Raw genomic sequence first — 68,950 nt, forward strand, 5'->3', positions numbered from 1 at the left:
CCTCTCTCTTGCTCCGTCTCTGGCCTTCTCTCATCCTCTCTCTCACCTCCCTGGGTCAGGAGAGGTGACGTGTAGCCAGTGAAGGGACCGGAGATCGGGCGGGACGCTGGTCGCTGAGGAGGGGCGAGGGCCCGGACGGAAGGCTGTGTGACGAAGGGTGACGGCAGACTGGAGCCGCTGCACCCTGGTGGCACGGGTGGCTCCCCGTGGCTTTGGGCCAGTCGGTGGGGCCGGCCAGTGCCAGGGCCAGGGCCGCGCGTGCCTAGGGCCGGAGGGGCCTGAGAGGACCCTGCGACCCCCTCGCTTGCCACGAGCGGGGGACCGCAGAGCAGCCAGGCGGGTCTGGGGTGGTGGGGCTGGGGGTGGGGGTGAGCGGGGTTGGGGGGGGCGGGGTGTAAGCCGTACGGGGCCCGGGGAGTCCCAGGATGCCAGGGCGCCGAGACTTCTGTCACCGTCAGGGAAGTGACAGAGGCCCGTGGAGCCACGGGTGGCGCGGAGGGGCCTCGCTGCGGGCCAAGAGTAGCCCGCCGCCCACGCCGGCGGCGTCCGGGGGAGGCGGGGAGCAGGCGGGAGGCGCGGCGCCGGCGGAGCCGGCCCGCGAGGAGATGCTCGCCACCCGAGCGGCCCAGCAGCACGGCGCACGCTCACGAGGCAGGCCGGGAGCAGGCTCTTGGGGCGCCGGCAGCCGGGTCCCAGCGTCTACGGCCATACCACCCTGAACGCGCCCGATCTCGTCTGATCTCGGAAGCTAAGCAGGGTCGGGCCTGGTTAGTACTTGGATGGGAGACCGCCTGGGAATACCGGGTGCTGTAGGCTTTTGCTCGCCTCTCCTTTTGCGCCGCCGCCCCGGCGTGGCTCCCTCCGAACCCCTGGCGCCCCTTGCCCCTCTTCTGCCGCCCAGCCAGCCGAAGGTACCCCTGGCCAGCGGCGGGTCAGCCGCCCGGCACTACAAGCTCGCAGCCCGGGCCGCACGCCAGGCCCGTCGGCCCCGGCTCCCCCCCACACCCTCTTCTCAGTCCTCTTCGCTCCCGCAGGCCGACAGCCCGCAGCCCTTCGCCGAGCCGCGGTCGCCGCCGTCGCCGCCGCTGCCATCGCCGCGCTCCCTCCCGCTCCCCGCCCCCGCCGCCCCCAAAGCCCAAGCCCAGGGCTGCCTGCCGGCGCAGGCCTCCACCAGGCTTTCTCCATCCCAGGACGTGCCGGTCCTTTGCACCTCGGCCCGAGCCCAGGGGACGACCATCCCTGTGCCTGCACCTGGGCCCCGAGACACAGGATAGGCGTGTCCTCCGGCAAACGGGATGCCCACCCGCCCCGCCCCACCGGGGGCCTCTGTCTCTGCTGGCAGGCACCTCGCCCCACACCCCCGCGCGCGCGCGCGCGCGCGCGCGCCCCCTCCCGTCTCCCACAAGAGCCAGGAGCCCTCGGTTCCCGCCGGCCGCAGTGGCCCCGACACACAGGGGAAAAAGAGCCGGGACAAACCAGGGGACGGAGAGAGCAGCACCCCAACACCCCGCACGCCCTCGGGCTCCAGGAGAGACCACCATGTCGGAGCCTGCCGACGAGACGAACGGTTCCTGAAGTGGGGAGTGAGGATTGAGAAGAAAATAGACAAGAGACAAAGATGGGATCGGGAGGGCGAGCAGTTCTGACTAGACTGCTGCGCCTGCTTGATTTTTCAGCATTCTTTTATACAGACAGAAACAGGAAGGTTACATAAAGCGGCTGAGGCAGCAAGTACAGATTAGTTATGTTTTTCCAAAGTTTGGCCCTGACTGTCTTTAGACCTTTTGAGATTGTCCCATTCCCAGAACAGCAGGTGTCTGTTTCTGTTTGTTCTTTATGCTTATCGGAGTTCCCCTCAGCCATCCTCCCAACCTCTGCTTGTAGTTACATTTTCTTAACGCTTGATGCTCCAGCTCCCCGCAATTCCCCCTTTTTTATTTTTTGAGATCGTGCCTGGCTTAGGTGGTCAGTACAGACATTCTCACTTACCCGTCATTGGATATCCTTCATCAAAGCGATCGACTCCTGTCTTAGGTTGTAAGACATCCACTGATCATTACCCGTCATTGGCTACCGATCTCCTTCGGGGTTAGACAGGGGCAGTGGCTTTTGGTTTATTAGCCATGTGGAGCCTTATTTTGTGAATTTCTCCATAAATATCTGTGACTATCCCCATCACAGCTTCTGTGATGCAGGGGAGGAAACATAGTATCAGGAGGATCACAACAGGCGGAATTACAAGGGGAGGGGGGCATAATTTGAAGCATTGAAGAGTATGATGGCAATACATTGTGAAAACTAGAGACAAGTTTGTTGAGAGTATCAGCTATATCGGTGTTTAAAGGAGAGGTCTCTTGCAGTGTCAAGACCTCTTTATGAAACTGGATAAGATCAAGAGTAACATTTTTTTCTTACACGGTCTGTGAGACTCGTACCTCATAGCAGAAAAATGTTTATTCCAATCACCCTTTGTCTGTTAACAGCCGAAGCATAAAGTCCCATGATGTCTTACCTTCTCAGGGTCAAGTCACCCATATTGTAACACTTCTGTTGAGATAAGTGGAGAGAACTGATCTTCATTGCCCTCATGACTTCTCTCACAATCAGGTGAGAGAGGAAAGCCAGAGACAGCAATGGCTTTTGCCAGGCAGGGGGAAGGGGAGGAAAGGCTCCTTTTTGGATCTTCTAAGGCAGCTCATTGGGGGTCCCCACTCGGTTCCGCCCGGCTTAGGTTGTATCTCCCGTGAGATATCTTACCCGTCTTTGGCTGCAAACCATCTTTGGGGGACCAGACAGAGAGACATAAGGTGTAAACACAAGAATGGAACAGTAGGGGGCGTGGATGGGTATCTACAGATGTCTTCTCTTCTGTGGGCTGTCGCTCATGGTATGGTTTAACACCGACCAGGAATTCACAAAGGTTTTTCTTCCGGACCTGGAGAAATACAAGCAAAGCCTCTTCCCCGTGTTATCTCGCGGGGAGAAGTAGGATCAGCTTCCCCACGTAATATTTTAAACAAAGGTTGTAATTCACCGGTTGTCAACCGCAACTGAGGTCTAATCCAGTTAATGCCTCCCAGTAGCTTTTGGAAATCATTTAACGTTTTTAAACAATCTCGCCGGATTTGTATTTTTTTGAGGCACAATGGCCTGAGGCATTAAACAATATCCCAGATAAGAGTAAGGAGGCACTTGCTGAATTTTTTCTGGGGCTATAACTAGCCCATAATTGTGGAGCTTTTCTTGTAAATGAGCAAAAGCAGCAAGCAACTTTGGTTCACAAGAGTGGGCAAGAAGTATGTCATCCGTGTAGTGGATGATGTAAATATCTGGAAATGTCCTTCGGGTAGGTTTTATTGCAGCTGATACAAGTTTTTGACATAATGTAGGGCTACTAGCCATTCCCTGAGGTAGCACTAGCCAATGATAGCTCTTAAAAGGTTCTTGTAAATTAACGGAAGGAACACTGAAAGCAAATCCAGGGCAGTCATCAGGATTTAAAGGTATAGTATAAAAACAATCTTTGAAGTCCAAAACAATTTTACATGTGTGTTTTGGTGTGGCTGCAGGACAGGGCAAGCCTGTCTGTAAGGCTCCCCTTCATTTCATGGTTTTATTAACTTTTTCTAAATCTTGTCATAATCTCTATCTACCAGATTTTTTTTTTTTTTTTTTTTTTTTTTTTTTTTTTTAATAACAAAAATGGGAGAATTCCCGGGAGAATTGGAGGGGGCAATGTGTCCCTTTTTAAGTTGCCCCTGTACTAGCAGCTTGGCGGCTTGAATCTTTTTCGGTTGATAGGGGCCTCGGGCAGTGGATCTAGCCCTGCAACTACACTTGGAGGAGAGCTTCATTGTAACCCAGGCTTCTATTCTGATTGAGATTCTAATAAAGGCCCAGTCTGTTGAGCCTGGACTAATTGCATTTGAACAGAGAGGGAAGTGAGTGCAGCTTGTAATCTTTGCACCTCTGCTTCCCAGGGGGATCCAGTTTGGGTTGATCATTCTCAGAGTATCTGATTCCCTCGTGTCTAGGATCGATCACATCCCTAACCAAATTCCATAAGGAAAAAGTATCTACTGGTACTTCAGAGGGTCCACGAGCATCATAATATCCCTGTAAACGCTCTCTCACCTTTTCCCAAGTTTCTAAGTTTAAAGTCCCTTCTTCGGGGAACCAGGGACATATTTGTACTACAAATTCTAAAAATCGAAGCAACTGTGCTTCACTGGTTTTAACTCCTCTAGCTTTTAGCATGCTCCTTAACATGTGAGTAAACAGCCTTTTACTGTTACCCTGTCCCATTTTATTTTACTCCCGACTATGGTATCTCACCGCTTTCACTAACCTTATTCGACGCGTCTCGTTTGCAAGCGGAGTCCTTCACTGATTCCCCAGTAGTCAGGTCCCTGTTCGGGCGCCACTTGTCGGAGCCTGCCGACGAGACGAACGGTTCCTGAAGTGGGGAGTGAGGATTGAGAGAAAAAATTGGACAAGAGACAAAGATGGGATCGGGAGGGCGAGCAGTTCTGACTGGACTGCTGCGCCTGCTTGATTTTTCAGCATTCTTTTATACAGACAGAAACAAGAAGGTTACATAAAGCGGCTGAGGCAGCAAGTACAGATTAGTTATGTTTCTCCAAAGTTTGGCCCTGACTGTCTTTAGACCTTTTGAGATTGTCCCATTCCCAGAACAGCAGGTGTCTGTTTCTGTTTGTTCTTTATGCTTATCGGAGTTCCCCTCAGCCATCCTCCCAACCTCTGCTTGTAGTTACATTTTCTTAACCCTTGATGCTCCAGCTCCCCACACCACCACAAGGGGAAGAGCAGGCACGCAGGCACACAACCCTCACAACGAGGGTGCCTGGGGCTGCCACTCTCCGCCCGCGGGCGGGACCCTGGGCGGGGCTCGGAGCCCACCGGCACTCCGGAGACCCTGGCGGCCCGCCCCGGGGGCTTTGAGGGTGACTGCCAAAGCCCGGGCACTGCCTCCTTAGCGGAGCCCAGCCCCGGGCTCCACCACACACCGGTGGAGAAGCTGCCACCGCAACACAGCCTCAGTGCGTCCGTCCCAGTCCGTGTCCCAGCCTGTGCGTCCCCCCCACCCTCAACCTCCACCCCCTGTCCGTCTGGCTCTGCGACATGCCTGTTGGGCTGTGGCTCTCGCTCAGGAGCTCTCTCCCCGCGTGCCAGCCCCCTCTTTCTCTGTCTCTGTCCATGTCTCTCTGTACGTCTAGATACATACATGCACATATACGTGTATATTTCCATCTCGCTCCCTCCTCCTCCTCCTCCTCCTCCCCCCCCCCCCGTTCTGTCTGTCGGTCCCTGTCCTGCGGGGACTCTAGTCCCTCTGCCCGCACAAGAACGCAGGATATGGCGAGGCCAAGAAGGAACACCAACGGAGCCATGGATAGGGGTCTCATAGCACCATTTCTCACGGGCGGCTGGCTCGGAGACACAGCAAGCCGGAGCCGCACGATCCCCAACCTGCCGGCCGCTTCTCTGCCAACCAACCGACCCACCAACCGACCGACACGCCAAGCCGGCCAACTGCAATCCGCGCCCCTCTGCAATTTGCAGTCCACCATCCGCGCTTCCTAGCTTGGCCACCGCAGCTGTACCGGTGGCCTATGGCCAACTGGCAACAGCTGACGGCCAAGCGGTCACAGCTGATGACCGTGCACCACCCGAGGCAGCACCCCTCCACGCGAGGCCCAGAGCCTGGAAACGGCTCTCTGGGACTCTGTCGCCACAGTCCCCACCTGTCTCTCTCCGCCTCTCTCTTGCTCCGTCTCTGGCCTTCTCTCATCCTCTCTCTCACCTCCCTGGGTCAGGAGAGGTGACGTGTAGCCAGTGAAGGGACCGGAGATCGGGCGGGACGCTGGTCGCTGAGGAGGGGCGAGGGCCCGGACGGAAGGCTGTGTGACGAAGGGTGACGGCAGACTGGAGCCGCTGCACCCTGGTGGCACGGGTGGCTCCCCGTGGCTTTGGGCCAGTCGGTGGGGCCGGCCAGTGCCAGGGCCAGGGCCGCGCGTGCCTAGGGCCGGAGGGGCCTGAGAGGACCCTGCGACCCCCTCGCTTGCCACGAGCGGGGGACCGCAGAGCAGCCAGGCGGGTCTGGGGTGGTGGGGCTGGGGGTGGGGGTGAGCGGGGTTGGGGGGGGCGGGGTGTAAGCCGTACGGGGCCCGGGGAGTCCCAGGATGCCAGGGCGCCGAGACTTCTGTCACCGTCAGGGAAGTGACAGAGGCCCGTGGAGCCACGGGTGGCGCGGAGGGGCCTCGCTGCGGGCCAAGAGTAGCCCGCCGCCCACGCCGGCGGCGTCCGGGGGAGGCGGGGAGCAGGCGGGAGGCGCGGCGCCGGCGGAGCCGGCCCGCGAGGAGATGCTCGCCACCCGAGCGGCCCAGCAGCACGGCGCACGCTCACGAGGCAGGCCGGGAGCAGGCTCTTGGGGCGCCGGCAGCCGGGTCCCAGCGTCTACGGCCATACCACCCTGAACGCGCCCGATCTCGTCTGATCTCGGAAGCTAAGCAGGGTCGGGCCTGGTTAGTACTTGGATGGGAGACCGCCTGGGAATACCGGGTGCTGTAGGCTTTTGCTCGCCTCTCCTTTTGCGCCGCCGCCCCGGCGTGGCTCCCTCCGAACCCCTGGCGCCCCTTGCCCCTCTTCTGCCGCCCAGCCAGCCGAAGGTACCCCTGGCCAGCGGCGGGTCAGCCGCCCGGCACTACAAGCTCGCAGCCCGGGCCGCACGCCAGGCCCGTCGGCCCCGGCTCCCCCCCACACCCTCTTCTCAGTCCTCTTCGCTCCCGCAGGCCGACAGCCCGCAGCCCTTCGCCGAGCCGCGGTCGCCGCCGTCGCCGCCGCTGCCATCGCCGCGCTCCCTCCCGCTCCCCGCCCCCGCCGCCCCCAAAGCCCAAGCCCAGGGCTGCCTGCCGGCGCAGGCCTCCACCAGGCTTTCTCCATCCCAGGACGTGCCGGTCCTTTGCACCTCGGCCCGAGCCCAGGGGACGACCATCCCTGTGCCTGCACCTGGGCCCCGAGACACAGGATAGGCGTGTCCTCCGGCAAACGGGATGCCCACCCGCCCCGCCCCACCGGGGGCCTCTGTCTCTGCTGGCAGGCACCTCGCCCCACACCCCCGCGCGCGCGCGCGCGCGCGCGCGCCCCCTCCCGTCTCCCACAAGAGCCAGGAGCCCTCGGTTCCCGCCGGCCGCAGTGGCCCCGACACACAGGGGAAAAAGAGCCGGGACAAACCAGGGGACGGAGAGAGCAGCACCCCAACACCCCGCACGCCCTCGGGCTCCAGGAGAGACCACCATGTCGGAGCCTGCCGACGAGACGAACGGTTCCTGAAGTGGGGAGTGAGGATTGAGAAGAAAATAGACAAGAGACAAAGATGGGATCGGGAGGGCGAGCAGTTCTGACTAGACTGCTGCGCCTGCTTGATTTTTCAGCATTCTTTTATACAGACAGAAACAGGAAGGTTACATAAAGCGGCTGAGGCAGCAAGTACAGATTAGTTATGTTTTTCCAAAGTTTGGCCCTGACTGTCTTTAGACCTTTTGAGATTGTCCCATTCCCAGAACAGCAGGTGTCTGTTTCTGTTTGTTCTTTATGCTTATCGGAGTTCCCCTCAGCCATCCTCCCAACCTCTGCTTGTAGTTACATTTTCTTAACGCTTGATGCTCCAGCTCCCCGCAATTCCCCCTTTTTTATTTTTTGAGATCGTGCCTGGCTTAGGTGGTCAGTACAGACATTCTCACTTACCCGTCATTGGATATCCTTCATCAAAGCGATCGACTCCTGTCTTAGGTTGTAAGACATCCACTGATCATTACCCGTCATTGGCTACCGATCTCCTTCGGGGTTAGACAGGGGCAGTGGCTTTTGGTTTATTAGCCATGTGGAGCCTTATTTTGTGAATTTCTCCATAAATATCTGTGACTATCCCCATCACAGCTTCTGTGATGCAGGGGAGGAAACATAGTATCAGGAGGATCACAACAGGCGGAATTACAAGGGGAGGGGGGCATAATTTGAAGCATTGAAGAGTATGATGGCAATACATTGTGAAAACTAGAGACAAGTTTGTTGAGAGTATCAGCTATATCGGTGTTTAAAGGAGAGGTCTCTTGCAGTGTCAAGACCTCTTTATGAAACTGGATAAGATCAAGAGTAACATTTTTTTCTTACACGGTCTGTGAGACTCGTACCTCATAGCAGAAAAATGTTTATTCCAATCACCCTTTGTCTGTTAACAGCCGAAGCATAAAGTCCCATGATGTCTTACCTTCTCAGGGTCAAGTCACCCATATTGTAACACTTCTGTTGAGATAAGTGGAGAGAACTGATCTTCATTGCCCTCATGACTTCTCTCACAATCAGGTGAGAGAGGAAAGCCAGAGACAGCAATGGCTTTTGCCAGGCAGGGGGAAGGGGAGGAAAGGCTCCTTTTTGGATCTTCTAAGGCAGCTCATTGGGGGTCCCCACTCGGTTCCGCCCGGCTTAGGTTGTATCTCCCGTGAGATATCTTACCCGTCTTTGGCTGCAAACCATCTTTGGGGGACCAGACAGAGAGACATAAGGTGTAAACACAAGAATGGAACAGTAGGGGGCGTGGATGGGTATCTACAGATGTCTTCTCTTCTGTGGGCTGTCGCTCATGGTATGGTTTAACACCGACCAGGAATTCACAAAGGTTTTTCTTCCGGACCTGGAGAAATACAAGCAAAGCCTCTTCCCCGTGTTATCTCGCGGGGAGAAGTAGGATCAGCTTCCCCACGTAATATTTTAAACAAAGGTTGTAATTCACCGGTTGTCAACCGCAACTGAGGTCTAATCCAGTTAATGCCTCCCAGTAGCTTTTGGAAATCATTTAACGTTTTTAAACAATCTCGCCGGATTTGTATTTTTTTGAGGCACAATGGCCTGAGGCATTAAACAATATCCCAGATAAGAGTAAGGAGGCACTTGCTGAATTTTTTCTGGGGCTATAACTAGCCCATAATTGTGGAGCTTTTCTTGTAAATGAGCAAAAGCAGCAAGCAACTTTGGTTCACAAGAGTGGGCAAGAAGTATGTCATCCGTGTAGTGGATGATGTAAATATCTGGAAATGTCCTTCGGGTAGGTTTTATTGCAGCTGATACAAGTTTTTGACATAATGTAGGGCTACTAGCCCTTCCCTGAGGTAGCACTAGCCAATGATAGCTCTTAAAAGGTTCTTGTAAATTAACGGAAGGAACACTGAAAGCAAATCCAGGGCAGTCATCAGGATTTAAAGGTATAGTATAAAAACAATCTTTGAAGTCCAAAACAATTTTACATGTGTGTTTTGGTGTGGCTGCAGGACAGGGCAAGCCTGTCTGTAAGGCTCCCCTTCATTTCATGGTTTTATTAACTTTTTCTAAATCTTGTCATAATCTCTATCTACCAGATTTTTTTTTTTTTTTTTTTTTTTTTAATAACAAAAATGGGAGAATTCCCGGGAGAATTGGAGGGGGCAATGTGTCCCTTTTTAAGTTGCCCCTGTACTAGCAGCTTGGCGGCTTGAATCTTTTTCGGTTGATAGGGGCCTCGGGCAGTGGATCTAGCCCTGCAACTACACTTGGAGGAGAGCTTCATTGTAACCCAGGCTTCTATTCTGATTGAGATTCTAATAAAGGCCCAGTCTGTTGAGCCTGGACTAATTGCATTTGAACAGAGAGGGAAGTGAGTGCAGCTTGTAATCTTTGCACCTCTGCTTCCCAGGGGGATCCAGTTTGGGTTGATCATTCTCAGAGTATCTGATTCCCTCGTGTCTAGGATCGATCACATCCCTAACCAAATTCCATAAGGAAAAAGTATCTACTGGTACTTCAGAGGGTCCACGAGCATCATAATATCCCTGTAAACGCTCTCTCACCTTTTCCCAAGTTTCTAAGTTTAAAGTCCCTTCTTCGGGGAACCAGGGACATATTTGTACTACAAATTCTAAAAATCGAAGCAACTGTGCTTCACTGGTTTTAACTCCTCTAGCTTTTAGCATGCTCCTTAACATGTGAGTAAACAGCCTTTTACTGTTACCCTGTCCCATTTTATTTTACTCCCGACTATGGTATCTCACCGCTTTCACTAACCTTATTCGACGCGTCTCGTTTGCAAGCGGAGTCCTTCACTGATTCCCCAGTAGTCAGGTCCCTGTTCGGGCGCCACTTGTCGGAGCCTGCCGACGAGACGAACGGTTCCTGAAGTGGGGAGTGAGGATTGAGAGAAAAAATTGGACAAGAGACAAAGATGGGATCGGGAGGGCGAGCAGTTCTGACTGGACTGCTGCGCCTGCTTGATTTTTCAGCATTCTTTTATACAGACAGAAACAAGAAGGTTACATAAAGCGGCTGAGGCAGCAAGTACAGATTAGTTATGTTTCTCCAAAGTTTGGCCCTGACTGTCTTTAGACCTTTTGAGATTGTCCCATTCCCAGAACAGCAGGTGTCTGTTTCTGTTTGTTCTTTATGCTTATCGGAGTTCCCCTCAGCCATCCTCCCAACCTCTGCTTGTAGTTACATTTTCTTAACCCTTGATGCTCCAGCTCCCCACACCACCACAAGGGGAAGAGCAGGCACGCAGGCACACAACCCTCACAACGAGGGTGCCTGGGGCTGCCACTCTCCGCCCGCGGGCGGGACCCTGGGCGGGGCTCGGAGCCCACCGGCACTCCGGAGACCCTGGCGGCCCGCCCCGGGGGCTTTGAGGGTGACTGCCAAAGCCCGGGCACTGCCTCCTTAGCGGAGCCCAGCCCCGGGCTCGACCACACACCGGTGGAGAAGCTGCCACCGCAACACAGCCTCAGTGCGTCCGTCCCAGTCCGTGTCCCAGCCTGTGCGTCCCCCCCACCCTCAACCTCCACCCCCTGTCCGTCTGGCTCTGCGACATGCCTGTTGGGCTGTGGCTCTCGCTCAGGAGCTCTCTCCCCGCGTGCCAGCCCCCTCTTTCTCTGTCTCTGTCCATGTCTCTCTGTACGTCTAGATACATACATGCACATATACGTGTATATTTCCATCTCGCTCCCTCCTCCTCCTCCTCCTCCTCCCCCCCCCCCCCCGTTCTGTCTGTCGGTCCCTGTCCTGCGGGGACTCTAGTCCCTCTGCCCGCACAAGAACGCAGGATATGGCGAGGCCAAGAAGGAACACCAACGGAGCCATGGATAGGGGTCTCATAGCACCATTTCTCACGGGCGGCTGGCTCGGAGACACAGCAAGCCGGAGCCGCACGATCCCCAACCTGCCGGCCGCTTCTCTGCCAACCAACCGACCCACCAACCGACCGACACGCCAAGCCGGCCAACTGCAATCCGCGCCCCTCTGCAATTTGCAGTCCACCATCCGCGCTTCCTAGCTTGGCCACCGCAGCTGTACCGGTGGCCTATGGCCAACTGGCAACAGCTGACGGCCAAGCGGTCACAGCTGATGACCGTGCACCACCCGAGGCAGCACCCCTCCACGCGAGGCCCAGAGCCTGGAAACGGCTCTCTGGGACTCTGTCGCCACAGTCCCCGCCTGTCTCTCTCCGCCTCTCTCTTGCTCCGTCTCTGGCCTTCTCTCATCCTCTCTCTCACCTCCCTGGGTCAGGAGAGGTGACGTGTAGCCAGTGAAGGGACCGGAGATCGGGCGGGACGCTGGTCGCTGAGGAGGGGCGAGGGCCCGGACGGAAGGCTGTGTGACGAAGGGTGACGGCAGACTGGAGCCGCTGCACCCTGGTGGCACGGGTGGCTCCCCGTGGCTTTGGGCCAGTCGGTGGGGCCGGCCAGTGCCAGGGCCAGGGCCGCGCGTGCCTAGGGCCGGAGGGGCCTGAGAGGACCCTGCGACCCCCTCGCTTGCCACGAGCGGGGGACCGCAGAGCAGCCAGGCGGGTCTGGGGTGGTGGGGCTGGGGGTGGGGGTGAGCGGGGTTGGGGGGGGCGGGGTGTAAGCCGTACGGGGCCCGGGGAGTCCCAGGATGCCAGGGCGCCGAGACTTCTGTCACCGTCAGGGAAGTGACAGAGGCCCGTGGAGCCACGGGTGGCGCGGAGGGGCCTCGCTGCGGGCCAAGAGTAGCCCGCCGCCCACGCCGGCGGCGTCCGGGGGAGGCGGGGAGCAGGCGGGAGGCGCGGCGCCGGCGGAGCCGGCCCGCGAGGAGATGCTCGCCACCCGAGCGGCCCAGCAGCACGGCGCACGCTCACGAGGCAGGCCGGGAGCAGGCTCTTGGGGCGCCGGCAGCCGGGTCCCAGCGTCTACGGCCATACCACCCTGAACGCGCCCGATCTCGTCTGATCTCGGAAGCTAAGCAGGGTCGGGCCTGGTTAGTACTTGGATGGGAGACCGCCTGGGAATACCGGGTGCTGTAGGCTTTTGCTCGCCTCTCCTTTTGCGCCGCCGCCCCGGCGTGGCTCCCTCCGAACCCCTGGCGCCCCTTGCCCCTCTTCTGCCGCCCAGCCAGCCGAAGGTACCCCTGGCCAGCGGCGGGTCAGCCGCCCGGCACTACAAGCTCGCAGCCCGGGCCGCACGCCAGGCCCGTCGGCCCCGGCTCCCCCCCACACCCTCTTCTCAGTCCTCTTCGCTCCCGCAGGCCGACAGCCCGCAGCCCTTCGCCGAGCCGCGGTCGCCGCCGTCGCCGCCGCTGCCATCGCCGCGCTCCCTCCCGCTCCCCGCCCCCGCCGCCCCCAAAGCCCAAGCCCAGGGCTGCCTGCCGGCGCAGGCCTCCACCAGGCTTTCTCCATCCCAGGACGTGCCGGTCCTTTGCACCTCGGCCCGAGCCCAGGGGACGACCATCCCTGTGCCTGCACCTGGGCCCCGAGACACAGGATAGGCGTGTCCTCCGGCAAACGGGATGCCCACCCGCCCCGCCCCACCGGGGGCCTCTGTCTCTGCTGGCAGGCACCTCGCCCCACACCCCCGCGCGCGCGCGCGCGCGCGCGCGCCCCCTCCCGTCTCCCACAAGAGCCAGGAGCCCTCGGTTCCCGCCGGCCGCAGTGGCCCCGACACACAGGGGAAAAAGAGCCGGGACAAACCAGGGGACGGAGAGAGCAGCACCCCAACACCCCGCACGCCCTCGGGCTCCAGGAGAGACCACCATGTCGGAGCCTGCCGACGAGACGAACGGTTCCTGAAGTGGGGAGTGAGGATTGAGAAGAAAATAGACAAGAGACAAAGATGGGATCGGGAGGGCGAGCAGTTCTGACTAGACTGCTGCGCCTGCTTGATTTTTCAGCATTCTTTTATACAGACAGAAACAGGAAGGTTACATAAAGCGGCTGAGGCAGCAAGTACAGATTAGTTATGTTTTTCCAAAGTTTGGCCCTGACTGTCTTTAGACCTTTTGAGATTGTCCCATTCCCAGAACAGCAGGTGTCTGTTTCTGTTTGTTCTTTATGCTTATCGGAGTTCCCCTCAGCCATCCTCCCAACCTCTGCTTGTAGTTACATTTTCTTAACGCTTGATGCTCCAGCTCCCCGCAATTCCCCCTTTTTTATTTTTTGAGATCGTGCCTGGCTTAGGTGGTCAGTACAGACATTCTCACTTACCCGTCATTGGATATCCTTCATCAAAGCGATCGACTCCTGTCTTAGGTTGTAAGACATCCACTGATCATTACCCGTCATTGGCTACCGATCTCCTTCGGGGTTAGACAGGGGCAGTGGCTTTTGGTTTATTAGCCATGTGGAGCCTTATTTTGTGAATTTCTCCATAAATATCTGTGACTATCCCCATCACAGCTTCTGTGATGCAGGGGAGGAAACATAGTATCAGGAGGATCACAACAGGCGGAATTACAAGGGGAGGGGGGCATAATTTGAAGCATTGAAGAGTATGATGGCAATACATTGTGAAAACTAGAGACAAGTTTGTTGAGAGTATCAGCTATATCGGTGTTTAAAGGAGAGGTCTCTTGCAGTGTCAAGACCTCTTTATGAAACTGGATAAGATCAAGAGTAACATTTTTTTCTTACACGGTCTGTGAGACTCGTACCTCATAGCAGAAAAATGTTTATTCCAATCACCCTTTGTCTGTTAACAGCCGAAGCATAAAGTCCCATGATGTCTTACCTTCTCAGGGTCAAGTCACCCATATTGTAACACTTCTGTTGAGATAAGTGGAGAGAACTGATCTTCATTGCCCTCATGACTTCTCTCACAATCAGGTGAGAGAGGAAAGCCAGAGACAGCAATGGCTTTTGCCAGGCAGGGGGAAGGGGAGGAAAGGCTCCTTTTTGGATCTTCTAAGGCAGCTCATTGGGGGTCCCCACTCGGTTCCGCCCGGCTTAGGTTGTATCTCCCGTGAGATATCTTACCCGTCTTTGGCTGCAAACCATCTTTGGGGGACCAGACAGAGAGACATAAGGTGTAAACACAAGAATGGAACAGTAGGGGGCGTGGATGGGTATCTACAGATGTCTTCTCTTCTGTGGGCTGTCGCTCATGGTATGGTTTAACACCGACCAGGAATTCACAAAGGTTTTTCTTCCGGACCTGGAGAAATACAAGCAAAGCCTCTTCCCCGTGTTATCTCGCGGGGAGAAGTAGGATCAGCTTCCCCACGTAATATTTTAAACAAAGGTTGTAATTCACCGGTTGTCAACCGCAACTGAGGTCTAATCCAGTTAATGCCTCCCAGTAGCTTTTGGAAATCATTTAACGTTTTTAAACAATCTCGCCGGATTTGTATTTTTTTGAGGCACAATGGCCTGAGGCATTAAACAATATCCCAGATAAGAGTAAGGAGGCACTTGCTGAATTTTTTCTGGGGCTATAACTAGCCCATAATTGTGGAGCTTTTCTTGTAAATGAGCAAAAGCAGCAAGCAACTTTGGTTCACAAGAGTGGGCAAGAAGTATGTCATCCGTGTAGTGGATGATGTAAATATCTGGAAATGTCCTTCGGGTAGGTTTTATTGCAGCTGATACAAGTTTTTGACATAATGTAGGGCTACTAGCCATTCCCTGAGGTAGCACTAGCCAATGATAGCTCTTAAAAGGTTCTTGTAAATTAACGGAAGGAACACTGAAAGCAAATCCAGGGCAGTCATCAGGATTTAAAGGTATAGTATAAAAACAATCTTTGAAGTCCAAAACAATTTTACATGTGTGTTTTGGTGTGGCTGCAGGACAGGGCAAGCCTGTCTGTAAGGCTCCCCTTCATTTCATGGTTTTATTAACTTTTTCTAAATCTTGTCATAATCTCTATCTACCAGATTTTTTTTTTTTTTTTTTTTTTTTTTTTTTTTTTTTAATAACAAAAATGGGAGAATTCCCGGGAGAATTGGAGGGGGCAATGTGTCCCTTTTTAAGTTGCCCCTGTACTAGCAGCTTGGCGGCTTGAATCTTTTTCGGTTGATAGGGGCCTCGGGCAGTGGATCTAGCCCTGCAACTACACTTGGAGGAGAGCTTCATTGTAACCCAGGCTTCTATTCTGATTGAGATTCTAATAAAGGCCCAGTCTGTTGAGCCTGGACTAATTGCATTTGAACAGAGAGGGAAGTGAGTGCAGCTTGTAATCTTTGCACCTCTGCTTCCCAGGGGGATCCAGTTTGGGTTGATCATTCTCAGAGTATCTGATTCCCTCGTGTCTAGGATCGATCACATCCCTAACCAAATTCCATAAGGAAAAAGTATCTACTGGTACTTCAGAGGGTCCACGAGCATCATAATATCCCTGTAAACGCTCTCTCACCTTTTCCCAAGTTTCTAAGTTTAAAGTCCCTTCTTCGGGGAACCAGGGACATATTTGTACTACAAATTCTAAAAATCGAAGCAACTGTGCTTCACTGGTTTTAACTCCTCTAGCTTTTAGCATGCTCCTTAACATGTGAGTAAACAGCCTTTTACTGTTACCCTGTCCCATTTTATTTTACTCCCGACTATGGTATCTCACCGCTTTCACTAACCTTATTCGACGCGTCTCGTTTGCAAGCGGAGTCCTTCACTGATTCCCCAGTAGTCAGGTCCCTGTTCGGGCGCCACTTGTCGGAGCCTGCCGACGAGACGAACGGTTCCTGAAGTGGGGAGTGAGGATTGAGAGAAAAAATTGGACAAGAGACAAAGATGGGATCGGGAGGGCGAGCAGTTCTGACTGGACTGCTGCGCCTGCTTGATTTTTCAGCATTCTTTTATACAGACAGAAACAAGAAGGTTACATAAAGCGGCTGAGGCAGCAAGTACAGATTAGTTATGTTTCTCCAAAGTTTGGCCCTGACTGTCTTTAGACCTTTTGAGATTGTCCCATTCCCAGAACAGCAGGTGTCTGTTTCTGTTTGTTCTTTATGCTTATCGGAGTTCCCCTCAGCCATCCTCCCAACCTCTGCTTGTAGTTACATTTTCTTAACCCTTGATGCTCCAGCTCCCCACACCACCACAAGGGGAAGAGCAGGCACGCAGGCACACAACCCTCACAACGAGGGTGCCTGGGGCTGCCACTCTCCGCCCGCGGGCGGGACCCTGGGCGGGGCTCGGAGCCCACCGGCACTCCGGAGACCCTGGCGGCCCGCCCCGGGGGCTTTGAGGGTGACTGCCAAAGCCCGGGCACTGCCTCCTTAGCGGAGCCCAGCCCCGGGCTCCACCACACACCGGTGGAGAAGCTGCCACCGCAACACAGCCTCAGTGCGTCCGTCCCAGTCCGTGTCCCAGCCTGTGCGTCCCCCCCACCCTCAACCTCCACCCCCTGTCCGTCTGGCTCTGCGACATGCCTGTTGGGCTGTGGCTCTCGCTCAGGAGCTCTCTCCCCGCGTGCCAGCCCCCTCTTTCTCTGTCTCTGTCCATGTCTCTCTGTACGTCTAGATACATACATGCACATATACGTGTATATTTCCATCTCGCTCCCTCCTCCTCCTCCTCCTCCTCCCCCCCCCCCCGTTCTGTCTGTCGGTCCCTGTCCTGCGGGGACTCTAGTCCCTCTGCCCGCACAAGAACGCAGGATATGGCGAGGCCAAGAAGGAACACCAACGGAGCCATGGATAGGGGTCTCATAGCACCATTTCTCACGGGCGGCTGGCTCGGAGACACAGCAAGCCGGAGCCGCACGATCCCCAACCTGCCGGCCGCTTCTCTGCCAACCAACCGACCCACCAACCGACCGACACGCCAAGCCGGCCAACTGCAATCCGCGCCCCTCTGCAATTTGCAGTCCACCATCCGCGCTTCCTAGCTTGGCCACCGCAGCTGTACCGGTGGCCTATGGCCAACTGGCAACAGCTGACGGCCAAGCGGTCACAGCTGATGACCGTGCACCACCCGAGGCAGCACCCCTCCACGCGAGGCCCAGAGCCTGGAAACGGCTCTCTGGGACTCTGTCGCCACAGTCCCCACCTGTCTCTCTCCGCCTCTCTCTTGCTCCGTCTCTGGCCTTCTCTCATCCTCTCTCTCACCTCCCTGGGTCAGGAGAGGTGACGTGTAGCCAGTGAAGGGACCGGAGATCGGGCGGGACGCTGGTCGCTGAGGAGGGGCGAGGGCCCGGACGGAAGGCTGTGTGACGAAGGGTGACGGCAGACTGGAGCCGCTGCACCCTGGTGGCACGGGTGGCTCCCCGTGGCTTTGGGCCAGTCGGTGGGGCCGGCCAGTGCCAGGGCCAGGGCCGCGCGTGCCTAGGGCCGGAGGGGCCTGAGAGGACCCTGCGACCCCCTCGCTTGCCACGAGCGGGGGACCGCAGAGCAGCCAGGCGGGTCTGGGGTGGTGGGGCTGGGGGTGGGGGTGAGCGGGGTTGGGGGGGGCGGGGTGTAAGCCGTACGGGGCCCGGGGAGTCCCAGGATGCCAGGGCGCCGAGACTTCTGTCACCGTCAGGGAAGTGACAGAGGCCCGTGGAGCCACGGGTGGCGCGGAGGGGCCTCGCTGCGGGCCAAGAGTAGCCCGCCGCCCACGCCGGCGGCGTCCGGGGGAGGCGGGGAGCAGGCGGGAGGCGCGGCGCCGGCGGAGCCGGCCCGCGAGGAGATGCTCGCCACCCGAGCGGCCCAGCAGCACGGCGCACGCTCACGAGGCAGGCCGGGAGCAGGCTCTTGGGGCGCCGGCAGCCGGGTCCCAGCGTCTACGGCCATACCACCCTGAACGCGCCCGATCTCGTCTGATCTCGGAAGCTAAGCAGGGTCGGGCCTGGTTAGTACTTGGATGGGAGACCGCCTGGGAATACCGGGTGCTGTAGGCTTTTGCTCGCCTCTCCTTTTGCGCCGCCGCCCCGGCGTGGCTCCCTCCGAACCCCTGGCGCCCCTTGCCCCTCTTCTGCCGCCCAGCCAGCCGAAGGTACCCCTGGCCAGCGGCGGGTCAGCCGCCCGGCACTACAAGCTCGCAGCCCGGGCCGCACGCCAGGCCCGTCGGCCCCGGCTCCCCCCCACACCCTCTTCTCAGTCCTCTTCGCTCCCGCAGGCCGACAGCCCGCAGCCCTTCGCCGAGCCGCGGTCGCCGCCGTCGCCGCCGCTGCCATCGCCGCGCTCCCTCCCGCTCCCCGCCCCCGCCGCCCCCAAAGCCCAAGCCCAGGGCTGCCTGCCGGCGCAGGCCTCCACCAGGCTTTCTCCATCCCAGGACGTGCCGGTCCTTTGCACCTCGGCCCGAGCCCAGGGGACGACCATCCCTGTGCCTGCACCTGGGCCCCGAGACACAGGATAGGCGTGTCCTCCGGCAAACGGGATGCCCACCCGCCCCGCCCCACCGGGGGCCTCTGTCTCTGCTGGCAGGCACCTCGCCCCACACCCCCGCGCGCGCGCGCGCGCGCGCGCGCCCCCTCCCGTCTCCCACAAGAGCCAGGAGCCCTCGGTTCCCGCCGGCCGCAGTGGCCCCGACACACAGGGGAAAAAGAGCCGGGACAAACCAGGGGACGGAGAGAGCAGCACCCCAACACCCCGCACGCCCTCGGGCTCCAGGAGAGACCACCATGTCGGAGCCTGCCGACGAGACGAACGGTTCCTGAAGTGGGGAGTGAGGATTGAGAAGAAAATAGACAAGAGACAAAGATGGGATCGGGAGGGCGAGCAGTTCTGACTAGACTGCTGCGCCTGCTTGATTTTTCAGCATTCTTTTATACAGACAGAAACAGGAAGGTTACATAAAGCGGCTGAGGCAGCAAGTACAGATTAGTTATGTTTTTCCAAAGTTTGGCCCTGACTGTCTTTAGACCTTTTGAGATTGTCCCATTCCCAGAACAGCAGGTGTCTGTTTCTGTTTGTTCTTTATGCTTATCGGAGTTCCCCTCAGCCATCCTCCCAACCTCTGCTTGTAGTTACATTTTCTTAACGCTTGATGCTCCAGCTCCCCGCAATTCCCCCTTTTTTATTTTTTGAGATCGTGCCTGGCTTAGGTGGTCAGTACAGACATTCTCACTTACCCGTCATTGGATATCCTTCATCAAAGCGATCGACTCCTGTCTTAGGTTGTAAGACATCCACTGATCATTACCCGTCATTGGCTACCGATCTCCTTCGGGGTTAGACAGGGGCAGTGGCTTTTGGTTTATTAGCCATGTGGAGCCTTATTTTGTGAATTTCTCCATAAATATCTGTGACTATCCCCATCACAGCTTCTGTGATGCAGGGGAGGAAACATAGTATCAGGAGGATCACAACAGGCGGAATTACAAGGGGAGGGGGGCATAATTTGAAGCATTGAAGAGTATGATGGCAATACATTGTGAAAACTAGAGACAAGTTTGTTGAGAGTATCAGCTATATCGGTGTTTAAAGGAGAGGTCTCTTGCAGTGTCAAGACCTCTTTATGAAACTGGATAAGATCAAGAGTAACATTTTTTTCTTACACGGTCTGTGAGACTCGTACCTCATAGCAGAAAAATGTTTATTCCAATCACCCTTTGTCTGTTAACAGCCGAAGCATAAAGTCCCATGATGTCTTACCTTCTCAGGGTCAAGTCACCCATATTGTAACACTTCTGTTGAGATAAGTGGAGAGAACTGATCTTCATTGCCCTCATGACTTCTCTCACAATCAGGTGAGAGAGGAAAGCCAGAGACAGCAATGGCTTTTGCCAGGCAGGGGGAAGGGGAGGAAAGGCTCCTTTTTGGATCTTCTAAGGCAGCTCATTGGGGGTCCCCACTCGGTTCCGCCCGGCTTAGGTTGTATCTCCCGTGAGATATCTTACCCGTCTTTGGCTGCAAACCATCTTTGGGGGACCAGACAGAGAGACATAAGGTGTAAACACAAGAATGGAACAGTAGGGGGCGTGGATGGGTATCTACAGATGTCTTCTCTTCTGTGGGCTGTCGCTCATGGTATGGTTTAACACCGACCAGGAATTCACAAAGGTTTTTCTTCCGGACCTGGAGAAATACAAGCAAAGCCTCTTCCCCGTGTTATCTCGCGGGGAGAAGTAGGATCAGCTTCCCCACGTAATATTTTAAACAAAGGTTGTAATTCACCGGTTGTCAACCGCAACTGAGGTCTAATCCAGTTAATGCCTCCCAGTAGCTTTTGGAAATCATTTAACGTTTTTAAACAATCTCGCCGGATTTGTATTTTTTTGAGGCACAATGGCCTGAGGCATTAAACAATATCCCAGATAAGAGTAAGGAGGCACTTGCTGAATTTTTTCTGGGGCTATAACTAGCCCATAATTGTGGAGCTTTTCTTGTAAATGAGCAAAAGCAGCAAGCAACTTTGGTTCACAAGAGTGGGCAAGAAGTATGTCATCCGTGTAGTGGATGATGTAAATATCTGGAAATGTCCTTCGGGTAGGTTTTATTGCAGCTGATACAAGTTTTTGACATAATGTAGGGCTACTAGCCATTCCCTGAGGTAGCACTAGCCAATGATAGCTCTTAAAAGGTTCTTGTAAATTAACGGAAGGAACACTGAAAGCAAATCCAGGGCAGTCATCAGGATTTAAAGGTATAGTATAAAAACAATCTTTGAAGTCCAAAACAATTTTACATGTGTGTTTTGGTGTGGCTGCAGGACAGGGCAAGCCTGTCTGTAAGGCTCCCCTTCATTTCATGGTTTTATTAACTTTTTCTAAATCTTGTCATAATCTCTATCTACCAGATTTTTTTTTTTTTTTTTTTTTTTTTTTTTTTTTTTAATAACAAAAATGGGAGAATTCCCGGGAGAATTGGAGGGGGCAATGTGTCCCTTTTTAAGTTGCCCCTGTACTAGCAGCTTGGCGGCTTGAATCTTTTTCGGTTGATAGGGGCCTCGGGCAGTGGATCTAGCCCTGCAACTACACTTGGAGGAGAGCTTCATTGTAACCCAGGCTTCTATTCTGATTGAGATTCTAATAAAGGCCCAGTCTGTTGAGCCTGGACTAATTGCATTTGAACAGAGAGGGAAGTGAGTGCAGCTTGTAATCTTTGCACCTCTGCTTCCCAGGGGGATCCAGTTTGGGTTGATCATTCTCAGAGTATCTGATTCCCTCGTGTCTAGGATCGATCACATCCCTAACCAAATTCCATAAGGAAAAAGTATCTACTGGTACTTCAGAGGGTCCACGAGCATCATAATATCCCTGTAAACGCTCTCTCACCTTTTCCCAAGTTTCTAAGTTTAAAGTCCCTTCTTCGGGGAACCAGGGACATATTTGTACTACAAATTCTAAAAATCGAAGCAACTGTGCTTCACTGGTTTTAACTCCTCTAGCTTTTAGCATGCTCCTTAACATGTGAGTAAACAGCCTTTTACTGTTACCCTGTCCCATTTTATTTTACTCCCGACTATGGTATCTCACCGCTTTCACTAACCTTATTCGACGCGTCTCGTTTGCAAGCGGAGTCCTTCACTGATTCCCCAGTAGTCAGGTCCCTGTTCGGGCGCCACTTGTCGGAGCCTGCCGACGAGACGAACGGTTCCTGAAGTGGGGAGTGAGGATTGAGAGAAAAAATTGGACAAGAGACAAAGATGGGATCGGGAGGGCGAGCAGTTCTGACTGGACTGCTGCGCCTGCTTGATTTTTCAGCATTCTTTTATACAGACAGAAACAAGAAGGTTACATAAAGCGGCTGAGGCAGCAAGTACAGATTAGTTATGTTTCTCCAAAGTTTGGCCCTGACTGTCTTTAGACCTTTTGAGATTGTCCCATTCCCAGAACAGCAGGTGTCTGTTTCTGTTTGTTCTTTATGCTTATCGGAGTTCCCCTCAGCCATCCTCCCAACCTCTGCTTGTAGTTACATTTTCTTAACCCTTGATGCTCCAGCTCCCCACACCACCACAAGGGGAAGAGCAGGCACGCAGGCACACAACCCTCACAACGAGGGTGCCTGGGGCTGCCACTCTCCGCCCGCGGGCGGGACCCTGGGCGGGGCTCGGAGCCCACCGGCACTCCGGAGACCCTGGCGGCCCGCCCCGGGGGCTTTGAGGGTGACTGCCAAAGCCCGGGCACTGCCTCCTTAGCGGAGCCCAGCCCCGGGCTCCACCACACACCGGTGGAGAAGCTGCCACCGCAACACAGCCTCAGTGCGTCCGTCCCAGTCCGTGTCCCAGCCTGTGCGTCCCCCCCACCCTCAACCTCCACCCCCTGTCCGTCTGGCTCTGCGACATGCCTGTTGGGCTGTGGCTCTCGCTCAGGAGCTCTCTCCCCGCGTGCCAGCCCCCTCTTTCTCTGTCTCTGTCCATGTCTCTCTGTACGTCTAGATACATACATGCACATATACGTGTATATTTCCATCTCGCTCCCTCCTCCTCCTCCTCCTCCTCCCCCCCCCCCCGTTCTGTCTGTCGGTCCCTGTCCTGCGGGGACTCTAGTCCCTCTGCCCGCACAAGAACGCAGGATATGGCGAGGCCAAGAAGGAACACCAACGGAGCCATGGATAGGGGTCTCATAGCACCATTTCTCACGGGCGGCTGGCTCGGAGACACAGCAAGCCGGAGCCGCACGATCCCCAACCTGCCGGCCGCTTCTCTGCCAACCAACCGACCCACCAACCGACCGACACGCCAAGCCGGCCAACTGCAATCCGCGCCCCTCTGCAATTTGCAGTCCACCATCCGCGCTTCCTAGCTTGGCCACCGCAGCTGTACCGGTGGCCTATGGCCAACTGGCAACAGCTGACGGCCAAGCGGTCACAGCTGATGACCGTGCACCACCCGAGGCAGCACCCCTCCACGCGAGGCCCAGAGCCTGGAAACGGCTCTCTGGGACTCTGTCGCCACAGTCCCCACCTGTCTCTCTCCGCCTCTCTCTTGCTCCGTCTCTGGCCTTCTCTCATCCTCTCTCTCACCTCCCTGGGTCAGGAGAGGTGACGTGTAGCCAGTGAAGGGACCGGAGATCGGGCGGGACGCTGGTCGCTGAGGAGGGGCGAGGGCCCGGACGGAAGGCTGTGTGACGAAGGGTGACGGCAGACTGGAGCCGCTGCACCCTGGTGGCACGGGTGGCTCCCCGTGGCTTTGGGCCAGTCGGTGGGGCCGGCCAGTGCCAGGGCCAGGGCCGCGCGTGCCTAGGGCCGGAGGGGCCTGAGAGGACCCTGCGACCCCCTCGCTTGCCACGAGCGGGGGACCGCAGAGCAGCCAGGCGGGTCTGGGGTGGTGGGGCTGGGGGTGGGGGTGAGCGGGGTTGGGGGGGGCGGGGTGTAAGCCGTACGGGGCCCGGGGAGTCCCAGGATGCCAGGGCGCCGAGACTTCTGTCACCGTCAGGGAAGTGACAGAGGCCCGTGGAGCCACGGGTGGCGCGGAGGGGCCTCGCTGCGGGCCAAGAGTAGCCCGCCGCCCACGCCGGCGGCGTCCGGGGGAGGCGGGGAGCAGGCGGGAGGCGCGGCGCCGGCGGAGCCGGCCCGCGAGGAGATGCTCGCCACCCGAGCGGCCCAGCAGCACGGCGCACGCTCACGAGGCAGGCCGGGAGCAGGCTCTTGGGGCGCCGGCAGCCGGGTCCCAGCGTCTACGGCCATACCACCCTGAACGCGCCCGATCTCGTCTGATCTCGGAAGCTAAGCAGGGTCGGGCCTGGTTAGTACTTGGATGGGAGACCGCCTGGGAATACCGGGTGCTGTAGGCTTTTGCTCGCCTCTCCTTTTGCGCCGCCGCCCCGGCGTGGCTCCCTCCGAACCCCTGGCGCCCCTTGCCCCTCTTCTGCCGCCCAGCCAGCCGAAGGTACCCCTGGCCAGCGGCGGGTCAGCCGCCCGGCACTACAAGCTCGCAGCCCGGGCCGCACGCCAGGCCCGTCGGCCCCGGCTCCCCCCCACACCCTCTTCTCAGTCCTCTTCGCTCCCGCAGGCCGACAGCCCGCAGCCCTTCGCCGAGCCGCGGTCGCCGCCGTCGCCGCCGCTGCCATCGCCGCGCTCCCTCCCGCTCCCCGCCCCCGCCGCCCCCAAAGCCCAAGCCCAGGGCTGCCTGCCGGCGCAGGCCTCCACCAGGCTTTCTCCATCCCAGGACGTGCCGGTCCTTTGCACCTCGGCCCGAGCCCAGGGGACGACCATCCCTGTGCCTGCACCTGGGCCCCGAGACACAGGATAGGCGTGTCCTCCGGCAAACGGGATGCCCACCCGCCCCGCCCCACCGGGGGCCTCTGTCTCTGCTGGCAGGCACCTCGCCCCACACCCCCGCGCGCGCGCGCGCGCGCGCGCGCCCCCTCCCGTCTCCCACAAGAGCCAGGAGCCCTCGGTTCCCGCCGGCCGCAGTGGCCCCGACACACAGGGGAAAAAGAGCCGGGACAAACCAGGGGACGGAGAGAGCAGCACCCCAACACCCCGCACGCCCTCGGGCTCCAGGAGAGACCACCATGTCGGAGCCTGCCGACGAGACGAACGGTTCCTGAAGTGGGGAGTGAGGATTGAGAAGAAAATAGACAAGAGACAAAGATGGGATCGGGAGGGCGAGCAGTTCTGACTAGACTGCTGCGCCTGCTTGATTTTTCAGCATTCTTTTATACAGACAGAAACAGGAAGGTTACATAAAGCGGCTGAGGCAGCAAGTACAGATTAGTTATGTTTTTCCAAAGTTTGGCCCTGACTGTCTTTAGACCTTTTGAGATTGTCCCATTCCCAGAACAGCAGGTGTCTGTTTCTGTTTGTTCTTTATGCTTATCGGAGTTCCCCTCAGCCATCCTCCCAACCTCTGCTTGTAGTTACATTTTCTTAACGCTTGATGCTCCAGCTCCCCGCAATTCCCCCTTTTTTATTTTTTGAGATCGTGCCTGGCTTAGGTGGTCAGTACAGACATTCTCACTTACCCGTCATTGGATATCCTTCATCAAAGCGATCGACTCCTGTCTTAGGTTGTAAGACATCCACTGATCATTACCCGTCATTGGCTACCGATCTCCTTCGGGGTTAGACAGGGGCAGTGGCTTTTGGTTTATTAGCCATGTGGAGCCTTATTTTGTGAATTTCTCCATAAATATCTGTGACTATCCCCATCACAGCTTCTGTGATGCAGGGGAGGAAACATAGTATCAGGAGGATCACAACAGGCGGAATTACAAGGGGAGGGGGGCATAATTTGAAGCATTGAAGAGTATGATGGCAATACATTGTGAAAACTAGAGACAAGTTTGTTGAGAGTATCAGCTATATCGGTGTTTAAAGGAGAGGTCTCTTGCAGTGTCAAGACCTCTTTATGAAACTGGATAAGATCAAGAGTAACATTTTTTTCTTACACGGTCTGTGAGACTCGTACCTCATAGCAGAAAAATGTTTATTCCAATCACCCTTTGTCTGTTAACAGCCGAAGCATAAAGTCCCATGATGTCTTACCTTCTCAGGGTCAAGTCACCCATATTGTAACAGTTCTGTTGAGATAAGTGGAGAGAACTGATCTTCATTGCCCTCATGACTTCTCTCACAATCAGGTGAGAGAGGAAAGCCAGAGACAGCAATGGCTTTTGCCAGGCAGGGGGAAGGGGAGGAAAGGCTCCTTTTTGGATCTTCTAAGGCAGCTCATTGGGGGTCCCCACTCGGTTCCGCCCGGCTTAGGTTGTATCTCCCGTGAGATATCTTACCCGTCTTTGGCTGCAAACCATCTTTGGGGGACCAGACAGAGAGACATAAGGTGTAAACACAAGAATGGAACAGTAGGGGGCGTGGATGGGTATCTACAGATGTCTTCTCTTCTGTGGGCTGTCGCTCATGGTATGGTTTAACACCGACCAGGAATTCACAAAGGTTTTTCTTCCGGACCTGGAGAAATACAAGCAAAGCCTCTTCCCCGTGTTATCTCGCGGGGAGAAGTAGGATCAGCTTCCCCACGTAATATTTTAAACAAAGGTTGTAATTCACCGGTTGTCAACCGCAACTGAGGTCTAATCCAGTTAATGCCTCCCAGTAGCTTTTGGAAATCATTTAACGTTTTTAAACAATCTCGCCGGATTTGTATTTTTTTGAGGCACAATGGCCTGAGGCATTAAACAATATCCCAGATAAGAGTAAGGAGGCACTTGCTGAATTTTTTTCTGGGGCTATAACTAGCCCATAATTGTGGAGCTTTTCTTGTAAATGAGCAAAAGCAGCAAGCAACTTTGGTTCACAAGAGTGGGCAAGAAGTATGTCATCCGTGTAGTGGATGATGTAAATATCTGGAAATGTCCTTCGGGTAGGTTTTATTGCAGCTGATACAAGTTTTTGACATAATGTAGGGCTACTAGCCCTTCCCTGAGGTAGCACTAGCCAATGATAGCTCTTAAAAGGTTCTTGTAAATTAACGGAAGGAACACTGAAAGCAAATCCAGGGCAGTCATCAGGATTTAAAGGTATAGTATAAAAACAATCTTTGAAGTCCAAAACAATTTTACATGTGTGTTTTGGTGTGGCTGCAGGACAGGGCAAGCCTGTCTGTAAGGCTCCCCTTCATTTCATGGTTTTATTAACTTTTTCTAAATCTTGTCATAATCTCTATCTACCAGATTTTTTTTTTTTTTTTTTTTTTTAATAACAAAAATGGGAGAATTCCCGGGAGAATTGGAGGGGGCAATGTGTCCCTTTTTAAGTTGCCCCTGTACTAGCAGCTTGGCGGCTTGAATCTTTTTCGGTTGATAGGGGCCTCGGGCAGTGGATCTAGCCCTGCAACTACACTTGGAGGAGAGCTTCATTGTAACCCAGGCTTCTATTCTGATTGAGATTCTAATAAAGGCCCAGTCTGTTGAGCCTGGACTAATTGCATTTGAACAGAGAGGGAAGTGAGTGCAGCTTGTAATCTTTGCACCTCTGCTTCCCAGGGGGATCCAGTTTGGGTTGATCATTCTCAGAGTATCTGATTCCCTCGTGTCTAGGATCGATCACATCCCTAACCAAATTCCATAAGGAAAAAGTATCTACTGGTACTTCAGAGGGTCCACGAGCATCATAATATCCCTGTAAACGCTCTCTCACCTTTTCCCAAGTTTCTAAGTTTAAAGTCCCTTCTTCGGGGAACCAGGGACATATTTGTACTACAAATTCTAAAAATCGAAGCAACTGTGCTTCACTGGTTTTAACTCCTCTAGCTTTTAGCATGCTCCTTAACATGTGAGTAAACAGCCTTTTACTGTTACCCTGTCCCATTTTATTTTACTCCCGACTATGGTATCTCACCGCTTTCACTAACCTTATTCGACGCGTCTCGTTTGCAAGCGGAGTCCTTCACTGATTCCCCAGTAGTCAGGTCCCTGTTCGGGCGCCACTTGTCGGAGCCTGCCGACGAGACGAACGGTTCCTGAAGTGGGGAGTGAGGATTGAGAGAAAAAATTGGACAAGAGACAAAGATGGGATCGGGAGGGCGAGCAGTTCTGACTGGACTGCTGCGCCTGCTTGATTTTTCAGCATTCTTTTATACAGACAGAAACAAGAAGGTTACATAAAGCGGCTGAGGCAGCAAGTACAGATTAGTTATGTTTCTCCAAAGTTTGGCCCTGACTGTCTTTAGACCTTTTGAGATTGTCCCATTCCCAGAACAGCAGGTGTCTGTTTCTGTTTGTTCTTTATGCTTATCGGAGTTCCCCTCAGCCATCCTCCCAACCTCTGCTTGTAGTTACATTTTCTTAACCCTTGATGCTCCAGCTCCCCACACCACCACAAGGGGAAGAGCAGGCACGCAGGCACACAACCCTCACAACGAGGGTGCCTGGGGCTGCCACTCTCCGCCCGCGGGCGGGACCCTGGGCGGGGCTCGGAGCCCACCGGCACTCCGGAGACCCTGGCGGCCCGCCCCGGGGGCTTTGAGGGTGACTGCCAAAGCCCGGGCACTGCCTCCTTAGCGGAGCCCAGCCCCGGGCTCGACCACACACCGGTGGAGAAGCTGCCACCGCAACACAGCCTCAGTGCGTCCGTCCCAGTCCGTGTCCCAGCCTGTGCGTCCCCCCCACCCTCAACCTCCACCCCCTGTCCGTCTGGCTCTGCGACATGCCTGTTGGGCTGTGGCTCTCGCTCAGGAGCTCTCTCCCCGCGTGCCAGCCCCCTCTTTCTCTGTCTCTGTCCATGTCTCTCTGTACGTCTAGATACATACATGCACATATACGTGTATATTTCCATCTCGCTCCCTCCTCCTCCTCCTCCTCCTCCCCCCCCCCCCCCGTTCTGTCTGTCGGTCCCTGTCCTGCGGGGACTCTAGTCCCTCTGCCCGCACAAGAACGCAGGATATGGCGAGGCCAAGAAGGAACACCAACGGAGCCATGGATAGGGGTCTCATAGCACCATTTCTCACGGGCGGCTGGCTCGGAGACACAGCAAGCCGGAGCCGCACGATCCCCAACCTGCCGGCCGCTTCTCTGCCAACCAACCGACCCACCAACCGACCGACACGCCAAGCCGGCCAACTGCAATCCGCGCCCCTCTGCAATTTGCAGTCCACCATCCGCGCTTCCTAGCTTGGCCACCGCAGCTGTACCGGTGGCCTATGGCCAACTGGCAACAGCTGACGGCCAAGCGGTCACAGCTGATGACCGTGCACCACCCGAGGCAGCACCCCTCCACGCGAGGCCCAGAGCCTGGAAACGGCTCTCTGGGACTCTGTCGCCACAGTCCCCGCCTGTCTCTCTCCGCCTCTCTCTTGCTCCGTCTCTGGCCTTCTCTCATCCTCTCTCTCACCTCCCTGGGTCAGGAGAGGTGACGTGTAGCCAGTGAAGGGACCGGAGATCGGGCGGGACGCTGGTCGCTGAGGAGGGGCGAGGGCCCGGACGGAAGGCTGTGTGACGAAGGGTGACGGCAGACTGGAGCCGCTGCACCCTGGTGGCACGGGTGGCTCCCCGTGGCTTTGGGCCAGTCGGTGGGGCCGGCCAGTGCCAGGGCCAGGGCCGCGCGTGCCTAGGGCCGGAGGGGCCTGAGAGGACCCTGCGACCCCCTCGCTTGCCACGAGCGGGGGACCGCAGAGCAGCCAGGCGGGTCTGGGGTGGTGGGGCTGGGGGTGGGGGTGAGCGGGGTTGGGGGGGGCGGGGTGTAAGCCGTACGGGGCCCGGGGAGTCCCAGGATGCCAGGGCGCCGAGACTTCTGTCACCGTCAGGGAAGTGACAGAGGCCCGTGGAGCCACGGGTGGCGCGGAGGGGCCTCGCTGCGGGCCAAGAGTAGCCCGCCGCCCACGCCGGCGGCGTCCGGGGGAGGCGGGGAGCAGGCGGGAGGCGCGGCGCCGGCGGAGCCGGCCCGCGAGGAGATGCTCGCCACCCGAGCGGCCCAGCAGCACGGCGCACGCTCACGAGGCAGGCCGGGAGCAGGCTCTTGGGGCGCCGGCAGCCGGGTCCCAGCGTCTACGGCCATACCACCCTGAACGCGCCCGATCTCGTCTGATCTCGGAAGCTAAGCAGGGTCGGGCCTGGTTAGTACTTGGATGGGAGACCGCCTGGGAATACCGGGTGCTGTAGGCTTTTGCTCGCCTCTCCTTTTGCGCCGCCGCCCCGGCGTGGCTCCCTCCGAACCCCTGGCGCCCCTTGCCCCTCTTCTGCCGCCCAGCCAGCCGAAGGTACCCCTGGCCAGCGGCGGGTCAGCCGCCCGGCACTACAAGCTCGCAGCCCGGGCCGCACGCCAGGCCCGTCGGCCCCGGCTCCCCCCCACACCCTCTTCTCAGTCCTCTTCGCTCCCGCAGGCCGACAGCCCGCAGCCCTTCGCCGAGCCGCGGTCGCCGCCGTCGCCGCCGCTGCCATCGCCGCGCTCCCTCCCGCTCCCCGCCCCCGCCGCCCCCAAAGCCCAAGCCCAGGGCTGCCTGCCGGCGCAGGCCTCCACCAGGCTTTCTCCATCCCAGGACGTGCCGGTCCTTTGCACCTCGGCCCGAGCCCAGGGGACGACCATCCCTGTGCCTGCACCTGGGCCCCGAGACACAGGATAGGCGTGTCCTCCGGCAAACGGGATGCCCACCCGCCCCGCCCCACCGGGGGCCTCTGTCTCTGCTGGCAGGCACCTCGCCCCACACCCCCGCGCGCGCGCGCGCGCGCGCGCGCCCCCTCCCGTCTCCCACAAGAGCCAGGAGCCCTCGGTTCCCGCCGGCCGCAGTGGCCCCGACACACAGGGGAAAAAGAGCCGGGACAAACCAGGGGACGGAGAGAGCAGCACCCCAACACCCCGCACGCCCTCGGGCTCCAGGAGAGACCACCATGTCGGAGCCTGCCGACGAGACGAACGGTTCCTGAAGTGGGGAGTGAGGATTGAGAAGAAAATAGACAAGAGACAAAGATGGGATCGGGAGGGCGAGCAGTTCTGACTAGACTGCTGCGCCTGCTTGATTTTTCAGCATTCTTTTATACAGACAGAAACAGGAAGGTTACATAAAGCGGCTGAGGCAGCAAGTACAGATTAGTTATGTTTTTCCAAAGTTTGGCCCTGACTGTCTTTAGACCTTTTGAGATTGTCCCATTCCCAGAACAGCAGGTGTCTGTTTCTGTTTGTTCTTTATGCTTATCGGAGTTCCCCTCAGCCATCCTCCCAACCTCTGCTTGTAGTTACATTTTCTTAACGCTTGATGCTCCAGCTCCCCGCAATTCCCCCTTTTTTATTTTTTGAGATCGTGCCTGGCTTAGGTGGTCAGTACAGACATTCTCACTTACCCGTCATTGGATATCCTTCATCAAAGCGATCGACTCCTGTCTTAGGTTGTAAGACATCCACTGATCATTACCCGTCATTGGCTACCGATCTCCTTCGGGGTTAGACAGGGGCAGTGGCTTTTGGTTTATTAGCCATGTGGAGCCTTATTTTGTGAATTTCTCCATAAATATCTGTGACTATCCCCATCACAGCTTCTGTGATGCAGGGGAGGAAACATAGTATCAGGAGGATCACAACAGGCGGAATTACAAGGGGAGGGGGGCATAATTTGAAGCATTGAAGAGTATGATGGCAATACATTGTGAAAACTAGAGACAAGTTTGTTGAGAGTATCAGCTATATCGGTGTTTAAAGGAGAGGTCTCTTGCAGTGTCAAGACCTCTTTATGAAACTGGATAAGATCAAGAGTAACATTTTTTTCTTACACGGTCTGTGAGACTCGTACCTCATAGCAGAAAAATGTTTATTCCAATCACCCTTTGTCTGTTAACAGCCGAAGCATAAAGTCCCATGATGTCTTACCTTCTCAGGGTCAAGTCACCCATATTGTAACAGTTCTGTTGAGATAAGTGGAGAGAACTGATCTTCATTGCCCTCATGACTTCTCTCACAATCAGGTGAGAGAGGAAAGCCAGAGACAGCAATGGCTTTTGCCAGGCAGGGGGAAGGGGAGGAAAGGCTCCTTTTTGGATCTTCTAAGGCAGCTCATTGGGGGTCCCCACTCGGTTCCGCCCGGCTTAGGTTGTATCTCCCGTGAGATATCTTACCCGTCTTTGGCTGCAAACCATCTTTGGGGGACCAGACAGAGAGACATAAGGTGTAAACACAAGAATGGAACAGTAGGGGGCGTGGATGGGTATCTACAGATGTCTTCTCTTCTGTGGGCTGTCGCTCATGGTATGGTTTAACACCGACCAGGAATTCACAAAGGTTTTTCTTCCGGACCTGGAGAAATACAAGCAAAGCCTCTTCCCCGTGTTATCTCGCGGGGAGAAGTAGGATCAGCTTCCCCACGTAATATTTTAAACAAAGGTTGTAATTCACCGGTTGTCAACCGCAACTGAGGTCTAATCCAGTTAATGCCTCCCAGTAGCTTTTGGAAATCATTTAACGTTTTTAAACAATCTCGCCGGATTTGTATTTTTTTGAGGCACAATGGCCTGAGGCATTAAACAATATCCCAGATAAGAGTAAGGAGGCACTTGCTGAATTTTTTTCTGGGGCTATAACTAGCCCATAATTGTGGAGCTTTTCTTGTAAATGAGCAAAAGCAGCAAGCAACTTTGGTTCACAAGAGTGGGCAAGAAGTATGTCATCCGTGTAGTGGATGATGTAAATATCTGGAAATGTCCTTCGGGTAGGTTTTATTGCAGCTGATACAAGTTTTTGACATAATGTAGGGCTACTAGCCCTTCCCTGAGGTAGCACTAGCCAATGATAGCTCTTAAAAGGTTCTTGTAAATTAACGGAAGGAACACTGAAAGCAAATCCAGGGCAGTCATCAGGATTTAAAGGTATAGTATAAAAACAATCTTTGAAGTCCAAAACAATTTTACATGTGTGTTTTGGTGTGGCTGCAGGACAGGGCAAGCCTGTCTGTAAGGCTCCCCTTCATTTCATGGTTTTATTAACTTTTTCTAAATCTTGTCATAATCTCTATCTACCAGATTTTTTTTTTTTTTTTTTTTTTTAATAACAAAAATGGGAGAATTCCCGGGAGAATTGGAGGGGGCAATGTGTCCCTTTTTAAGTTGCCCCTGTACTAGCAGCTTGGCGGCTTGAATCTTTTTCGGTTGATAGGGGCCTCGGGCAGTGGATCTAGCCCTGCAACTACACTTGGAGGAGAGCTTCATTGTAACCCAGGCTTCTATTCTGATTGAGATTCTAATAAAGGCCCAGTCTGTTGAGCCTGGACTAATTGCATTTGAACAGAGAGGGAAGTGAGTGCAGCTTGTAATCTTTGCACCTCTGCTTCCCAGGGGGATCCAGTTTGGGTTGATCATTCTCAGAGTATCTGATTCCCTCGTGTCTAGGATCGATCACATCCCTAACCAAATTCCATAAGGAAAAAGTATCTACTGGTACTTCAGAGGGTCCACGAGCATCATAATATCCCTGTAAACGCTCTCTCACCTTTTCCCAAGTTTCTAAGTTTAAAGTCCCTTCTTCGGGGAACCAGGGACATATTTGTACTACAAATTCTAAAAATCGAAGCAACTGTGCTTCACTGGTTTTAACTCCTCTAGCTTTTAGCATGCTCCTTAACATGTGAGTAAACAGCCTTTTACTGTTACCCTGTCCCATTTTATTTTACTCCCGACTATGGTATCTCACCGCTTTCACTAACCTTATTCGACGCGTCTCGTTTGCAAGCGGAGTCCTTCACTGATTCCCCAGTAGTCAGGTCCCTGTTCGGGCGCCACTTGTCGGAGCCTGCCGACGAGACGAACGGTTCCTGAAGTGGGGAGTGAGGATTGAGAGAAAAAATTGGACAAGAGACAAAGATGGGATCGGGAGGGCGAGCAGTTCTGACTGGACTGCTGCGCCTGCTTGATTTTTCAGCATTCTTTTATACAGACAGAAACAAGAAGGTTACATAAAGCGGCTGAGGCAGCAAGTACAGATTAGTTATGTTTCTCCAAAGTTTGGCCCTGACTGTCTTTAGACCTTTTGAGATTGTCCCATTCCCAGAACAGCAGGTGTCTGTTTCTGTTTGTTCTTTATGCTTATCGGAGTTCCCCTCAGCCATCCTCCCAACCTCTGCTTGTAGTTACATTTTCTTAACCCTTGATGCTCCAGCTCCCCACACCACCACAAGGGGAAGAGCAGGCACGCAGGCACACAACCCTCACAACGAGGGTGCCTGGGGCTGCCACTCTCCGCCCGCGGGCGGGACCCTGGGCGGGGCTCGGAGCCCACCGGCACTCCGGAGACCCTGGCGGCCCGCCCCGGGGGCTTTGAGGGTGACTGCCAAAGCCCGGGCACTGCCTCCTTAGCGGAGCCCAGCCCCGGGCTCCACCACACACCGGTGGAGAAGCTGCCACCGCAACACAGCCTCAGTGCGTCCGTCCCAGTCCGTGTCCCAGCCTGTGCGTCCCCCCCACCCTCAACCTCCACCCCCTGTCCGTCTGGCTCTGCGACATGCCTGTTGGGCTGTGGCTCTCGCTCAGGAGCTCTCTCCCCGCGTGCCAGCCCCCTCTTTCTCTGTCTCTGTCCATGTCTCTCTGTACGTCTAGATACATACATGCACATATACGTGTATATTTCCATCTCGCTCCCTCCTCCTCCTCCTCCTCCCCCCCCCCCGTTCTGTCTGTCGGTCCCTGTCCTGCGGGGACTCTAGTCCCTCTGCCCGCACAAGAACGCAGGATATGGCGAGGCCAAGAAGGAACACCAACGGAGCCATGGATAGGGGTCTCATAGCACCATTTCTCACGGGCGGCTGGCTCGGAGACACAGCAAGCCGGAGCCGCACGATCCCCAACCTGCCGGCCGCTTCTCTGCCAACCAACCGACCCACCAACCGACCGACACGCCAAGCCGGCCAACTGCAATCCGCGCCCCTCTGCAATTTGCAGTCCACCATCCGCGCTTCCTAGCTTGGCCACCGCAGCTGTACCGGTGGCCTATGGCCAACTGGCAACAGCTGACGGCCAAGCGGTCACAGCTGATGACCGTGCACCACCCGAGGCAGCACCCCTCCACGCGAGGCCCAGAGCCTGGAAACGGCTCTCTGGGACTCTGTCGCCACAGTCCCCGCCTGTCTCTCTCCGCCTCTCTCTTGCTCCGTCTCTGGCCTTCTCTCATCCTCTCTCTCACCTCCCTGGGTCAGGAGAGGTGACGTGTAGCCAGTGAAGGGACCGGAGATCGGGCGGGACGCTGGTCGCTGAGGAGGGGCGAGGGCCCGGACGGAAGGCTGTGTGACGAAGGGTGACGGCAGACTGGAGCCGCTGCACCCTGGTGGCACGGGTGGCTCCCCGTGGCTTTGGGCCAGTCGGTGGGGCCGGCCAGTGCCAGGGCCAGGGCCGCGCGTGCCTAGGGCCGGAGGGGCCTGAGAGGACCCTGCGACCCCCTCGCTTGCCACGAGCGGGGGACCGCAGAGCAGCCAGGCGGGTCTGGGGTGGTGGGGCTGGGGGTGGGGGTGAGCGGGGTTGGGGGGGGCGGGGTGTAAGCCATACGGGGCCCGGGGAGTCCCAGGATGCCAGGGCGCCGAGACTTCTGTCACCGTCAGGGAAGTGACAGAGGCCCGTGGAGCCACGGGTGGCGCGGAGGGGCCTCGCTGCGGGCCAAGAGTAGCCCGCCGCCCACGCCGGCGGCGTCCGGGGGAGGCGGGGAGCAGGCGGGAGGCGCGGCGCCGGCGGAGCCGGCCGGCGAGGAGATGCTCGCCACCCGAGCGGCCCAGCAGCACGGCGCACGCTCACGAGGCAGGCCGGGAGCAGGCTCTTGGGGCGCCGGCAGCCGGGTCCCAGCGTCTACGGCCATACCACCCTGAACGCGCCTGATCTCGTCTGATCTCGGAAGCTAAGCAGGGTCGGGCCTGGTTAGTACTTGGATGGGAGACCGCCTGGGAATACCGGGTGCTGTAGGCTTTTGCTCGCCTCTCCTTTTGCGCCGCCGCCCCGGCGTGGCTCCCTCCGAACCCCTGGCGCCCCTTGCCCCTCTTCTGCCGCCCAGCCAGCCGAAGGTACCCCTGGCCAGCGGCGGGTCAGCCGCCCGGCACTACAAGCTCGCAGCCCGGGCCGCACGCCAGGCCCGTCGGCCCCGGCTCCCCCCCACACCCTCTTCTCAGTCCTCTTCGCTCCCGCAGGCCGACAGCCCGCAGCCCTTCGCCGAGCCGCGGTCGCCGCCGTCGCCGCCGCTGCCATCGCCGCGCTCCCTCCCGCTCCCCGCCCCCGCCGCCCCCAAAGCCCAAGCCCAGGGCTGCCTGCCGGCGCAGGCCTCCACCAGGCTTTCTCCATCCCAGGACGTGCCGGTCCTTTGCACCTCGGCCCGAGCCCAGGGGACGACCATCCCTGTGCCTGCACCTGGGCCCCGAGACACAGGATAGGCGTGTCCTCCGGCAAACGGGATGCCCACCCGCCCCGCCCCACCGGGGGCCTCTGTCTCTGCTGGCAGGCACCTCGCCCCACACCCCCGCGCGCGCGCGCGCGCCCCCTCCCGTCTCCCACAAGAGCCAGGAGCCCTCGGTTCCCGCCGGCCGCAGTGGCCCCGACACACAGGGGAAAAAGAGCCGGGACAAACCAGGGGACGGAGAGAGCAGCACCCCAACACCCCGCACGCCCTCGGGCTCCAGGAGAGACCACCATGTCGGAGCCTGCCGACGAGACGAACGGTTCCTGAAGTGGGGAGTGAGGATTGAGAAGAAAATAGACAAGAGACAAAGATGGGATCGGGAGGGCGAGCAGTTCTGACTAGACTGCTGCGCCTGCTTGATTTTTCAGCATTCTTTTATACAGACAGAAACAGGAAGGTTACATAAAGCGGCTGAGGCAGCAAGTACAGATTAGTTATGTTTTTCCAAAGTTTGGCCCTGACTGTCTTTAGACCTTTTGAGATTGTCCCATTCCCAGAACAGCAGGTGTCTGTTTCTGTTTGTTCTTTATGCTTATCGGAGTTCCCCTCAGCCATCCTCCCAACCTCTGCTTGTAGTTACATTTTCTTAACGCTTGATGCTCCAGCTCCCCGCAATTCCCCCTTTTTTATTTTTTGAGATCGTGCCTGGCTTAGGTGGTCAGTACAGACATTCTCACTTACCCGTCATTGGATATCCTTCATCAAAGCGATCGACTCCTGTCTTAGGTTGTAAGACATCCACTGATCATTACCCGTCATTGGCTACCGATCTCCTTCGGGGTTAGACAGGGGCAGTGGCTTTTGGTTTATTAGCCATGTGGAGCCTTATTTTGTGAATTTCTCCATAAATATCTGTGACTATCCCCATCACAGCTTCTGTGATGCAGGGGAGGAAACATAGTATCAGGAGGATCACAACAGGCGGAATTACAAGGGGAGGGGGGCATAATTTGAAGCATTGAAGAGTATGATGGCAATACATTGTGAAAACTAGAGACAAGTTTGTTGAGAGTATCAGCTATATCGGTGTTTAAAGGAGAGGTCTCTTGCAGTGTCAAGACCTCTTTATGAAACTGGATAAGATCAAGAGTAACATTTTTTTCTTACACGGTCTGTGAGACTCGTACCTCATAGCAGAAAAATGTTTATTCCAATCACCCTTTGTCTGTTAACAGCCGAAGCATAAAGTCCCATGATGTCTTACCTTCTCAGGGTCAAGTCACCCATATTGTAACAGTTCTGTTGAGATAAGTGGAGAGAACTGATCTTCATTGCCCTCATGACTTCTCTCACAATCAGGTGAGAGAGGAAAGCCAGAGACAGCAATGGCTTTTGCCAGGCAGGGGGAAGGGGAGGAAAGGCTCCTTTTTGGATCTTCTAAGGCAGCTCATTGGGGGTCCCCACTCGGTTCCGCCCGGCTTAGGTTGTATCTCCCGTGAGATATCTTACCCGTCTTTGGCTGCAAACCATCTTTGGGGGACCAGACAGAGAGACATAAGGTGTAAACACAAGAATGGAACAGTAGGGGGCGTGGATGGGTATCTACAGATGTCTTCTCTTCTGTGGGCTGTCGCTCATGGTATGGTTTAACACCGACCAGGAATTCACAAAGGTTTTTCTTCCGGACCTGGAGAAATACAAGCAAAGCCTCTTCCCCGTGTTATCTCGCGGGGAGAAGTAGGATCAGCTTCCCCACGTAATATTTTAAACAAAGGTTGTAATTCACCGGTTGTCAACCGCAACTGAGGTCTAATCCAGTTAATGCCTCCCAGTAGCTTTTGGAAATCATTTAACGTTTTTAAACAATCTCGCCGGATTTGTATTTTTTTGAGGCACAATGGCCTGAGGCATTAAACAATATCCCAGATAAGAGTAAGGAGGCACTTGCTGAATTTTTTCTGGGGCTATAACTAGCCCATAATTGTGGAGCTTTTCTTGTAAATGAGCAAAAGCAGCAAGCAACTTTGGTTCACAAGAGTGGGCAAGAAGTATGTCATCCGTGTAGTGGATGATGTAAATATCTGGAAATGTCCTTCGGGTAGGTTTTATTGCAGCTGATACAAGTTTTTGACATAATGTAGGGCTACTAGCCATTCCCTGAGGTAGCACTAGCCAATGATAGCTCTTAAAAGGTTCTTGTAAATTAACGGAAGGAACACTGAAAGCAAATCCAGGGCAGTCATCGGGATTTAAAGGTATAGTATAAAAACAATCTTTTAAGTCCAAAACAATTTTACATGTGTGTTTTGGTGTGGCTGCAGGACAGGGCAAGCCTGTCTGTAAGGCTCCCCTTCATTTCATGGTTTTATTAACTTTTTCTAAATCTTGTCATAATCTCTATCTACCAGATTTTTTTTTTTTTTTTTTTTTTTTTAATAACAAAAATGGGAGAATTCCCGGGAGAATTGGAGGGGGCAATGTGTCCCTTTTTAAGTTGCTCCTGTACTAGCAGCTTGGCGGCTTGAATCTTTTTCGGTTGATAGGGGCCTCGGGCAGTGGATCTAGCCCTGCAACTACACTTGGAGGAGAGCTTCATTGTAACCCAGGCTTCTATTCTGATTGAGATTCTAATAAAGGCCCAGTCTGTTGAGCCTGGACTAATTGCATTTGAACAGAGAGGGAAGTGAGTGCAGCTTGTAATCTTTGCACCTCTGCTTCCCAGGGGGATCCAGTTTGGGTTGATCATTCTCAGAGTATCTGATTCCCTCGTGTCTAGGATCGATCACATCCCTAACCAAATTCCATAAGGAAAAAGTATCTACTGGTACTTCAGAGGGTCCACGAGCATCATAATATCCCTGTAAACGCTCTCTCACCTTTTCCCAAGTTTCTAAGTTTAAAGTCCCTTCTTCGGGGAACCAGGGACATATTTGTACTACAAATTCTAAAAATCGAAGCAACTGTGCTTCACTGGTTTTAACTCCTCTAGCTTTTAGCATGCTCCTTAACATGTGAGTAAACAGCCTTTTACTGTTACCCTGTCCCATTTTATTTTACTCCCGACTATGGTATCTCACCGCTTTCACTAACCTTATTCGACGCGTCTCGTTTGCAAGCGGAGTCCTTCACTGATTCCCCAGTAGTCAGGTCCCTGTTCGGGCGCCACTTGTCGGAGCCTGCCGACGAGACGAACGGTTCCTGAAGTGGGGAGTGAGGATTGAGAGAAAAAATTGGACAAGAGACAAAGATGGGATCGGGAGGGCGAGCAGTTCTGACTGGACTGCTGCGCCTGCTTGATTTTTCAGCATTCTTTTATACAGACAGAAACAAGAAGGTTACATAAAGCGGCTGAGGCAGCAAGTACAGATTAGTTATGTTTCTCCAAAGTTTGGCCCTGACTGTCTTTAGACCTTTTGAGATTGTCCCATTCCCAGAACAGCAGGTGTCTGTTTCTGTTTGTTCTTTATGCTTATCGGAGTTCCCCTCAGCCATCCTCCCAACCTCTGCTTGTAGTTACATTTTCTTAACCCTTGATGCTCCAGCTCCCCACACCACCACAAGGGGAAGAGCAGGCACGCAGGCACACAACCCTCACAACGAGGGTGCCTGGGGCTGCCACTCTCCGCCCGCGGGCGGGACCCTGGGCGGGGCTCGGAGCCCACCGGCACTCCGGAGACCCTGGCGGCCCGCCCCGGGGGCTTTGAGGGTGACTGCCAAAGCCCGGGCACTGCCTCCTTAGCGGAGCCCAGCCCCGGGCTCCACCACACACCGGTGGAGAAGCTGCCACCGCAACACAGCCTCAGTGCGTCCGTCCCAGTCCGTGTCCCAGCCTGTGCGTCCCCCCCACCCTCAACCTCCACCCCCTGTCCGTCTGGCTCTGCGACATGCCTGTTGGGCTGTGGCTCTCGCTCAGGAGCTCTCTCCCCGCGTGCCAGCCCCCTCTTTCTCTGTCTCTGTCCATGTCTCTCTGTACGTCTAGATACATACATGCACATATACGTGTATATTTCCATCTCGCTCCCTCCTCCTCCTCCTCCTCCTCCCCCCCCCCCCCCGTTCTGTCTGTCGGTCCCTGTCCTGCGGGGACTCTAGTCCCTCTGCCCGCACAAGAACGCAGGATATGGCGAGGCCAAGAAGGAACACCAACGGAGCCATGGATAGGGGTCTCATAGCACCATTTCTCACGGGCGGCTGGCTCGGAGACACAGCAAGCCGGAGCCGCACGATCCCCAACCTGCCGGCCGCTTCTCTGCCAACCAACCGACCCACCAACCGACCGACACGCCAAGCCGGCCAACTGCAATCCGCGCCCCTCTGCAATTTGCAGTCCACCATCCGCGCTTCCTAGCTTGGCCACCGCAGCTGTACCGGTGGCCTATGGCCAACTGGCAACAGCTGACGGCCAAGCGGTCACAGCTGATGACCGTGCACCACCCGAGGCAGCACCCCTCCACGCGAGGCCCAGAGCCTGGAAACGGCTCTCTGGGACTCTGTCGCCACAGTCCCCGCCTGTCTCTCTCCGCCTCTCTCTTGCTCCGTCTCTGGCCTTCTCTCATCCTCTCTCTCACCTCCCTGGGTCAGGAGAGGTGACGTGTAGCCAGTGAAGGGACCGGAGATCGGGCGGGACGCTGGTCGCTGAGGAGGGGCGAGGGCCCGGACGGAAGGCTGTGTGACGAAGGGTGACGGCAGACTGGAGCCGCTGCACCCTGGTGGCACGGGTGGCTCCCCGTGGCTTTGGGCCAGTCGGTGGGGCCGGCCAGTGCCAGGGCCAGGGCCGCGCGTGCCTAGGGCCGGAGGGGCCTGAGAGGACCCTGCGACCCCCTCGCTTGCCACGAGCGGGGGACCGCAGAGCAGCCAGGCGGGTCTGGGGTGGTGGGGCTGGGGGTGGGGGTGAGCGGGGTTGGGGGGGGCGGGGTGTAAGCCGTACGGGGCCCGGGGAGTCCCAGGATGCCAGGGCGCCGAGACTTCTGTCACCGTCAGGGAAGTGACAGAGGCCCGTGGAGCCACGGGTGGCGCGGAGGGGCCTCGCTGCGGGCCAAGAGTAGCCCGCCGCCCACGCCGGCGGCGTCCGGGGGAGGCGGGGAGCAGGCGGGAGGCGCGGCGCCGGCGGAGCCGGCCCGCGAGGAGATGCTCGCCACCCGAGCGGCCCAGCAGCACGGCGCACGCTCACGAGGCAGGCCGGGAGCAGGCTCTTGGGGCGCCGGCAGCCGGGTCCCAGCGTCTACGGCCATACCACCCTGAACGCGCCCGATCTCGTCTGATCTCGGAAGCTAAGCAGGGTCGGGCCTGGTTAGTACTTGGATGGGAGACCGCCTGGGAATACCGGGTGCTGTAGGCTTTTGCTCGCCTCTCCTTTTGCGCCGCCGCCCCGGCGTGGCTCCCTCCGAACCCCTGGCGCCCCTTGCCCCTCTTCTGCCGCCCAGCCAGCCGAAGGTACCCCTGGCCAGCGGCGGGTCAGCCGCCCGGCACTACAAGCTCGCAGCCCGGGCCGCACGCCAGGCCCGTCGGCCCCGGCTCCCCCCCACACCCTCTTCTCAGTCCTCTTCGCTCCCGCAGGCCGACAGCCCGCAGCCCTTCGCCGAGCCGCGGTCGCCGCCGTCGCCGCCGCTGCCATCGCCGCGCTCCCTCCCGCTCCCCGCCCCCGCCGCCCCCAAAGCCCAAGCCCAGGGCTGCCTGCCGGCGCAGGCCTCCACCAGGCTTTCTCCATCCCAGGACGTGCCGGTCCTTTGCACCTCGGCCCGAGCCCAGGGGACGACCATCCCTGTGCCTGCACCTGGGCCCCGAGACACAGGATAGGCGTGTCCTCCGGCAAACGGGATGCCCACCCGCCCCGCCCCACCGGGGGCCTCTGTCTCTGCTGGCAGGCACCTCGCCCCACACCCCCGCGCGCGCGCGCGCGCGCGCGCGCCCCCTCCCGTCTCCCACAAGAGCCAGGAGCCCTCGGTTCCCGCCGGCCGCAGTGGCCCCGACACACAGGGGAAAAAGAGCCGGGACAAACCAGGGGACGGAGAGAGCAGCACCCCAACACCCCGCACGCCCTCGGGCTCCAGGAGAGACCACCATGTCGGAGCCTGCCGACGAGACGAACGGTTCCTGAAGTGGGGAGTGAGGATTGAGAAGAAAATAGACAAGAGACAAAGATGGGATCGGGAGGGCGAGCAGTTCTGACTAGACTGCTGCGCCTGCTTGATTTTTCAGCATTCTTTTATACAGACAGAAACAGGAAGGTTACATAAAGCGGCTGAGGCAGCAAGTACAGATTAGTTATGTTTTTCCAAAGTTTGGCCCTGACTGTCTTTAGACCTTTTGAGATTGTCCCATTCCCAGAACAGCAGGTGTCTGTTTCTGTTTGTTCTTTATGCTTATCGGAGTTCCCCTCAGCCATCCTCCCAACCTCTGCTTGTAGTTACATTTTCTTAACGCTTGATGCTCCAGCTCCCCGCAATTCCCCCTTTTTTATTTTTTGAGATCGTGCCTGGCTTAGGTGGTCAGTACAGACATTCTCACTTACCCGTCATTGGATATCCTTCATCAAAGCGATCGACTCCTGTCTTAGGTTGTAAGACATCCACTGATCATTACCCGTCATTGGCTACCGATCTCCTTCGGGGTTAGACAGGGGCAGTGGCTTTTGGTTTATTAGCCATGTGGAGCCTTATTTTGTGAATTTCTCCATAAATATCTGTGACTATCCCCATCACAGCTTCTGTGATGCAGGGGAGGAAACATAGTATCAGGAGGATCACAACAGGCGGAATTACAAGGGGAGGGGGGCATAATTTGAAGCATTGAAGAGTATGATGGCAATACATTGTGAAAACTAGAGACAAGTTTGTTGAGAGTATCAGCTATATCGGTGTTTAAAGGAGAGGTCTCTTGCAGTGTCAAGACCTCTTTATGAAACTGGATAAGATCAAGAGTAACATTTTTTTCTTACACGGTCTGTGAGACTCGTACCTCATAGCAGAAAAATGTTTATTCCAATCACCCTTTGTCTGTTAACAGCCGAAGCATAAAGTCCCATGATGTCTTACCTTCTCAGGGTCAAGTCACCCATATTGTAACAGTTCTGTTGAGATAAGTGGAGAGAACTGATCTTCATTGCCCTCATGACTTCTCTCACAATCAGGTGAGAGAGGAAAGCCAGAGACAGCAATGGCTTTTGCCAGGCAGGGGGAAGGGGAGGAAAGGCTCCTTTTTGGATCTTCTAAGGCAGCTCATTGGGGGTCCCCACTCGGTTCCGCCCGGCTTAGGTTGTATCTCCCGTGAGATATCTTACCCGTCTTTGGCTGCAAACCATCTTTGGGGGACCAGACAGAGAGACATAAGGTGTAAACACAAGAATGGAACAGTAGGGGGCGTGGATGGGTATCTACAGATGTCTTCTCTTCTGTGGGCTGTCGCTCATGGTATGGTTTAACACCGACCAGGAATTCACAAAGGTTTTTCTTCCGGACCTGGAGAAATACAAGCAAAGCCTCTTCCCCGTGTTATCTCGCGGGGAGAAGTAGGATCAGCTTCCCCACGTAATATTTTAAACAAAGGTTGTAATTCACCGGTTGTCAACCGCAACTGAGGTCTAATCCAGTTAATGCCTCCCAGTAGCTTTTGGAAATCATTTAACGTTTTTAAACAATCTCGCCGGATTTGTATTTTTTTGAGGCACAATGGCCTGAGGCATTAAACAATATCCCAGATAAGAGTAAGGAGGCACTTGCTGAATTTTTTCTGGGGCTATAACTAGCCCATAATTGTGGAGCTTTTCTTGTAAATGAGCAAAAGCAGCAAGCAACTTTGGTTCACAAGAGTGGGCAAGAAGTATGTCATCCGTGTAGTGGATGATGTAAATATCTGGAAATGTCCTTCGGGTAGGTTTTATTGCAGCTGATACAAGTTTTTGACATAATGTAGGGCTACTAGCCATTCCCTGAGGTAGCACTAGCCAATGATAGCTCTTAAAAGGTTCTTGTAAATTAACGGAAGGAACACTGAAAGCAAATCCAGGGCAGTCATCGGGATTTAAAGGTATAGTATAAAAACAATCTTTTAAGTCCAAAACAATTTTACATGTGTGTTTTGGTGTGGCTGCAGGACAGGGCAAGCCTGTCTGTAAGGCTCCCCTTCATTTCATGGTTTTATTAACTTTTTCTAAATCTTGTCATAATCTCTATCTACCAGATTTTTTTTTTTTTTTTTTTTTTTTTAATAACAAAAATGGGAGAATTCCCGGGAGAATTGGAGGGGGCAATGTGTCCCTTTTTAAGTTGCTCCTGTACTAGCAGCTTGGCGGCTTGAATCTTTTTCGGTTGATAGGGGCCTCGGGCAGTGGATCTAGCCCTGCAACTACACTTGGAGGAGAGCTTCATTGTAACCCAGGCTTCTATTCTGATTGAGATTCTAATAAAGGCCCAGTCTGTTGAGCCTGGACTAATTGCATTTGAACAGAGAGGGAAGTGAGTGCAGCTTGTAATCTTTGCACCTCTGCTTCCCAGGGGGATCCAGTTTGGGTTGATCATTCTCAGAGTATCTGATTCCCTCGTGTCTAGGATCGATCACATCCCTAACCAAATTCCATAAGGAAAAAGTATCTACTGGTACTTCAGAGGGTCCACGAGCATCATAATATCCCTGTAAACGCTCTCTCACCTTTTCCCAAGTTTCTAAGTTTAAAGTCCCTTCTTCGGGGAACCAGGGACATATTTGTACTACAAATTCTAAAAATCGAAGCAACTGTGCTTCACTGGTTTTAACTCCTCTAGCTTTTAGCATGCTCCTTAACATGTGAGTAAACAGCCTTTTACTGTTACCCTGTCCCATTTTATTTTACTCCCGACTATGGTATCTCACCGCTTTCACTAACCTTATTCGACGCGTCTCGTTTGCAAGCGGAGTCCTTCACTGATTCCCCAGTAGTCAGGTCCCTGTTCGGGCGCCACTTGTCGGAGCCTGCCGACGAGACGAACGGTTCCTGAAGTGGGGAGTGAGGATTGAGAGAAAAAATTGGACAAGAGACAAAGATGGGATCGGGAGGGCGAGCAGTTCTGACTGGACTGCTGCGCCTGCTTGATTTTTCAGCATTCTTTTATACAGACAGAAACAAGAAGGTTACATAAAGCGGCTGAGGCAGCAAGTACAGATTAGTTATGTTTCTCCAAAGTTTGGCCCTGACTGTCTTTAGACCTTTTGAGATTGTCCCATTCCCAGAACAGCAGGTGTCTGTTTCTGTTTGTTCTTTATGCTTATCGGAGTTCCCCTCAGCCATCCTCCCAACCTCTGCTTGTAGTTACATTTTCTTAACCCTTGATGCTCCAGCTCCCCACACCACCACAAGGGGAAGAGCAGGCACGCAGGCACACAACCCTCACAACGAGGGTGCCTGGGGCTGCCACTCTCCGCCCGCGGGCGGGACCCTGGGCGGGGCTCGGAGCCCACCGGCACTCCGGAGACCCTGGCGGCCCGCCCCGGGGGCTTTGAGGGTGACTGCCAAAGCCCGGGCACTGCCTCCTTAGCGGAGCCCAGCCCCGGGCTCCACCACACACCGGTGGAGAAGCTGCCACCGCAACACAGCCTCAGTGCGTCCGTCCCAGTCCGTGTCCCAGCCTGTGCGTCCCCCCCACCCTCAACCTCCACCCCCTGTCCGTCTGGCTCTGCGACATGCCTGTTGGGCTGTGGCTCTCGCTCAGGAGCTCTCTCCCCGCGTGCCAGCCCCCTCTTTCTCTGTCTCTGTCCATGTCTCTCTGTACGTCTAGATACATACATGCACATATACGTGTATATTTCCATCTCGCTCCCTCCTCCTCCTCCTCCTCCCCCCCCCCCCCGTTCTGTCTGTCGGTCCCTGTCCTGCGGGGACTCTAGTCCCTCTGCCCGCACAAGAACGCAGGATATGGCGAGGCCAAGAAGGAACACCAACGGAGCCATGGATAGGGGTCTCATAGCACCATTTCTCACGGGCGGCTGGCTCGGAGACACAGCAAGCCGGAGCCGCACGATCCCCAACCTGCCGGCCGCTTCTCTGCCAACCAACCGACCCACCAACCGACCGACACGCCAAGCCGGCCAACTGCAATCCGCGCCCCTCTGCAATTTGCAGTCCACCATCCGCGCTTCCTAGCTTGGCCACCGCAGCTGTACCGGTGGCCTATGGCCAACTGGCAACAGCTGACGGCCAAGCGGTCACAGCTGATGACCGTGCACCACCCGAGGCAGCACCCCTCCACGCGAGGCCCAGAGCCTGGAAACGGCTCTCTGGGACTCTGTCGCCACAGTCCCCGCCTGTCTCTCTCCGCCTCTCTCTTGCTCCGTCTCTGGCCTTCTCTCATCCTCTCTCTCACCTCCCTGGGTCAGGAGAGGTGACGTGTAGCCAGTGAAGGGACCGGAGATCGGGCGGGACGCTGGTCGCTGAGGAGGGGCGAGGGCCCGGACGGAAGGCTGTGTGACGAAGGGTGACGGCAGACTGGAGCCGCTGCACCCTGGTGGCACGGGTGGCTCCCCGTGGCTTTGGGCCAGTCGGTGGGGCCGGCCAGTGCCAGGGCCAGGGCCGCGCGTGCCTAGGGCCGGAGGGGCCTGAGAGGACCCTGCGACCCCCTCGCTTGCCACGAGCGGGGGACCGCAGAGCAGCCAGGCGGGTCTGGGGTGGTGGGGCTGGGGGTGGGGGTGAGCGGGGTTGGGGGGGGCGGGGTGTAAGCCGTACGGGGCCCGGGGAGTCCCAGGATGCCAGGGCGCCGAGACTTCTGTCACCGTCAGGGAAGTGACAGAGGCCCGTGGAGCCACGGGTGGCGCGGAGGGGCCTCGCTGCGGGCCAAGAGTAGCCCGCCGCCCACGCCGGCGGCGTCCGGGGGAGGCGGGGAGCAGGCGGGAGGCGCGGCGCCGGCGGAGCCGGCCCGCGAGGAGATGCTCGCCACCCGAGCGGCCCAGCAGCACGGCGCACGCTCACGAGGCAGGCCGGGAGCAGGCTCTTGGGGCGCCGGCAGCCGGGTCCCAGCGTCTACGGCCATACCACCCTGAACGCGCCCGATCTCGTCTGATCTCGGAAGCTAAGCAGGGTCGGGCCTGGTTAGTACTTGGATGGGAGACCGCCTGGGAATACCGGGTGCTGTAGGCTTTTGCTCGCCTCTCCTTTTGCGCCGCCGCCCCGGCGTGGCTCCCTCCGAACCCCTGGCGCCCCTTGCCCCTCTTCTGCCGCCCAGCCAGCCGAAGGTACCCCTGGCCAGCGGCGGGTCAGCCGCCCGGCACTACAAGCTCGCAGCCCGGGCCGCACGCCAGGCCCGTCGGCCCCGGCTCCCCCCCACACCCTCTTCTCAGTCCTCTTCGCTCCCGCAGGCCGACAGCCCGCAGCCCTTCGCCGAGCCGCGGTCGCCGCCGTCGCCGCCGCTGCCATCGCCGCGCTCCCTCCCGCTCCCCGCCCCCGCCGCCCCCAAAGCCCAAGCCCAGGGCTGCCTGCCGGCGCAGGCCTCCACCAGGCTTTCTCCATCCCAGGACGTGCCGGTCCTTTGCACCTCGGCCCGAGCCCAGGGGACGACCATCCCTGTGCCTGCACCTGGGCCCCGAGACACAGGATAGGCGTGTCCTCCGGCAAACGGGATGCCCACCCGCCCCGCCCCACCGGGGGCCTCTGTCTCTGCTGGCAGGCACCTCGCCCCACACCCCCGCGCGCGCGCGCGCGCGCGCGCCCTCCCGTCTCCCACAAGAGCCAGGAGCCCTCGGTTCCCGCCGGCCGCAGTGGCCCCGACACACAGGGGAAAAAGAGCCGGGACAAACCAGGGGACGGAGAGAGCAGCACCCCAACACCCCGCACGCCCTCGGGCTCCAGGAGAGACCACCATGTCGGAGCCTGCCGACGAGACGAACGGTTCCTGAAGTGGGGAGTGAGGATTGAGAAGAAAATAGACAAGAGACAAAGATGGGATCGGGAGGGCGAGCAGTTCTGACTAGACTGCTGCGCCTGCTTGATTTTTCAGCATTCTTTTCTACAGACAGAAACAGGAAGGTTACATAAAGCGGCTGAGGCAGCAAGTACAGATTAGTTATGTTTTTCCAAAGTTTGGCCCTGACTGTCTTTAGACCTTTTGAGATTGTCCCATTCCCAGAACAGCAGGTGTCTGTTTCTGTTTGTTCTTTATGCTTATCGGAGTTCCCCTCAGCCATCCTCCCAACCTCTGCTTGTAGTTACATTTTCTTAACGCTTGATGCTCCAGCTCCCCGCAATTCCCCCTTTTTTATTTTTTGAGATCGTGCCTGGCTTAGGTGGTCAGTACTGACATTCTCACTTACCCGTCATTGGATATCCTTCATCAAAGCGATCGACTCCTGTCTTAGGTTGTAAGACATCCACTGATCATTACCCGTCATTGGCTACCGATCTCCTTCGGGGTTAGACAGGGGCAGTGGCTTTTGGTTTATTAGCCATGTGGAGCCTTATTTTGTGAATTTCTCCATAAATATCTGTGACTATCCCCATCACAGCTTCTGTGATGCAGGGGAGGAAACATAGTATCAGGAGGATCACAACAGGCGGAATTACAAGGGGAGGGGGGCATAATTTGAAGCATTGAAGAGTATGATGGCAATACATTGTGAAAACTAGAGACAAGTTTGTTGAGAGTATCAGCTATATCGGTGTTTAAAGGAGAGGTCTCTTGCAGTGTCAAGACCTCTTTATGAAACTGGATAAGATCAAGAGTAACATTTTTTTCTTACACGGTCTGTGAGACTCGTACCTCATAGCAGAAAAATGTTTATTCCAATCACCCTTTGTCTGTTAACAGCCGAAGCATAAAGTCCCATGATGTCTTACCTTCTCAGGGTCAAGTCACCCATATTGTAACAGTTCTGTTGAGATAAGTGGAGAGAACTGATCTTCATTGCCCTCATGACTTCTCTCACAATCAGGTGAGAGAGGAAAGCCAGAGACAGCAATGGCTTTTGCCAGGCAGGGGGAAGGGGAGGAAAGGCTCCTTTTTGGATCTTCTAAGGCAGCTCATTGGGGGTCCCCACTCGGTTCCGCCCGGCTTAGGTTGTATCTCCCGTGAGATATCTTACCCGTCTTTGGCTGCAAACCATCTTTGGGGGACCAGACAGAGAGACATAAGGTGTAAACACAAGAATGGAACAGTAGGGGGCGTGGATGGGTATCTACAGATGTCTTCTCTTCTGTGGGCTGTCGCTCATGGTATGGTTTAACACCGACCAGGAATTCACAAAGGTTTTTCTTCCGGACCTGGAGAAATACAAGCAAAGCCTCTTCCCCGTGTTATCTCGCGGGGAGAAGTAGGATCAGCTTCCCCACGTAATATTTTAAACAAAGGTTGTAATTCACCGGTTGTCAACCGCAACTGAGGTCTAATCCAGTTAATGCCTCCCAGTAGCTTTTGGAAATCATTTAACGTTTTTAAACAATCTCGCCGGATTTGTATTTTTTTGAGGCACAATGGCCTGAGGCATTAAACAATATCCCAGATAAGAGTAAGGAGGCACTTGCTGAATTTTTTCTGGGGCTATAACTAGCCCATAATTGTGGAGCTTTTCTTGTAAATGAGCAAAAGCAGCAAGCAACTTTGGTTCACAAGAGTGGGCAAGAAGTATGTCATCCGTGTAGTGGATGATGTAAATATCTGGAAATGTCCTTCGGGTAGGTTTTATTGCAGCTGATACAAGTTTTTGACATAATGTAGGGCTACTAGCCATTCCCTGAGGTAGCACTAGCCAATGATAGCTCTTAAAAGGTTCTTGTAAATTAACGGAAGGAACACTGAAAGCAAATCCAGGGCAGTCATCAGGATTTAAAGGTATAGTATAAAAACAATCTTTGAAGTCCAAAACAATTTTACATGTGTGTTTTGGTGTGGCTGCAGGACAGGGCAAGCCTGTCTGTAAGGCTCCCCTTCATTTCATGGTTTTATTAACTTTTTCTAAATCTTGTCATAATCTCTATCTACCAGATTTTTTTTTTATTTTATTTTTTTTAATAACAAAAATGGGAGAATTCCCGGGAGAATTGGAGGGGGCAATGTGTCCCTTTTTAAGTTGCTCCTGTACTAGCAGCTTGGCGGCTTGAATCTTTTTCGGTTGATAGGGGCCTCGGGCAGTGGATCTAGCCCTGCAACTACACTTGGAGGAGAGCTTCATTGTAACCCAGGCTTCTATTCTGATTGAGATTCTAATAAAGGCCCAGTCTGTTGAGCCTGGACTAATTGCATTTGAACAGAGAGGGAAGTGAGTGCAGCTTGTAATCTTTGCACCTCTGCTTCCCAGGGGGATCCAGTTTGGGTTGATCATTCTCAGAGTATCTGATTCCCTCGTGTCTAGGATCGATCACATCCCTAACCAAATTCCATAAGGAAAAAGTATCTACTGGTACTTCAGAGGGTCCACGAGCATCATAATATCCCTGTAAACGCTCTCTCACCTTTTCCCAAGTTTCTAAGTTTAAAGTCCCTTCTTCGGGGAACCAGGGACATATTTGTACTACAAATTCTAAAAATCGAAGCAACTGTGCTTCACTGGTTTTAACTCCTCTAGCTTTTAGCATGCTCCTTAACATGTGAGTAAACAGCCTTTTACTGTTACCCTGTCCCATTTTATTTTACTCCCGACTATGGTATCTCACCGCTTTCACTAACCTTATTCGACGCCTCTCGTTTGCAAGCGGAGTCCTTCACTGATTCCCCAGTAGTCAGGTCCCTGTTCGGGCGCCACTTGTCGGAGCCTGCCGACGAGACGAACGGTTCCTGAAGTGGGGAGTGAGGATTGAGAGAAAAAATTGGACAAGAGACAAAGATGGGATCGGGAGGGCGAGCAGTTCTGACTGGACTGCTGCGCCTGCTTGATTTTTCAGCATTCTTTTATACAGACAGAAACAAGAAGGTTACATAAAGCGGCTGAGGCAGCAAGTACAGATTAGTTATGTTTCTCCAAAGTTTGGCCCTGACTGTCTTTAGACCTTTTGAGATTGTCCCATTCCCAGAACAGCAGGTGTCTGTTTCTGTTTGTTCTTTATGCTTATCGGAGTTCCCCTCAGCCATCCTCCCAACCTCTGCTTGTAGTTACATTTTCTTAACCCTTGATGCTCCAGCTCCCCACACCACCACAAGGGGAAGAGCAGGCACGCAGGCACACAACCCTCACAACGAGGGTGCCTGGGGCTGCCACTCTCCGCCCGCGGGCGGGACCCTGGGCGGGGCTCGGAGCCCACCGGCACTCCGGAGACCCTGGCGGCCCGCCCCGGGGGCTTTGAGGGTGACTGCCAAAGCCCGGGCACTGCCTCCTTAGCGGAGCCCAGCCCCGGGCTCCACCACACACCGGTGGAGAAGCTGCCACCGCAACACAGCCTCAGTGCGTCCGTCCCAGTCCGTGTCCCAGCCTGTGCGTCCCCCCCACCCTCAACCTCCACCCCCTGTCCGTCTGGCTCTGCGACATGCCTGTTGGGCTGTGGCTCTCGCTCAGGAGCTCTCTCCCCGCGTGCCAGCCCCCTCTTTCTCTGTCTCTGTCCATGTCTCTCTGTACGTCTAGATACATACATGCACATATACGTGTATATTTCCATCTCGCTCCCTCCTCCTCCTCCTCCTCCCCCCCCCCCGTTCTGTCTGTCGGTCCCTGTCCTGCGGGGACTCTAGTCCCTCTGCCCGCACAAGAACGCAGGATATGGCGAGGCCAAGAAGGAACACCAACGGAGCCATGGATAGGGGTCTCATAGCACCATTTCTCACGGGCGGCTGGCTCGGAGACACAGCAAGCCGGAGCCGCACGATCCCCAACCTGCCGGCCGCTTCTCTGCCAACCAACCGACCCACCAACCGACCGACACGCCAAGCCGGCCAACTGCAATCCGCGCCCCTCTGCAATTTGCAGTCCACCATCCGCGCTTCCTAGCTTGGCCACCGCAGCTGTACCGGTGGCCTATGGCCAACTGGCAACAGCTGACGGCCAAGCGGTCACAGCTGATGACCGTGCACCACCCGAGGCAGCACCCCTCCACGCGAGGCCCAGAGCCTGGAAACGGCTCTCTGGGACTCTGTCGCCACAGTCCCCGCCTGTCTCTCTCCGCCTCTCTCTTGCTCCGTCTCTGGCCTTCTCTCATCCTCTCTCTCACCTCCCTGGGTCAGGAGAGGTGACGTGTAGCCAGTGAAGGGACCGGAGATCGGGCGGGACGCTGGTCGCTGAGGAGGGGCGAGGGCCCGGACGGAAGGCTGTGTGACGAAGGGTGACGGCAGACTGGAGCCGCTGCACCCTGGTGGCACGGGTGGCTCCCCGTGGCTTTGGGCCAGTCGGTGGGGCCGGCCAGTGCCAGGGCCAGGGCCGCGCGTGCCTAGGGCCGGAGGGGCCTGAGAGGACCCTGCGACCCCCTCGCTTGCCACGAGCGGGGGACCGCAGAGCAGCCAGGCGGGTCTGGGGTGGTGGGGCTGGGGGTGGGGGTGAGCGGGGTTGGGGGGGGCGGGGTGTAAGCCATACGGGGCCCGGGGAGTCCCAGGATGCCAGGGCGCCGAGACTTCTGTCACCGTCAGGGAAGTGACAGAGGCCCGTGGAGCCACGGGTGGCGCGGAGGGGCCTCGCTGCGGGCCAAGAGTAGCCCGCCGCCCACGCCGGCGGCGTCCGGGGGAGGCGGGGAGCAGGCGGGAGGCGCGGCGCCGGCGGAGCCGGCCCGCGAGGAGATGCTCGCCACCCGAGCGGCCCAGCAGCACGGCGCACGCTCACGAGGCAGGCCGGGAGCAGGCTCTTGGGGCGCCGGCAGCCGGGTCCCAGCGTCTACGGCCATACCACCCTGAACGCGCCCGATCTCGTCTGATCTCGGAAGCTAAGCAGGGTCGGGCCTGGTTAGTACTTGGATGGGAGACCGCCTGGGAATACCGGGTGCTGTAGGCTTTTGCTCGCCTCTCCTTTTGCGCCGCCGCCCCGGCGTGGCTCCCTCCGAACCCCTGGCGCCCCTTGCCCCTCTTCTGCCGCCCAGCCAGCCGAAGGTACCCCTGGCCAGCGGCGGGTCAGCCGCCCGGCACTACAAGCTCGCAGCCCGGGCCGCACGCCAGGCCCGTCGGCCCCGGCTCCCCCCCACACCCTCTTCTCAGTCCTCTTCGCTCCCGCAGGCCGACAGCCCGCAGCCCTTCGCCGAGCCGCGGTCGCCGCCGTCGCCGCCGCTGCCATCGCCGCGCTCCCTCCCGCTCCCCGCCCCCGCCGCCCCCAAAGCCCAAGCCCAGGGCTGCCTGCCGGCGCAGGCCTCCACCAGGCTTTCTCCATCCCAGGACGTGCCGGTCCTTTGCACCTCGGCCCGAGCCCAGGGGACGACCATCCCTGTGCCTGCACCTGGGCCCCGAGACACAGGATAGGCGTGTCCTCCGGCAAACGGGATGCCCACCCGCCCCGCCCCACCGGGGGCCTCTGTCTCTGCTGGCAGGCACCTCGCCCCACACCCCCGCGCGCGCGCGCGCGCCCCCTCCCGTCTCCCACAAGAGCCAGGAGCCCTCGGTTCCCGCCGGCCGCAGTGGCCCCGACACACAGGGGAAAAAGAGCCGGGACAAACCAGGGGACGGAGAGAGCAGCACCCCAACACCCCGCACGCCCTCGGGCTCCAGGAGAGACCACCATGTCGGAGCCTGCCGACGAGACGAACGGTTCCTGAAGTGGGGAGTGAGGATTGAGAAGAAAATAGACAAGAGACAAAGATGGGATCGGGAGGGCGAGCAGTTCTGACTAGACTGCTGCGCCTGCTTGATTTTTCAGCATTCTTTTATACAGACAGAAACAGGAAGGTTACATAAAGCGGCTGAGGCAGCAAGTACAGATTAGTTATGTTTTTCCAAAGTTTGGCCCTGACTGTCTTTAGACCTTTTGAGATTGTCCCATTCCCAGAACAGCAGGTGTCTGTTTCTGTTTGTTCTTTATGCTTATCGGAGTTCCCCTCAGCCATCCTCCCAACCTCTGCTTGTAGTTACATTTTCTTAACGCTTGATGCTCCAGCTCCCCGCAATTCCCCCTTTTTTATTTTTTGAGATCGTGCCTGGCTTAGGTGGTCAGTACAGACATTCTCACTTACCCGTCATTGGATATCCTTCATCAAAGCGATCGACTCCTGTCTTAGGTTGTAAGACATCCACTGATCATTACCCGTCATTGGCTACCGATCTCCTTCGGGGTTAGACAGGGGCAGTGGCTTTTGGTTTATTAGCCATGTGGAGCCTTATTTTGTGAATTTCTCCATAAATATCTGTGACTATCCCCATCACAGCTTCTGTGATGCAGGGGAGGAAACATAGTATCAGGAGGATCACAACAGGCGGAATTACAAGGGGAGGGGGGCATAATTTGAAGCATTGAAGAGTATGATGGCAATACATTGTGAAAACTAGAGACAAGTTTGTTGAGAGTATCAGCTATATCGGTGTTTAAAGGAGAGGTCTCTTGCAGTGTCAAGACCTCTTTATGAAACTGGATAAGATCAAGAGTAACATTTTTTTCTTACACGGTCTGTGAGACTCGTACCTCATAGCAGAAAAATGTTTATTCCAATCACCCTTTGTCTGTTAACAGCCGAAGCATAAAGTCCCATGATGTCTTACCTTCTCAGGGTCAAGTCACCCATATTGTAACAGTTCTGTTGAGATAAGTGGAGAGAACTGATCTTCATTGCCCTCATGACTTCTCTCACAATCAGGTGAGAGAGGAAAGCCAGAGACAGCAATGGCTTTTGCCAGGCAGGGGGAAGGGGAGGAAAGGCTCCTTTTTGGATCTTCTAAGGCAGCTCATTGGGGGTCCCCACTCGGTTCCGCCCGGCTTAGGTTGTATCTCCCGTGAGATATCTTACCCGTCTTTGGCTGCAAACCATCTTTGGGGGACCAGACAGAGAGACATAAGGTGTAAACACAAGAATGGAACAGTAGGGGGCGTGGATGGGTATCTACAGATGTCTTCTCTTCTGTGGGCTGTCGCTCATGGTATGGTTTAACACCGACCAGGAATTCACAAAGGTTTTTCTTCCGGACCTGGAGAAATACAAGCAAAGCCTCTTCCCCGTGTTATCTCGCGGGGAGAAGTAGGATCAGCTTCCCCACGTAATATTTTAAACAAAGGTTGTAATTCACCGGTTGTCAACCGCAACTGAGGTCTAATCCAGTTAATGCCTCCCAGTAGCTTTTGGAAATCATTTAACGTTTTTAAACAATCTCGCCGGATTTGTATTTTTTTGAGGCACAATGGCCTGAGGCATTAAACAATATCCCAGATAAGAGTAAGGAGGCACTTGCTGAATTTTTTCTGGGGCTATAACTAGCCCATAATTGTGGAGCTTTTCTTGTAAATGAGCAAAAGCAGCAAGCAACTTTGGTTCACAAGAGTGGGCAAGAAGTATGTCATCCGTGTAGTGGATGATGTAAATATCTGGAAATGTCCTTCGGGTAGGTTTTATTGCAGCTGATACAAGTTTTTGACATAATGTAGGGCTACTAGCCATTCCCTGAGGTAGCACTAGCCAATGATAGCTCTTAAAAGGTTCTTGTAAATTAACGGAAGGAACACTGAAAGCAAATCCAGGGCAGTCATCAGGATTTAAAGGTATAGTATAAAAACAATCTTTGAAGTCCAAAACAATTTTACATGTGTGTTTTGGTGTGGCTGCAGGACAGGGCAAGCCTGTCTGTAAGGCTCCCCTTCATTTCATGGTTTTATTAACTTTTTCTAACTCTTGTCATAATCTCTATCTACCAGATTTTTTTTTTATTTTTTTTTTTTTAATAACAAAAATGGGAGAATTCCCGGGAGAATTGGAGGGGGCAATGTGTCCCTTTTTAAGTTGCTCCTGTACTAGCAGCTTGGCGGCTTGAATCTTTTTCGGTTGATAGGGGCCTCGGGCAGTGGATCTAGCCCTGCAACTACACTTGGAGGAGAGCTTCATTGTAACCCAGGCTTCTATTCTGATTGAGATTCTAATAAAGGCCCAGTCTGTTGAGCCTGGACTAATTGCATTTGAACAGAGAGGGAAGTGAGTGCAGCTTGTAATCTTTGCACCTCTGCTTCCCAGGGGGATCCAGTTTGGGTTGATCATTCTCAGAGTATCTGATTCCCTCGTGTCTAGGATCGATCACATCCCTAACCAAATTCCATAAGGAAAAAGTATCTACTGGTACTTCAGAGGGTCCACGAGCATCATAATATCCCTGTAAACGCTCTCTCACCTTTTCCCAAGTTTCTAAGTTTAAAGTCCCTTCTTCGGGGAACCAGGGACATATTTGTACTACAAATTCTAAAAATCGAAGCAACTGTGCTTCACTGGTTTTAACTCCTCTAGCTTTTAGCATGCTCCTTAACATGTGAGTAAACAGCCTTTTACTGTTACCCTGTCCCATTTTATTTTACTCCCGACTATGGTATCTCACCGCTTTCACTAACCTTATTCGACGCGTCTCGTTTGCAAGCGGAGTCCTTCACTGATTCCCCAGTAGTCAGGTCCCTGTTCGGGCGCCACTTGTCGGAGCCTGCCGACGAGACGAACGGTTCCTGAAGTGGGGAGTGAGGATTGAGAGAAAAAATTGGACAAGAGACAAAGATGGGATCGGGAGGGCGAGCAGTTCTGACTGGACTGCTGCGCCTGCTTGATTTTTCAGCATTCTTTTATACAGACAGAAACAAGAAGGTTACATAAAGCGGCTGAGGCAGCAAGTACAGATTAGTTATGTTTCTCCAAAGTTTGGCCCTGACTGTCTTTAGACCTTTTGAGATTGTCCCATTCCCAGAACAGCAGGTGTCTGTTTCTGTTTGTTCTTTATGCTTATCGGAGTTCCCCTCAGCCATCCTCCCAACCTCTGCTTGTAGTTACATTTTCTTAACCCTTGATGCTCCAGCTCCCCACACCACCACAAGGGGAAGAGCAGGCACGCAGGCACACAACCCTCACAACGAGGGTGCCTGGGGCTGCCACTCTCCGCCCGCGGGCGGGACCCTGGGCGGGGCTCGGAGCCCACCGGCACTCCGGAGACCCTGGCGGCCCGCCCCGGGGGCTTTGAGGGTGACTGCCAAAGCCCGGGCACTGCCTCCTTAGCGGAGCCCAGCCCCGGGCTCCACCACACACCGGTGGAGAAGCTGCCACCGCAACACAGCCTCAGTGCGTCCGTCCCAGTCCGTGTCCCAGCCTGTGCGTCCCCCCCACCCTCAACCTCCACCCCCTGTCCGTCTGGCTCTGCGACATGCCTGTTGGGCTGTGGCTCTCGCTCAGGAGCTCTCTCCCCGCGTGCCAGCCCCCTCTTTCTCTGTCTCTGTCCATGTCTCTCTGTACGTCTAGATACATACATGCACATATACGTGTATATTTCCATCTCGCTCCCTCCTCCTCCTCCTCCTCCCCCCCCCCCCCGTTCTGTCTGTCGGTCCCTGTCCTGCGGGGACTCTAGTCCCTCTGCCCGCACAAGAACGCAGGATATGGCGAGGCCAAGAAGGAACACCAACGGAGCCATGGATAGGGGTCTCATAGCACCATTTCTCACGGGCGGCTGGCTCGGAGACACAGCAAGCCGGAGCCGCACGATCCCCAACCTGCCGGCCGCTTCTCTGCCAACCAACCGACCCACCAACCGACCGACACGCCAAGCCGGCCAACTGCAATCCGCGCCCCTCTGCAATTTGCAGTCCACCATCCGCGCTTCCTAGCTTGGCCACCGCAGCTGTACCGGTGGCCTATGGCCAACTGGCAACAGCTGACGGCCAAGCGGTCACAGCTGATGACCGTGCACCACCCGAGGCAGCACCCCTCCACGCGAGGCCCAGAGCCTGGAAACGGCTCTCTGGGACTCTGTCGCCACAGTCCCCGCCTGTCTCTCTCCGCCTCTCTCTTGCTCCGTCTCTGGCCTTCTCTCATCCTCTCTCTCACCTCCCTGGGTCAGGAGAGGTGACGTGTAGCCAGTGAAGGGACCGGAGATCGGGCGGGACGCTGGTCGCTGAGGAGGGGCGAGGGCCCGGACGGAAGGCTGTGTGACGAAGGGTGACGGCAGACTGGAGCCGCTGCACCCTGGTGGCACGGGTGGCTCCCCGTGGCTTTGGGCCAGTCGGTGGGGCCGGCCAGTGCCAGGGCCAGGGCCGCGCGTGCCTAGGGCCGGAGGGGCCTGAGAGGACCCTGCGACCCCCTCGCTTGCCACGAGCGGGGGACCGCAGAGCAGCCAGGCGGGTCTGGGGTGGTGGGGCTGGGGGTGGGGGTGAGCGGGGTTGGGGGGGGCGGGGTGTAAGCCGTACGGGGCCCGGGGAGTCCCAGGATGCCAGGGCGCCGAGACTTCTGTCACCGTCAGGGAAGTGACAGAGGCCCGTGGAGCCACGGGTGGCGCGGAGGGGCCTCGCTGCGGGCCAAGAGTAGCCCGCCGCCCACGCCGGCGGCGTCCGGGGGAGGCGGGGAGCAGGCGGGAGGCGCGGCGCCGGCGGAGCCGGCCCGCGAGGAGATGCTCGCCACCCGAGCGGCCCAGCAGCACGGCGCACGCTCACGAGGCAGGCCGGGAGCAGGCTCTTGGGGCGCCGGCAGCCGGGTCCCAGCGTCTACGGCCATACCACCCTGAACGCGCCCGATCTCGTCTGATCTCGGAAGCTAAGCAGGGTCGGGCCTGGTTAGTACTTGGATGGGAGACCGCCTGGGAATACCGGGTGCTGTAGGCTTTTGCTCGCCTCTCCTTTTGCGCCGCCGCCCCGGCGTGGCTCCCTCCGAACCCCTGGCGCCCCTTGCCCCTCTTCTGCCGCCCAGCCAGCCGAAGGTACCCCTGGCCAGCGGCGGGTCAGCCGCCCGGCACTACAAGCTCGCAGCCCGGGCCGCACGCCAGGCCCGTCGGCCCCGGCTCCCCCCCACACCCTCTTCTCAGTCCTCTTCGCTCCCGCAGGCCGACAGCCCGCAGCCCTTCGCCGAGCCGCGGTCGCCGCCGTCGCCGCCGCTGCCATCGCCGCGCTCCCTCCCGCTCCCCGCCCCCGCCGCCCCCAAAGCCCAAGCCCAGGGCTGCCTGCCGGCGCAGGCCTCCACCAGGCTTTCTCCATCCCAGGACGTGCCGGTCCTTTGCACCTCGGCCCGAGCCCAGGGGACGACCATCCCTGTGCCTGCACCTGGGCCCCGAGACACAGGATAGGCGTGTCCTCCGGCAAACGGGATGCCCACCCGCCCCGCCCCACCGGGGGCCTCTGTCTCTGCTGGCAGGCACCTCGCCCCACACCCCCGCGCGCGCGCGCGCGCGCGCGCCCCCTCCCGTCTCCCACAAGAGCCAGGAGCCCTCGGTTCCCGCCGGCCGCAGTGGCCCCGACACACAGGGGAAAAAGAGCCGGGACAAACCAGGGGACGGAGAGAGCAGCACCCCAACACCCCGCACGCCCTCGGGCTCCAGGAGAGACCACCATGTCGGAGCCTGCCGACGAGACGAACGGTTCCTGAAGTGGGGAGTGAGGATTGAGAAGAAAATAGACAAGAGACAAAGATGGGATCGGGAGGGCGAGCAGTTCTGACTAGACTGCTGCGCCTGCTTGATTTTTCAGCATTCTTTTATACAGACAGAAACAGGAAGGTTACATAAAGCGGCTGAGGCAGCAAGTACAGATTAGTTATGTTTTTCCAAAGTTTGGCCCTGACTGTCTTTAGACCTTTTGAGATTGTCCCATTCCCAGAACAGCAGGTGTCTGTTTCTGTTTGTTCTTTATGCTTATCGGAGTTCCCCTCAGCCATCCTCCCAACCTCTGCTTGTAGTTACATTTTCTTAACGCTTGATGCTCCAGCTCCCCGCAATTCCCCCTTTTTTATTTTTTGAGATCGTGCCTGGCTTAGGTGGTCAGTACAGACATTCTCACTTACCCGTCATTGGATATCCTTCATCAAAGCGATCGACTCCTGTCTTAGGTTGTAAGACATCCACTGATCATTACCCGTCATTGGCTACCGATCTCCTTCGGGGTTAGACAGGGGCAGTGGCTTTTGGTTTATTAGCCATGTGGAGCCTTATTTTGTGAATTTCTCCATAAATATCTGTGACTATCCCCATCACAGCTTCTGTGATGCAGGGGAGGAAACATAGTATCAGGAGGATCACAACAGGCGGAATTACAAGGGGAGGGGGGCATAATTTGAAGCATTGAAGAGTATGATGGCAATACATTGTGAAAACTAGAGACAAGTTTGTTGAGAGTATCAGCTATATCGGTGTTTAAAGGAGAGGTCTCTTGCAGTGTCAAGACCTCTTTATGAAACTGGATAAGATCAAGAGTAACATTTTTTTCTTACACGGTCTGTGAGACTCGTACCTCATAGCAGAAAAATGTTTATTCCAATCACCCTTTGTCTGTTAACAGCCGAAGCATAAAGTCCCATGATGTCTTACCTTCTCAGGGTCAAGTCACCCATATTGTAACAGTTCTGTTGAGATAAGTGGAGAGAACTGATCTTCATTGCCCTCATGACTTCTCTCACAATCAGGTGAGAGAGGAAAGCCAGAGACAGCAATGGCTTTTGCCAGGCAGGGGGAAGGGGAGGAAAGGCTCCTTTTTGGATCTTCTAAGGCAGCTCATTGGGGGTCCCCACTCGGTTCCGCCCGGCTTAGGTTGTATCTCCCGTGAGATATCTTACCCGTCTTTGGCTGCAAACCATCTTTGGGGGACCAGACAGAGAGACATAAGGTGTAAACACAAGAATGGAACAGTAGGGGGCGTGGATGGGTATCTACAGATGTCTTCTCTTCTGTGGGCTGTCGCTCATGGTATGGTTTAACACCGACCAGGAATTCACAAAGGTTTTTCTTCCGGACCTGGAGAAATACAAGCAAAGCCTCTTCCCCGTGTTATCTCGCGGGGAGAAGTAGGATCAGCTTCCCCACGTAATATTTTAAACAAAGGTTGTAATTCACCGGTTGTCAACCGCAACTGAGGTCTAATCCAGTTAATGCCTCCCAGTAGCTTTTGGAAATCATTTAACGTTTTTAAACAATCTCGCCGGATTTGTATTTTTTTGAGGCACAATGGCCTGAGGCATTAAACAATATCCCAGATAAGAGTAAGGAGGCACTTGCTGAATTTTTTCTGGGGCTATAACTAGCCCATAATTGTGGAGCTTTTCTTGTAAATGAGCAAAAGCAGCAAGCAACTTTGGTTCACAAGAGTGGGCAAGAAGTATGTCATCCGTGTAGTGGATGATGTAAATATCTGGAAATGTCCTTCGGGTAGGTTTTATTGCAGCTGATACAAGTTTTTGACATAATGTAGGGCTACTAGCCATTCCCTGAGGTAGCACTAGCCAATGATAGCTCTTAAAAGGTTCTTGTAAATTAACGGAAGGAACACTGAAAGCAAATCCAGGGCAGTCATCAGGATTTAAAGGTATAGTATAAAAACAATCTTTGAAGTCCAAAACAATTTTACATGTGTGTTTTGGTGTGGCTGCAGGACAGGGCAAGCCTGTCTGTAAGGCTCCCCTTCATTTCATGGTTTTATTAACTTTTTCTAAATCTTGTCATAATCTCTATCTACCAGATTTTTTTTTTATTTTTTTTTTTTTAATAACAAAAATGGGAGAATTCCCGGGAGAATTGGAGGGGGCAATGTGTCCCTTTTTAAGTTGCTCCTGTACTAGCAGCTTGGCGGCTTGAATCTTTTTCGGTTGATAGGGGCCTCGGGCAGTGGATCTAGCCCTGCAACTACACTTGGAGGAGAGCTTCATTGTAACCCAGGCTTCTATTCTGATTGAGATTCTAATAAAGGCCCAGTCTGTTGAGCCTGGACTAATTGCATTTGAACAGAGAGGGAAGTGAGTGCAGCTTGTAATCTTTGCACCTCTGCTTCCCAGGGGGATCCAGTTTGGGTTGATCATTCTCAGAGTATCTGATTCCCTCGTGTCTAGGATCGATCACATCCCTAACCAAATTCCATAAGGAAAAAGTATCTACTGGTACTTCAGAGGGTCCACGAGCATCATAATATCCCTGTAAACGCTCTCTCACCTTTTCCCAAGTTTCTAAGTTTAAAGTCCCTTCTTCGGGGAACCAGGGACATATTTGTACTACAAATTCTAAAAATCGAAGCAACTGTGCTTCACTGGTTTTAACTCCTCTAGCTTTTAGCATGCTCCTTAACATGTGAGTAAACAGCCTTTTACTGTTACCCTGTCCCATTTTATTTTACTCCCGACTATGGTATCTCACCGCTTTCACTAACCTTATTCGACGCGTCTCGTTTGCAAGCGGAGTCCTTCACTGATTCCCCAGTAGTCAGGTCCCTGTTCGGGCGCCACTTGTCGGAGCCTGCCGACGAGACGAACGGTTCCTGAAGTGGGGAGTGAGGATTGAGAGAAAAAATTGGACAAGAGACAAAGATGGGATCGGGAGGGCGAGCAGTTCTGACTGGACTGCTGCGCCTGCTTGATTTTTCAGCATTCTTTTATACAGACAGAAACAAGAAGGTTACATAAAGCGGCTGAGGCAGCAAGTACAGATTAGTTATGTTTCTCCAAAGTTTGGCCCTGACTGTCTTTAGACCTTTTGAGATTGTCCCATTCCCAGAACAGCAGGTGTCTGTTTCTGTTTGTTCTTTATGCTTATCGGAGTTCCCCTCAGCCATCCTCCCAACCTCTGCTTGTAGTTACATTTTCTTAACCCTTGATGCTCCAGCTCCCCACACCACCACAAGGGGAAGAGCAGGCACGCAGGCACACAACCCTCACAACGAGGGTGCCTGGGGCTGCCACTCTCCGCCCGCGGGCGGGACCCTGGGCGGGGCTCGGAGCCCACCGGCACTCCGGAGACCCTGGCGGCCCGCCCCGGGGGCTTTGAGGGTGACTGCCAAAGCCCGGGCACTGCCTCCTTAGCGGAGCCCAGCCCCGGGCTCCACCACACACCGGTGGAGAAGCTGCCACCGCAACACAGCCTCAGTGCGTCCGTCCCAGTCCGTGTCCCAGCCTGTGCGTCCCCCCCACCCTCAACCTCCACCCCCTGTCCGTCTGGCTCTGCGACATGCCTGTTGGGCTGTGGCTCTCGCTCAGGAGCTCTCTCCCCGCGTGCCAGCCCCCTCTTTCTCTGTCTCTGTCCATGTCTCTCTGTACGTCTAGATACATACATGCACATATACGTGTATATTTCCATCTCGCTCCCTCCTCCTCCTCCTCCTCCCCCCCCCCCCCGTTCTGTCTGTCGGTCCCTGTCCTGCGGGGACTCTAGTCCCTCTGCCCGCACAAGAACGCAGGATATGGCGAGGCCAAGAAGGAACACCAACGGAGCCATGGATAGGGGTCTCATAGCACCATTTCTCACGGGCGGCTGGCTCGGAGACACAGCAAGCCGGAGCCGCACGATCCCCAACCTGCCGGCCGCTTCTCTGCCAACCAACCGACCCACCAACCGACCGACACGCCAAGCCGGCCAACTGCAATCCGCGCCCCTCTGCAATTTGCAGTCCACCATCCGCGCTTCCTAGCTTGGCCACCGCAGCTGTACCGGTGGCCTATGGCCAACTGGCAACAGCTGACGGCCAAGCGGTCACAGCTGATGACCGTGCACCACCCGAGGCAGCACCCCTCCACGCGAGGCCCAGAGCCTGGAAACGGCTCTCTGGGACTCTGTCGCCACAGTCCCCGCCTGTCTCTCTCCGCCTCTCTCTTGCTCCGTCTCTGGCCTTCTCTCATCCTCTCTCTCACCTCCCTGGGTCAGGAGAGGTGACGTGTAGCCAGTGAAGGGACCGGAGATCGGGCGGGACGCTGGTCGCTGAGGAGGGGCGAGGGCCCGGACGGAAGGCTGTGTGACGAAGGGTGACGGCAGACTGGAGCCGCTGCACCCTGGTGGCACGGGTGGCTCCCCGTGGCTTTGGGCCAGTCGGTGGGGCCGGCCAGTGCCAGGGCCAGGGCCGCGCGTGCCTAGGGCCGGAGGGGCCTGAGAGGACCCTGCGACCCCCTCGCTTGCCACGAGCGGGGGACCGCAGAGCAGCCAGGCGGGTCTGGGGTGGTGGGGCTGGGGGTGGGGGTGAGCGGGGTTGGGGGGGGCGGGGTGTAAGCCGTACGGGGCCCGGGGAGTCCCAGGATGCCAGGGCGCCGAGACTTCTGTCACCGTCAGGGAAGTGACAGAGGCCCGTGGAGCCACGGGTGGCGCGGAGGGGCCTCGCTGCGGGCCAAGAGTAGCCCGCCGCCCACGCCGGCGGCGTCCGGGGGAGGCGGGGAGCAGGCGGGAGGCGCGGCGCCGGCGGAGCCGGCCCGCGAGGAGACGCTCGCCACCCGAGCGGCCCAGCAGCACGGCGCACGCTCACGAGGCAGGCCGGGAGCAGGCTCTTGGGGCGCCGGCAGCCGGGTCCCAGCGTCTACGGCCATACCACCCTGAACGCGCCCGATCTCGTCTGATCTCGGAAGCTAAGCAGGGTCGGGCCTGGTTAGTACTTGGATGGGAGACCGCCTGGGAATACCGGGTGCTGTAGGCTTTTGCTCGCCTCTCCTTTTGCGCCGCCGCCCCGGCGTGGCTCCCTCCGAACCCCTGGCGCCCCTTGCCCCTCTTCTGCCGCCCAGCCAGCCGAAGGTACCCCTGGCCAGCGGCGGGTCAGCCGCCCGGCACTACAAGCTCGCAGCCCGGGCCGCACGCCAGGCCCGTCGGCCCCGGCTCCCCCCCACACCCTCTTCTCAGTCCTCTTCGCTCCCGCAGGCCGACAGCCCGCAGCCCTTCGCCGAGCCGCGGTCGCCGCCGTCGCCGCCGCTGCCATCGCCGCGCTCCCTCCCGCTCCCCGCCCCCGCCGCCCCCAAAGCCCAAGCCCAGGGCTGCCTGCCGGCGCAGGCCTCCACCAGGCTTTCTCCATCCCAGGACGTGCCGGTCCTTTGCACCTCGGCCCGAGCCCAGGGGACGACCATCCCTGTGCCTGCACCTGGGCCCCGAGACACAGGATAGGCGTGTCCTCCGGCAAACGGGATGCCCACCCGCCCCGCCCCACCGGGGGCCTCTGTCTCTGCTGGCAGGCACCTCGCCCCACACCCCCGCGCGCGCGCGCGCGCGCGCGCCCCCTCCCGTCTCCCACAAGAGCCAGGAGCCCTCGGTTCCCGCCGGCCGCAGTGGCCCCGACACACAGGGGAAAAAGAGCCGGGACAAACCAGGGGACGGAGAGAGCAGCACCCCAACACCCCGCACGCCCTCGGGCTCCAGGAGAGACCACCATGTCGGAGCCTGCCGACGAGACGAACGGTTCCTGAAGTGGGGAGTGAGGATTGAGAAGAAAATAGACAAGAGACAAAGATGGGATCGGGAGGGCGAGCAGTTCTGACTAGACTGCTGCGCCTGCTTGATTTTTCAGCATTCTTTTATACAGACAGAAACAGGAAGGTTACATAAAGCGGCTGAGGCAGCAAGTACAGATTAGTTATGTTTTTCCAAAGTTTGGCCCTGACTGTCTTTAGACCTTTTGAGATTGTCCCATTCCCAGAACAGCAGGTGTCTGTTTCTGTTTGTTCTTTATGCTTATCGGAGTTCCCCTCAGCCATCCTCCCAACCTCTGCTTGTAGTTACATTTTCTTAACGCTTGATGCTCCAGCTCCCCGCAATTCCCCCTTTTTTATTTTTTGAGATCGTGCCTGGCTTAGGTGGTCAGTACAGACATTCTCACTTACCCGTCATTGGATATCCTTCATCAAAGCGATCGACTCCTGTCTTAGGTTGTAAGACATCCACTGATCATTACCCGTCATTGGCTACCGATCTCCTTCGGGGTTAGACAGGGGCAGTGGCTTTTGGTTTATTAGCCATGTGGAGCCTTATTTTGTGAATTTCTCCATAAATATCTGTGACTATCCCCATCACAGCTTCTGTGATGCAGGGGAGGAAACATAGTATCAGGAGGATCACAACAGGCGGAATTACAAGGGGAGGGGGGCATAATTTGAAGCATTGAAGAGTATGATGGCAATACATTGTGAAAACTAGAGACAAGTTTGTTGAGAGTATCAGCTATATCGGTGTTTAAAGGAGAGGTCTCTTGCAGTGTCAAGACCTCTTTATGAAACTGGATAAGATCAAGAGTAACATTTTTTTCTTACACGGTCTGTGAGACTCGTACCTCATAGCAGAAAAATGTTTATTCCAATCACCCTTTGTCTGTTAACAGCCGAAGCATAAAGTCCCATGATGTCTTACCTTCTCAGGGTCAAGTCACCCATATTGTAACAGTTCTGTTGAGATAAGTGGAGAGAACTGATCTTCATTGCCCTCATGACTTCTCTCACAATCAGGTGAGAGAGGAAAGCCAGAGACAGCAATGGCTTTTGCCAGGCAGGGGGAAGGGGAGGAAAGGCTCCTTTTTGGATCTTCTAAGGCAGCTCATTGGGGGTCCCCACTCGGTTCCGCCCGGCTTAGGTTGTATCTCCCGTGAGATATCTTACCCGTCTTTGGCTGCAAACCATCTTTGGGGGACCAGACAGAGAGACATAAGGTGTAAACACAAGAATGGAACAGTAGGGGGCGTGGATGGGTATCTACAGATGTCTTCTCTTCTGTGGGCTGTCGCTCATGGTATGGTTTAACACCGACCAGGAATTCACAAAGGTTTTTCTTCCGGACCTGGAGAAATACAAGCAAAGCCTCTTCCCCGTGTTATCTCGCGGGGAGAAGTAGGATCAGCTTCCCCACGTAATATTTTAAACAAAGGTTGTAATTCACCGGTTGTCAACCGCAACTGAGGTCTAATCCAGTTAATGCCTCCCAGTAGCTTTTGGAAATCATTTAACGTTTTTAAACAATCTCGCCGGATTTGTATTTTTTTGAGGCACAATGGCCTGAGGCATTAAACAATATCCCAGATAAGAGTAAGGAGGCACTTGCTGAATTTTTTTCTGGGGCTATAACTAGCCCATAATTGTGGAGCTTTTCTTGTAAATGAGCAAAAGCAGCAAGCAACTTTGGTTCACAAGAGTGGGCAAGAAGTATGTCATCCGTGTAGTGGATGATGTAAATATCTGGAAATGTCCTTCGGGTAGGTTTTATTGCAGCTGATACAAGTTTTTGACATAATGTAGGGCTACTAGCCCTTCCCTGAGGTAGCACTAGCCAATGATAGCTCTTAAAAGGTTCTTGTAAATTAACGGAAGGAACACTGAAAGCAAATCCAGGGCAGTCATCAGGATTTAAAGGTATAGTATAAAAACAATCTTTGAAGTCCAAAACAATTTTACATGTGTGTTTTGGTGTGGCTGCAGGACAGGGCAAGCCTGTCTGTAAGGCTCCCCTTCATTTCATGGTTTTATTAACTTTTTCTAAATCTTGTCATAATCTCTATCTACCAGATTTTTTTTTTTTTTTTTTTTTAATAACAAAAATGGGAGAATTCCCGGGAGAATTGGAGGGGGCAATGTGTCCCTTTTTAAGTTGCCCCTGTACTAGCAGCTTGGCGGCTTGAATCTTTTTCGGTTGATAGGGGCCTCGGGCAGTGGATCTAGCCCTGCAACTACACTTGGAGGAGAGCTTCATTGTAACCCAGGCTTCTATTCTGATTGAGATTCTAATAAAGGCCCAGTCTGTTGAGCCTGGACTAATTGCATTTGAACAGAGAGGGAAGTGAGTGCAGCTTGTAATCTTTGCACCTCTGCTTCCCAGGGGGATCCAGTTTGGGTTGATCATTCTCAGAGTATCTGATTCCCTCGTGTCTAGGATCGATCACATCCCTAACCAAATTCCATAAGGAAAAAGTATCTACTGGTACTTCAGAGGGTCCACGAGCATCACAATATCCCTGTAAACGCTCTCTCACCTTTTCCCAAGTTTCTAAGTTTAAAGTCCCTTCTTCGGGGAACCAGGGACATATTTGTACTACAAATTCTAAAAATCGAAGCAACTGTGCTTCACTGGTTTTAACTCCTCTAGCTTTTAGCATGCTCCTTAACATGTGAGTAAACAGCCTTTTACTGTTACCCTGTCCCATTTTATTTTACTCCCGACTATGGTATCTCACCGCTTTCACTAACCTTATTCGACGCGTCTCGTTTGCAAGCGGAGTCCTTCACTGATTCCCCAGTAGTCAGGTCCCTGTTCGGGCGCCACTTGTCGGAGCCTGCCGACGAGACGAACGGTTCCTGAAGTGGGGAGTGAGGATTGAGAGAAAAAATTGGACAAGAGACAAAGATGGGATCGGGAGGGCGAGCAGTTCTGACTGGACTGCTGCGCCTGCTTGATTTTTCAGCATTCTTTTATACAGACAGAAACAAGAAGGTTACATAAAGCGGCTGAGGCAGCAAGTACAGATTAGTTATGTTTCTCCAAAGTTTGGCCCTGACTGTCTTTAGACCTTTTGAGATTGTCCCATTCCCAGAACAGCAGGTGTCTGTTTCTGTTTGTTCTTTATGCTTATCGGAGTTCCCCTCAGCCATCCTCCCAACCTCTGCTTGTAGTTACATTTTCTTAACCCTTGATGCTCCAGCTCCCCACACCACCACAAGGGGAAGAGCAGGCACGCAGGCACACAACCCTCACAACGAGGGTGCCTGGGGCTGCCACTCTCCGCCCGCGGGCGGGACCCTGGGCGGGGCTCGGAGCCCACCGGCACTCCGGAGACCCTGGCGGCCCGCCCCGGGGGCTTTGAGGGTGACTGCCAAAGCCCGGGCACTGCCTCCTTAGCGGAGCCCAGCCCCGGGCTCCACCACACACCGGTGGAGAAGCTGCCACCGCAACACAGCCTCAGTGCGTCCGTCCCAGTCCGTGTCCCAGCCTGTGCGTCCCCCCCACCCTCAACCTCCACCCCCTGTCCGTCTGGCTCTGCGACATGCCTGTTGGGCTGTGGCTCTCGCTCAGGAGCTCTCTCCCCGCGTGCCAGCCCCCTCTTTCTCTGTCTCTGTCCATGTCTCTCTGTACGTCTAGATACATACATGCACATATACGTGTATATTTCCATCTCGCTCCCTCCTCCTCCTCCTCCTCCCCCCCCCCCCCGTTCTGTCTGTCGGTCCCTGTCCTGCGGGGACTCTAGTCCCTCTGCCCGCACAAGAACGCAGGATATGGCGAGGCCAAGAAGGAACACCAACGGAGCCATGGATAGGGGTCTCATAGCACCATTTCTCACGGGCGGCTGGCTCGGAGACACAGCAAGCCGGAGCCGCACGATCCCCAACCTGCCGGCCGCTTCTCTGCCAACCAACCGACCC

The 68,950-nt window shown here is 55.8% G+C and overlaps 12 non-coding genes across 12 annotated transcripts; all 12 read left to right on the forward strand.

Moving 5' to 3' along the window:
• The first annotated feature begins 697 nt into the window (after positions 1-697).
• LOC148757416 (5S ribosomal RNA) lies at positions 698-816 on the forward strand. The gene has a single exon (XR_016022323.1). It is a non-coding gene; the product is annotated as a 5S ribosomal RNA (ribosomal RNA).
• A 5,659-nt stretch (positions 817-6,475) lies between these two features.
• LOC148757417 (5S ribosomal RNA) lies at positions 6,476-6,594 on the forward strand. Its single transcript, XR_016022324.1, has one exon. It is a non-coding gene; the product is annotated as a 5S ribosomal RNA (ribosomal RNA).
• A 5,651-nt stretch (positions 6,595-12,245) lies between these two features.
• On the forward strand, positions 12,246-12,364 carry LOC148757418 (5S ribosomal RNA). The gene has a single exon (XR_016022325.1). It is a non-coding gene; the product is annotated as a 5S ribosomal RNA (ribosomal RNA).
• Positions 12,365-18,024: 5,660 nt separating this feature from the next.
• Positions 18,025-18,143, forward strand: LOC148757419 (5S ribosomal RNA). Its single transcript, XR_016022249.1, has one exon. It is a non-coding gene; the product is annotated as a 5S ribosomal RNA (ribosomal RNA).
• Positions 18,144-23,802: 5,659 nt separating this feature from the next.
• LOC148757420 (5S ribosomal RNA) lies at positions 23,803-23,921 on the forward strand. Its single transcript, XR_016022250.1, has one exon. It is a non-coding gene; the product is annotated as a 5S ribosomal RNA (ribosomal RNA).
• A 5,650-nt stretch (positions 23,922-29,571) lies between these two features.
• On the forward strand, positions 29,572-29,690 carry LOC148757421 (5S ribosomal RNA). The gene has a single exon (XR_016022251.1). It is a non-coding gene; the product is annotated as a 5S ribosomal RNA (ribosomal RNA).
• Positions 29,691-35,334: 5,644 nt separating this feature from the next.
• On the forward strand, positions 35,335-35,453 carry LOC148757422 (5S ribosomal RNA). Its single transcript, XR_016022293.1, has one exon. It is a non-coding gene; the product is annotated as a 5S ribosomal RNA (ribosomal RNA).
• A 5,643-nt stretch (positions 35,454-41,096) lies between these two features.
• On the forward strand, positions 41,097-41,215 carry LOC148757423 (5S ribosomal RNA). The gene has a single exon (XR_016022252.1). It is a non-coding gene; the product is annotated as a 5S ribosomal RNA (ribosomal RNA).
• Positions 41,216-46,862: 5,647 nt separating this feature from the next.
• Positions 46,863-46,981, forward strand: LOC148757424 (5S ribosomal RNA). Its single transcript, XR_016022253.1, has one exon. It is a non-coding gene; the product is annotated as a 5S ribosomal RNA (ribosomal RNA).
• A 5,640-nt stretch (positions 46,982-52,621) lies between these two features.
• Positions 52,622-52,740, forward strand: LOC148757425 (5S ribosomal RNA). Its single transcript, XR_016022254.1, has one exon. It is a non-coding gene; the product is annotated as a 5S ribosomal RNA (ribosomal RNA).
• A 5,638-nt stretch (positions 52,741-58,378) lies between these two features.
• LOC148757426 (5S ribosomal RNA) lies at positions 58,379-58,497 on the forward strand. The gene has a single exon (XR_016022255.1). It is a non-coding gene; the product is annotated as a 5S ribosomal RNA (ribosomal RNA).
• Positions 58,498-64,141: 5,644 nt separating this feature from the next.
• LOC148757427 (5S ribosomal RNA) lies at positions 64,142-64,260 on the forward strand. Its single transcript, XR_016022256.1, has one exon. It is a non-coding gene; the product is annotated as a 5S ribosomal RNA (ribosomal RNA).
• The last annotated feature ends 4,690 nt before the right edge of the window (positions 64,261-68,950 follow it).

Source organism: Rhinolophus sinicus, chromosome 8, assembly GCF_057876585.1.
Source record: "Rhinolophus sinicus isolate RSI-liver-muscle chromosome 8, RSI-T2T, whole genome shotgun sequence".
NCBI lineage: Eukaryota > Metazoa > Chordata > Mammalia > Chiroptera > Rhinolophidae > Rhinolophus > Rhinolophus sinicus.